A 72,089-nucleotide genomic window follows, 5' to 3' on the forward strand; every position below is an offset into this window, starting at 1 on the left:
ACAGACATATCAGAGTTACCTTCTCCAGCATAGCCATAGCCAGATACTGCCGCACACCACCAGGCAATGGTGGATTCAGCTGCTTTCTAGCAAATACAGCTGCATTCTGCAGTATTGGTCCAGCCGAAATACGGCATTTATGCCAGAAAGCCACCTGATACCAGTATACCTACTATACAAGTAAACCATGTGCACCTATGGGACCCTTAGAGAGAGAGGACACTGGACTTGTTTGTCCCATCAGCTTCTTGACTGGTGGTGACTAGTGAGCACCAGTTCATGACTTCCCTCTCCAGGAACTACATTGTTAGCAAGCAAGGAGATAGGGAATGGACATAAAGGTCATGGAAAGAGCGTAGAACAGGGATGCCCAACCTGCGACCCTCCAGCTGTTGCAAAACTACAACTTCCATCATGCCTGGACAGCCTACAGCTATCAGGGCATGTTGGGAGTTGTAGTTTTGCAACAGCTGGAGGGCCACAGGTAGTAAAACAAACACCAAGCTTGGGTGGCAACACCTGGAATCATGATAAGGAGCCCATTATGATCTTTGTTATGGGGCCCCCTCCCTTCTATGTATGCTACTGCTCAACATGTCCACAATTCTAAAGTGTAACAATGTTTCAAATCGGTTCTAATCATACTGTACATACTTTTCCAGGCCAATACAGATAAATCTTGCACTAAAACATCACTTAAACTCTTGGGGTTCATTTTGCAGCTTTGTAGATGACCCATACATCACGGAAATGCATATTACAAAGGAAAATAATGCACCTTACAGAAATTTTTCCCCAAATCAGCAATTTTCTATAGACTTTTATCCTGCAGTCTAATTTGTAAATTCGTCTTCATATCAATAAATCTGCAGAATTCTGCCCAGAATGCACAGAATTCAGGTGAAGTCACATAAACACATCCCGGCTGCTTTACTGTCTTCTTCTTTAATAAATTATTATGCAGGATCCCTCTGATTTACCGATTGTTGCATGTGCGCTCCCCGGCTCCTGACACTCGACACTTTTAAGATTCATCCTCTTTTCTTCCCAGGCCTGGGATTTGTAGATTATCTTTGAGTTCCTTCTGCACAATATCATGTTTAATACATCTCGCGCTTTATCTATCTGTTCTTTTATCCACTGCTTCCCCCTGCCATTAATAACTACGCCAAGACACTTATTATGTTAAACAACATGACGGCAGCCTCCCCCTGATAAGTAGAGCAGAGATGGGTCGAGACCACCCGGACGTGGACAATTGTGCTGGGAAATGGATTTTGTATGGAGGGAGCCTGTAGATAAATACAGAGCAAGCACTAAGCATCTAGGTGGCAAATCAAGGTCTGATGATCTTATTGTCTAGTCATACAATAGTATGCATCATGTATACGATTTATATACCATAAATGAAGCTATGGGAACCTGAAAGGGATGGGACATAGTCCTAGATGGTCTCATCAAGGGCAAAACAATGGGGAATTGTCCCAAGGGTCATGGAAACTGGGTGAAGGGGGCAACACCAAGCCATTCTGACCTGGATGGCAAAATCAGGCACCACAATGGGGACCCCAGTTTGTTCAGAGACATGTGGTCCCTTCTTTTCTGCACATCATTGATAAAAAAGGAAAAATAAATGAGGCAAAGTCACGACAAAAAGCTCGGTTCACACTCCCTTTGGCCACACATCGGACCTATCTGTATATACTGTAACAGATGCATTACTTGAAGTACCCGGGCCCCAGTTCAAAATCCGTAACAGGGCCTCCACCTAGTATTTGGTGTCTTTTTTTTTACAGAAACTGGACCTTTGGTACCCCTTATATACCAAGGTACGGGCGTGACTGCTACTTCTGCCTCCTAAAGATCAACCACTGACTCTACTGGAGAAATGTACGCCAAGAGAGCGTCCTTCTCTCATACGTCGGAGAGGTTTACATTTGATTACTGTATTTTTCGCCCTATAAGACGCATCGGCCCATAAGACGCACCTAGGTTTTTGAGGAGGAAAATAAGAAAAAAAAATTGGGAACCGAAAGGTGTTCTTTTGGTGGGCTTGGAACTAATGGTAGCCTGTGAATGACACTATTATGGGGGTCTGTGGATGGCACTGTTATGGGGGTCTGTGGCTTACACTGTTATGAGTGTCTGTGGATGGCACTGTTATGGGGGTCTGTGGCTGACACTGTTATGGGGGTCTGTGGCTGACACTTATGGGGGCATCTGTGGATGGCATGACACTGCTATGGGGGGGACCTGTGGATGACAGATAAATAGCATCTTATGCTATTTGACATCCACAGATCCCCCCCCATAACAGTGTCAGCCACTGTGAATGACCCCCAATACAGGGGGTGGGGGCTGGCATCTACACTAGTTTTTAAATGGCAGCGGGGGCCCAGTGCAGTCATTGTATTCTATTGCACCGGGCCCCGCTCACTGTACTAATCGTATCTACTGTAACTGCAGGCAGGCAATGGTTAACTATAGATATGTTAGATCCAGCAGCCTGTACTTACGATCATAGAAGGCAGGAGGCTGGGCGGGTGGGCACTGGCAGCGTAACTCACTACGTTACGTGCCTGCGCCGCCTGCTTCATTCATAAAGTGGGCGGAGCAGGCATGTGACGTAGGAAATTACGCTACCAGTGGCCGCCCGCCCAGCCTCCTGCCTCCAGCCTGCTATGATCGTAAGTACAGGCTGCTGGATCCAACATATCTATAGTTAAACATTGCCTACCTGCAGTTACAGTAGATACCATTAGTACAATGAGCGGGGCCCGGTGCAATAGAATACAGTGACTGCAATTACAAAACTAAAGGCCGGCCCCCAGCCCCTCCTCCCTCCTCGCTGATACACACGCCAGCCGCACTGTGCAGCATGCGGTCGGCGGTGTATCAGTGTAAAAACTGCAGCATTCGCCATTTTCCTCCCAATTTTGGGGGGGGGGGGGAGTGCGTCTTATAGGGCGAAAAATACGGTATGGGAAATGCTATTATATATAGTGCAAAAATGTATGTTGGGTTTTATTTCTTTTTCTCTTTTTAACTATGTACCGTAAGTCAATCGGCAGATGCCTCCAGCTGTATGGCATACGACTGTATACCTGCTATCTCACTACTAGTGCACAAGTCCCAACATTTTGGAACAGTCAAAAAGGAACACTTACAAGGGAAATTTAAAGAGAAAAGAGGGACAGAGGGTCAAAAAGAAGGACTGTCCTTCCAAAAGAGGGACATTTGGGAGTAAAGTTAAATAAATCGATTGGTACAAACCATAAGGACTTTGCCATTTATTAAAAATATAAATGTATTGATGTATGTTGTATTTAGTAAATAAACATTATATAAAGTATTTAATTTTTTTAAATTTTATTTATTATAAATGTTGGGAAAAAAATTATTACTAGATTTTTAATTTTTTTTTTTTTACTCTAGCCAAGAGTTCTACTCCTGCAAGGGGGTGTCCCCGAAGTGAAGAATGCTCCCTCTACAGCTTTATTCCATATACAATCTAACTGCAGAGGGAACGTCCGCAGCTTTGGGGGCACCACCTGGGGGAACTCTGCTTGATGAAATGAATAGATTCACTCATCTCTACTTGGGAGCCAGGCTAGTGTAAAAAAAAAAAGTCTAGTAACAAAATAATATTAAAGGGGTTTTCCGAGATTTTAATACTGATGACCTATCTTCTGGATAGGTCATCAGTATCTGATAGGCCGCAGCGCCGCGGCCTTCTCTCAGCTTTTCCTAGGCTAGTAAGGACAAGTTCATTGGTTACGTGCAATAAAATGAAATAAAATGAGTGACTAGGTTTCAACGGTACTTGCGCTGCTGGTCTCCCGAAATGAAGTGGGTTCTTCACAAATGCAAAGTGTGAACAAGGAGCAGCGCGGTCCCACTATATTAACACAACTCATTGGTTATGTGGCCCTAGGCGCAGGTCTGCCCCATAGATATAAATGGCACTGAGTGCAGTAGCAAGTACAGCCACTATACAATGTACGGCGCTGTGCTTGAAGGCCATGGTGCTCACAGGAGCGCTGATGCTTTCTCAAACAGCTGATCGGCGGGACAGGTCATCAGTATTAAAATCTTGGAAAACTCTTTTAAATATAATTATATAAAATAAAGATTAAACATAAAAAAGAAAAAAGAATACTTTATATAATGAATACATTTACATTTTTGATAATTGGAAAAGTCCCTATGATAAAAAAAAACAAGGTCCTATATAATCACATTGGCATTAAAGGATCATGGCCAATGAAATGTATACTTAACTTCTTCTTTAAAGAATTACAGTCCAAACTTATGTTTTCACTGTGTTTCTAACATGCAACAATATAGGATATCTGGAAAGGAACTTCTTCAAATACTTTTATTCACTTCCAAAAAAAATTGAGAAATGCAGAGAAAACACAATTAAAACTGAATGCTCACAATAAATAGACCATCAGCGCCGCTTCCCCTTCTCCTAATCTCCCATATGTCCTCATTAGAAGCAGTCTAGCAGAGAGCTGCAGGATGGATACAATAAATACTATATAGAGTAAAGAGAAAAACACAAATTATATAAAAAAAATGGGAAAAAAAATAGCTCCAATATATTCACAACCCTGGTGTGGTGTATAAAATATGGGCCGTGTATCATTATGAGCTCAGCTTAGTATATAAGACCCTTCAGTCTAGGGTGATTCATTGCAGTTGCCGACACTATAATGTAGAATCCTATGGGGCAAGAACATCCAGATAGAAGAGCTCGCTAAGAAAAAATCTGATTTGATTTATGAAGATGCGCCCCGAGTATCTTTTCATTCTTGACCGATTCTTTTTCTTAATGGTCAAGTGAAGTAAAGTTGTATCATCAGCAGTCCTCTACTGCTGAGTATTATTTGCCATCCTTTGACCCTTACCCAAGGGTCCTACTTTAACAACAATCTATACCGCTGTAAAAAACCATGTGTTCCTTCCTGACGGCTTCTTTTTTTGAACATTTAAAGATGTGTCCTACCTTACCTTTCCTCTTGGCTGGACATGTCCTGATTAGGGATGAGCGAATCGACTTTGGATGAAACATTCGAAGTCGATTTGCATAAAACTTTGTTCTAATACTGTAGAGCAGGAGCTCCATACAGTATTGGCTCTGATGAGCCGAAGTTATCGGTACCTTGGAACCGAACCCGAGTTTGGGAAATGTTTTTTTACAGTACAAATTAATTTATGAAGTTTTATGCGGATCGACTTCGGATGTTTCATCCGAAGTCGATTAGCTCATCCCTAGTCCTGGTATGTGTGTCACTAGATGGCCAGCTTTTAAAAACAACATAATTTTGCAACATTGTATCACAAGATGTCAATTCTAGGCATATCTAAGTGCGGCTGCCCAGTGGTTGTGGTATGTATTGCAGCATTAATACCTGGTTGTACCACCTTAAAGGGGTTTTCCGAGATTATGGCACTTTTTATCTAGCAATCAAAAAAGCTGAACCCGCGCTGACATAAAACAAATCCTAAAATGTATAAGACACGATTGGTACTTGCCATTGGTAGTATAATGTAAATCCTATTCCGGTTGGTTTCGCTTTCGCAGAAAAAGGTAGAAGATAGCGCACTCTTCAGCTTCCTCCTTCCCAAGCACGCGGCTCCGGCCGGTAGCTCGCGCGCAGAAGGAGAAGCTGTGTTGCTGTTTACAGGAGAAGAGGCCAAATTTATTAATAATCAACATCCTAGAACCTCTATATTTTACTACTTGCCAAAAGTGAATAAGTCAGAAACCCACCCGCCAGGCAGACCCATAATATCGAGTATTGGAAGCTTGACCTCTAATTTGTCCAAATATGTGGACGTTATCATACAAAATTATGTTCATAAACTCCCAGCTATCCTACAAATTTTGCAGACTATAGAATGGAAATCTGATTATATTTTAGGCACTTTAGATGTTACATCTCTCTACACTATAATAGAAAATAATAAAGGTATCGGCAGAGTATATTTTAAATAAAGAGAATAAATTACCACTTGAACAAATCCAATTAATTGGGGAATGCATAATGTTTATTTTAAATAACAATTATTCAAAATTTGAGGATGCTTTATATTTGCAAAATTGGGGAACCGCGATGGGGACCAGATTCGCGCCGAGTTTTGCTAATCTTTATATGGGGAGTTGGGAGGAGCTTGCCATTTACCCCGATGGCGTGCTTCACGTGAATCTGGAGCTCTCTGGAAGAGATTCATTGACAACATCGTTTATATATGGAGAGGGGGGGAGATTAATTTTGGGAATTTTAATTGATATAAATACAAAATGATCTAACTATATTGATCCAGAATATCAAATATTTACTCAAACATATTATAAACCAACAGATAGCAATAGCTTCATCTCATTGGATAGTTGCCCTTTACCAATATGGCTTATTAATATCCCCAGTAAACAATATATAAGACTGAGGAGGAATTGTACGACGGTAGAACAATTTAAAAAAGAAGCAAGCAGTCTTCATATGAAATTTGAAGGAAAAGGCTATAAAATGAATGATTTAGAAAAAATAAAACAAGAAGTAAGGCAAATCGATAGAAGTACCCTTCTACAAAAGGTGACCATGGACAATGTAAGTAAAGAAAAGGATGAAATTGATTTTAAAGTTCCTATAATCACCCAATATAGTGAAAAGGAGAGGATTTTTTTAAAAATCGTAAAACGTCATTGGGACATTTTGAAGCAAGAGAAGGTGATAGGGGAACAACTATCCCAATACCCAAGTTTTTTTTTAGAAAAGCAAAAAATCTGGGGAATTTAATAGCTCCTTCTATTAAAACTAATCTAATTATGAATCAAAATAACAAAAAAAAACTCTGAATAAGAAAAAAAAGTTTTTTTCCTTGCAAAATATGTAAGGCATGTAGATTTTTCAAATGTAAAAAACCTATTACAGAATTTAAAAAATGAACAAAAAATGTATAAAATTAACAGCTACTTTAGTTGTCATTCAAGTGGTGTAATTTATTATATTAGATGTCCCTGTGAGAAATTATATGTGGGAAGAACAAAATGGTCATTACAAATTAGAATAAGTGAGCATATAAGGAATATAAATAAAAAAAATTGATGGTCACCCGCTTTCACAACATTATAGAGAAAAACATGGAGGGAAGTTTGGGGGTTCTACTTTCGGGGGTATTGAACAAATAAAACCAGACCCAAGAGGGGGGGGGATTATACTAAACTCATGTCTAGAAACGAGAGTAAATGGATTTACAATTTGAACAGTCTCGCACCTACGGGACTCAGGAGATAGTGAGTATATATCAGTAGTATATATAGGAATAATACAGAAGAATATTGTGGCAGTTATAGGACAGTAAGATATTCCACATAAAGGTTGCTGAAACTATAATGACATTCATATCACTTTCACTTGATAAACATATTGCACAGTGAGGGATAATATATGTTGATATCGATAAGAGGATAGTTGTAGAACGATCATAGGAGGCTTAAGTTTCCTATTTCAAAGTCTGGTTACTATGGAGATGGATACCTATAAAACCTCAAGCAGTAAGAACCACTCCTATCCCTGATGAAGGAATCCGAGTATTCCGAAACGCGTTGGAAGTGTGAACTCAGGAGGCATCCGTAGATACGAGCGTGTGTCGTCTCCTGTAAACAGCAACACGGCATCTCCTTGTGCGCGAGAGCTACTGTCTGGAGCTGCGCGCTTGGGAAGGAGGAAGCTGAAGAGTGCGCTATCTTCTACCTTTTTCTGTGAACGCAAAAGAGAAACCAACCGGAATAGAATTTACATTATACTACCAACGGCAAATACCAATCGTGTCTTATAAATTTTAGGATTCGTTTTATGTCAGCGCTAGTTCGGCTTTTTTGATTATTGGTTTTATGTAACAAGCCTTACAAATACGAACCAAGCAGCGACACACCGTAATTAGCAGAGTGTGTACTTTGTGGCGGCAGCTCTGGTATAAATTAACTCTTTATAGTAAGATACTTTTTAACTAGCCCCCCCCATTGAAAAAATCATATTCACCTGCTCTCTGCCACTCCATTCCAGCGCCCTGGCACCATTCAGTGATCTTCCACTCCAGTTCTGGCCAAGTACGGATGGGGTCAGGTACTCCACTGCAACCAATATCTGGCCTCAGTGGTGACATGTCCCCAAGAGGCACGTCACTGCTGAGTGACATGCTGTTTGCAGACATGTCACCGCTACATCCATTCATTTGCTGCAGTGGCGCACATGACCCAGTCTATACTCTGGCTGGAAATTAACAGGGCGGTGACTGGGAGTCATTGATCGGAGTCAGAGTAGGCAGGCGAGTATGATTTTTTTTCATTAGGTGCCACATGCAGGCTTTTTTGCCACATGGAAAAAAAGCTTTTAAGAAGAAAATCTTTGCCACCATATTCTTTTTGTGTTTGTGGGTGGCATTGTTTAACACCTTGAGTCCCAGCTCCATACGTGTACTGCAGAAGGAAGAGATTTCAATATGATGCACGCTGCAGCAAATGACTGACCATAGCAGTGACATTTCCCCCCTGGGCCAAATAGTAGAGGCTCAGGCCTAATGTCTGCGACCGGCGATAACGTCGATCACAGACATTTAAATGCCTCAGGATAGGTCATCAATATAGCAAAATAGAACAACCTCTTTAATTTGGCAAGGATGAATGTGTGTGTCTAGTACTATATAATGTTAAAAAAAAAACAGGGGTGTTACTAGAACTCCACTGGGATCCATAGCAAAGTCAGGGATAGACCCCCGTTACTGACTGAACTGCAGTGATGTAAACAGCAGCCTAACTTATCAAGGACCAGGGAACTGCCAGGGAAAGCCGGGAAACCATAAGCCCCATGTGCTGGATGTAAGAGAGGAGGAACAAGCCATTATGACCTAGCCCTGGTATTTAGATACAAGCTAATGCAGCAATGCAGTTAATGAAATCCCAGGTGAAGCTACAATTCTGATCAATGGATATATAGTAGTAACATACAGCAAATCTTTTTCTCAAAGGAGACCCCACATGAAATGCCGGGTAGCATGCCGGGTCACTGTTTTTGCTAATGGGTACAGCCACTAGCCTACGAGCACCATAGTAGCTATTAAAGCTATGTCCATGGTAAGGATGCTATAGTTGTCTTTTGATGAATAAAACCATATTTTATTAAGGGATGTTCCGTTAGGGTCAAACACTATTATTAAACTCAGTCTTTAATATTTTCCCTCCTAAGATGTCCTCAAATTTAGCATGGACAGCAGAGGCTGAGTATGTTGATTATGCAGGAGAAAGTGACTTGTCCACTCAAATGATTGTATTAAAGTGGACAGAGCAATATATTATTTTAAGGAGCTAACTCTTCCATGAACAAAGGCAACGTTCTCGGCAACGTTCCCCATCCATGACATGGTCCTATGAGACTCCGATGACACAGATAGAGAAATATTGTGTTGTCATATCCCCATCTATACGAAATGAAATACAGCTCGTATGTACCGCTTCTATTCAGCTCTTTGTGCTTAAATACCAAAACCTAGATTCATTTATAAGCCAAAAGAAATGCATTATTAAAAAAGTCATAAGTCCGAACGCATCAACCTTTCATAAATATTAGATGCATTATTCTAGAGGAAGCAAATAAGGAAAGACTCAGCGAGACATCTGTCAATTTAACCTTAGAGAGGAAAGATTCCTCCTGTCTCCATATGTGGCAATCAGATTAATTCCTTAGATCAATAGCCCAACTGCCTGATGTGCACACAATGTCTGCGGATGCCATTAGGTATAGAAGACAAATGCAAACATTTGTTTTGATGCTTGCACTTAATTTCATAGGTTATAGCGGATGCTTCCAATTCTTAGTTCTTTAAAGGGGTTCTCAAAGATTTTGATATTGATGGGTTTCTTAAGCATTGGTCATCAACATCAGATTGGCAGGGGTCTGACTCCCGGCACCCCCATTGATCAGCTGTTTGAAGAGGCAGGTGATCTCCGTAGTCTCTTCTTAGGCCAATGATGTCACATTCATTGATCACATGGCCTAGGTGCAGCACAAGTTAATTGGGCTGAGCTGCAATACCAATCACGGCCACTATACAATGGACAGCGCTGTGCCCCTTAAATGGTTTTCAAGATTTTAATACTGATAGGTTATCAGTATCTAATCGGTGGGGGTCCAACACCTGGGACCTCTGCCGATTAGCTGTTTGAGAAAGCATTGGCGCATTGGTGTGTCTTCTCCGTTCTCACCAAGCATAGTGCCATACATTTTTTAAATGATGTGCTTGAATGGGGCTGAGCTGCTCCTAGGCCATGTGACCAATGAACGTGTCGTCACTGGCCTAAGAAAAACTGTTAGAAGGCTGCGGTGCTCATAGAAGTGCCAGTGTTAGACCCCCACCGATCAACTACTGATGACCTATTCAGAGGACAGGTCACCAGTTATAAAGTCTTGGAAGAACCCCTTAAACAACAGATTGGTGGTGGTGCCAGGTGTTGGAGTCCCAGCTGCAGTTTGTAGATCAAACTTCAAGTCAAGGGTCAGTAGGACAAACTTAAATGCTGAGGCCATTTGACACTTGAGATTCCCCCCTTTATAATCTAAAAGCCACATCTACCAAAGGTCTGAAAGACCTCTAAAATTAATGGAAAACAATGGATACCAATTAAATCTCATTGGCTGCCCAGCCATGCATGGTTCAGTTAACCTGGGCACTTCCGTTGAGATTCCTTGATGGATAACAGTTGCCCACAAGGACTTCCACAAGTGAGGCTCCATGTGATCAGGCACCAAGAAGCAGCATCAAGCTTTTTTAGCTTTTGGTCTAGCATAAAAAATATTCTAGGGACCTGCTCTCAACCTATATAGATCATATGCACATCCTTTATTAATAGCAACCTAAACTATGCCATTATCATCCCACGTAGATGCCATATCATTAACGGGACTCTCTCATGAAAACAATCTCTCACCATAAACGTCAAAGGGAAGTCCTCTGCTCAGGAACTCCCTTCTATGAGCCAGAACAAAGAACTCATTGTACAGAGAATGTTCTGTTTTGCTGGACTCAAGCTGTCAATTGACCACCAACCATCTGAATGGCTGCAATGTCATACTACTTACCTGGCTGACGATAACTGCCATAACAAAATCAGGGACTGATGCCAATCAGCTGACTGCCATGGCAGCTGTAAACTAAACGAGACCATCCCTTAAAAAAAACCTGTATGGCCATTAGATGGCTATATGCTTTAGATTAATGTTGGCTGGACCAGGACCAGATGACTGACCACCTAATCTGTATTGGGGTGTCCTGACTTTCTACCCATGTTAGATATTGGAGGAAAGAAGGAAATAATCTGTTTGATTTCAACAGATAAGCAACCCCCTATCATCTTTCAGAATTACTGCCATGTGTGGTGGTGGTGGTAATGGTGAAGCAGGAGGAATAGTTGTTTTCAGGCCAACATCTATCTTAAGCCTGTGGCCAATAATCAACACCCTAAAGCTGGCCATACATTCGAGATAATGATTGGCCGATCAGTTGTCCATGGGATTCCGGCCGACTTTAATTTTCTGTGTATGGTCACCAGAAGAACTGTTCCTAGCAGCTAATGACTGACTCAAATTAATTATCAAACGGGGGATGTCTTCTGCTGGACCTTTGGCTCCTGTTCCAAAACCTAGGCCCATCAGAAGATCCTCCAGTATTTTGGCGGTGCCTACCAATTCTAATATCTAAAATGTGAGAAGGTGTCATCCAGCCTGGAAAAAATATATTTATAAACAATTAGATCCTAGTAGACACAATGTATGGTGGTAGATACAAAAGATATAATGGAGCCATTGCCACCGGATAAGCTGTGTCTGCACACTAGTAGGATGAAAGCAAAAATTATTAGTTTCATCATGTTAACTTATGTACAGGTGTATACATGTAAAAAATCTTTTCTGCAATTTATTTTCGACTTTTTTTCTTTTGTTTTTGAAAAAAAAAAAACACAATCTGAAGCTATCAGCGTGAAGTGAATGGAAATCTGTCTTTTTACGGTTACCAAAAGGCACGCACGTAGCCTGAACAAAGTCAGTCCTTATGTTTAGCCGTCTACAAATTGATACATACAGGCTCGGAGTATAAATCAAATTAAGTGAAATGCTAGCGGAAAGCCTGAGTCAGCCGCTTTCTGCTCTGCAAGACAAAAGGATGGAAATATAATGCCCCGGTGACAATACATTTCACAGCAAGGAAAATCTTTTCAGGGTTTAACTCCTGCTAATTATTTACAATGTTTATGAACCTGGCTATATGATTATTAGGGTAGATGAATGGCGGCATTGTGTAAAATAAAGGAGCATTATCCAGTCTGACTCGATCGGATCTTGACAGGCCAATCAAATTAAATCATCCACAGGATATTGGATGAATTCATTTTTTTGCGTGGATTTATTTTTGTATATATGGAGCAGTTTTTTTTTTCTGCTTCTTATAGGTAGATTTAAAGGGGTTTTCCAAGACACTACTATTGATGATCTATATCGTCTGGACATGCGGGACCCCTGTTAATCAGCTGTTCGAAAAGGTACCGGCGCAGTAGTGCTGTGGTCTTTTCGTGGCTTTTCCTAGAACATGTGATGTCACATTTATTAGTTATGGTCATGGCCTAGGCGCAAGTCAGCCAAATGGCTGGCGCTGTGCTTGGTGAGCAGAGAGAAGGACTCAGAAGCGCTGATGCCTTCTCAAACAGCTGATTGGTTGGGGTCCTGGGTGTTGGACCCCCACCGACCAGATACTGATCACCTATCCAGGGTACGTTCTTGGAAAACCCTTTTAAAGATCATCTTTTGGCAGGGTCAACCCTATTAAACTAAGCATGGTGTCTGGGAGGGTTGACCCTGCTGACTAAAATGATACCTCAGCTATGTACATCCATTGCATCATTGCTTAGCAAATTACCTCTTTATTAAAATGGGAATTTAATGTTTAGTGCACCAAGGTTCTCCGCTCTGGGGATATCGCCACTCCTCTCCCTACTTGATTGACAGGGTAGGCATTTTGCCTGGCCCTGTAATGGTACGTCTACAGTACATAGCATATTTCACAATTTGCGTATGCCCAGTACATCGGCCTCTGCTTCCCCAGAGGTGCAGATGACTGTGAATGCGCCAATGATGTCATCCTTCACCTGGAAGAGGAGACACTTGATTTTGCTTGTGATATGACTGGCCCTGTCAATCAAGGGGAGGAGGGACTGGCGATAAGTTCTCTGGAGGAGCTCTTGTGCTCTGAAGGGCTTGGGCTTGCCCCAAAAAGGGAATTTGCTGAAGACTGGCACAACAAATTTACACAAGAGGTATTATTTTACTCAACAGGATCAACCCTGCCAGGTGTTATGCCTGGTTTAATGGAGTTGATCCTGCTGGCAAGGGGCTCTTGAAACACTATAATTCTAGCTTCTAAAGCCACCACTAGAGGGAGCTGAAGAACGTACTCTGCACTGTTATTATTGAGTTCAATGTTTAGCTTTACACAGTGAGCTTCTTATCTTCCCCTAGCGGTGGTTGCAGGAAGCCAGAATTATTATTTTTTTCAGCTGCGGGAAAAAAAGCTGAAAATGTGGTGCTTTGTATCAGGAAAAAAATGGAGTTTTGGCCTTCACAGTTTAGATATTTGTTCCCTATCCTGTGGATAAGGGATAAATTAATATCATGGCACAACCCCTTTATATAACAGTTTCCTAATATATAAATATATTGAAATGTTGGAAGGCAGAGCTTTACAGTATAATTCTGGCTTCCTGCAGCCACCACTAGAGGGACCTAAAGAACCTCCTCTGCACTGTCTTATCACTGAGTTCATTGTTTAAGTTTCTAAGCTTCCCCTAGTGGTGGTTGCAGGAAGCTAGAATTAGATATATATTTTTTTTACTATTCTATGCAGGGAATTTGGAGCTTTGTATCAAATGGAGCTTTGGCTCCCACAGTTTAGAGTCCTATCCTTTACCTTTGGATAAGGGTACATTCAGGGCCCTCTTTAACGCGGGGCAAAAGGGGCAGCTGCCCCGGCCCAGTTGCTCCTAGGGGGCCCAAGGCAGCTGCCTCTTGAGCCCCGCAGGCCACTGGAGGACCTTTTATGAGTCCATACTTTATTAACTAAGTAGCAGGACATGTAGGGCATACATGGGGGATGTCCCTGCACTTACTATATTTTCTGGGCGCCGCTCCGTTGCGCCGCTGTTGGCCGTGTTACATTCTCCCACGCTGTATGCTAAGTAACAGCATCGGAACACCAGGGAGGAGACATCAGCTTTTCTTCCTGTTCAATCGCAGCGCAGAATGTCACAGCCAGGGAGAAGGTGAGTTTTTTTTTTTTCTCCCTGGCTGTGACCTTCTGCGCCGCGTTTGGACAGAGCTACAGCCAGAAGGAGAAGGAACGCCCACAGAGAAAAGCTGATGTCTCCTCCCTAGTGTTCCTATGCTGTTACTTAGCATACAGCGCGGGAGAATGTAACGGGGGCCACAGCGGCTTAACGGAGCGGCGCCCAGAAATAATAGTAAGTTCAGGGAGATCCCCCATGTATGCCCTACATATCCTGCTACTTAGTTAATAAAGCATGGACCCATGAATGCGGCAGCAGCACTTGTGTTCTCCCTCTTGCCCAGGGTCCAATCAATATTAAAGACGGCCCTGGGTACATTGATACCATGAAACAACCCCTTAAAATAGCAGTTTCCTCATAACCAATGGGGCAGAGGGGTGACCAAAAGTCAAAGGGGCAGGGGTAGATTGGCCATAGACCCTACAGGGAAATTTTTCCGGTGGGCCGATGCCCCAGGGGGCCACCTAAGTCCTCCTCTCTGCCTCTAACAGTAATTAACGTTGTGAGAATCAGGTACTCATGTACCCAGCCAGCGACCGCACATGCCCTCCTGAATTCAACTCCTGTGGCCTGCACCTCACCTCCTAAGCCCCCTGCTCCATAGATAACTGGAGGAGGAGGACAGAAGATGGTAGCTATTGATGGCTGTGCTGCACTGTGGTATTTGGTTCTGTTGGGATAGTAGTTTGCACTATGGTATTGTTGACCCCCCCCCCCCCCCCCTACTTGTGTTGCCCCACCTTCTGTTAATTTGAACCTGCCTAAGAAATGGGGCCACTTTTTTTTTCCAGGGCCACTTTAAGTTCCCAGTCTGACCCTGAAAGGGGGTAAGTAGTGCCACTATGATAGAGGAGAAAGAGGGGAAAGTGGAGGCACTGCTATAGTGGCTAAGATGAAATGGGAGAGCCTTGCTTTGACCAAGGGCAAAATGGGTAGATGATGAGCAGCCCACTGTGGGGAGCTACTTTGCAAATTTTTATGACTACAGGACGAATTTGGAGCACTACTATGACTATTACTAGGGGGAGAAAAAGGAGGAGCTTTTGTACCTACTGTGGAAAGGAAGGCACTGTTACTACTGATGGGTAGAGTTGAGCGAAGTTCGGGTTTGCCGAACTTTGCCACAAAGTTCGGGTTCGGGACCCAAACTTGACCCCGAACCCAAACCCCATTGAAGTCAATGGGGACCCAAACTTCAGGGCACTAAAATGGCTGTAAAAAAATTCATAGAAAGGGCTAGAGGGCTGCAAAAGGAAGCAAAATAGGGGCAAGAGCAGGGCAATTGCCTTTCAAACAAATGTGGATAGAGAAATTAATTAAAATAACAGAATTTAAAAAAAGTTAAAAATTATGATCTTGAACTAGGAGGCGGAGGTCAAAGTGGAGTAGGAGTTTGAGGAGGCGGTGGACGTGGTGGTGTAAGTGGAAGCGGTGGTGGAGGAGGTAGCAAACACTATTTATTTATTTATTTTTATAAATTTGAGACCCCAAAACATTGAGAAATATAAAAAAGAAAACAAAGAGAAAGTGCGCTGGAGTATAACAATGGCTGGGTACGTCCGGTATACTTGTCTATTCAGCACAAGGTACGGACAAGTCCTGTGGGATCCATGCCTGGTTCATTTTAATGATCGTGAGCTTGTCCACATTGGCTGTGGACAGGCGACTGCGCTTGTCTGTGATCACCCCCCCTGCCGTGCTGCCGTGCTGAACACACGTTCGGACAATACACTGGCCGCAGGGCAGGCCCGCACCTCCAAGGCGTAAAGGGCAAGCTCAGGCCATGTGCCCAATTTGGAGACCCAGAAGTTGAATACGGCAGACCCATCGGTCAGTACGTGTAGGCGTGTCCGACTTCTTCCTCCTCCTCTGCCTTCAACTTGTGCTTCCACTGAGCCACCGGTGTCAGGTGGGAATGCCATCAGCAGCATGTCTACCAGCGTGCGCTTGTACTCGCGCATCTTCCGATCACGCTCCAGTGACGGAATTAAAGGCGGCACGTTGTATTTGTGGCGGTGATCCAGCAGGGTGGCCACCCAGTAATCAGCACTGGTTAGAATGTGGGCAACTCGGCGGTCGTTGCGCAGGCACTGCAGCATGTAGTCGCTCATGTGTGCCAGGCTGCCCAGAGACAACGAAAAGCTGTCCTCTGTGGGAGGTGTATCGTCTGTGTCCTCTGTATCCCCCCAGCCACGCTCCAGTGATGGCCATGAGCTGCTTTGGGTGCCACCCTGCTGTGAACACGGTTCCTCTGTGCCGGCAGATCCTCTGTTTGCGGGTGGCAGGTGCCACTGTCACTCCAGAGGTGGATGAAGAGGTCGAGACTGCAGCAGAAGAGGGACCAGGAGAAGCCTGAGATCTTTTGTGGTATTTGAGCTGTTTACTCCACTGCAGCTCGTGCTTTGCATTTAGATGCCTGGTCATGCAGGTGGTGCCCAGGTTTAAACCATTTATGCCTCACTTCAGGGTCTGATTGCACAGCGTGCCAACCACTCGTGTTTTGTCGTCAGCGCATTGTCTGAAGAACTGCCAGGCCAGGGAACTCCTTGGAGCTGGCTTTGGTGTGTTCGGTCCCTGGGTGCGGTGGGCAGTAGCAGGCATACCGGCTAGGGGACGGCCACTCTGCTTTTGCACACTGCTCGCTCTTCTGCTGTGCTGGTGGCTCTGCGCGACCACCGCCTCTTCCTCCGAACTACGTCGGTCACTCGCATGACCTTGATTCCATGTGGGGTCTAGGACATCATCATCCTCCACATCATCTTCCACCCAGTCTTCACCCCTGCCCTCCTTGCCGGTCTGCACACTGCAGAAAGCTGCAGCAGTTGGCACCTGTGTTTCGTCATCATCAGAGACGTGCTGTGGTGGTCCTCCCATGTCCACATCCTGAAAAATAAGTGGTTGGGCATCAGCGCACTCAATCTTTTCCACTTCTGGGGCAGGGCTAGGTGGACGGCCCTCGGAAACCCTGCTAACAGATTCATCAAAAAGCATTAGAGACTGCTGCATGACTTGGGGCTCAGACTTCTTGACTGATTTGCAAGGGGATGAGGTAAAAGACAGATGCCCAAGGGCTGCAGGTGCCAACTGGAGGCACTGTCAGCCATCCAACATACTACAGCCTCTACTTGTTCTGGCCTCACCATTCGTAGAGCGGCATTCAGGCCTACAAAATAACGCTGAACGTCCTGTTGCCTACGTGCACCTGAGGAAGGTGTTTCATTTGGGCGTGTAGCTGGCACAGATCGACCACGTCCTCTCCCTGCAACAGGAGCTCCACCAACCACAGCAGCACCACGACCAGGGCCACGTCCCTTATTTGATGCTCTCCTCATTCTTTGAGGTCACCCACCGAACTAACAGACAGATTAACTATATCAATTTCCCTGTCACGTAAGCAATGCAGGTGTACCTCACGCAATAAATGGTTATATGACGTGCACCTAACTAACAGACTGAATAGCTATTATATTGTCAGGGGTACAAAGATGGTGGATTGCACCCACAAAAAAATCGCTGTAGGTCACCCACAGAATTAACAGCCAGATTTATGATTAGCTTTCTGTGTCAGGGGTGCAAAGCTGGTGTATTGCACCCACAAAAAAATCGCACTAACACTGTCCCTCACTTCAGCTGCCTGCTTTCTGTCCCTTTACTACTAAGAGCTGATGGGCAGTGATAAAGGTGATCCAGCTTGTATAGAGGCTGGGTCACATGCTGCACTGGCCAATCACAGCCATGCCGTTAGTAGGCATGGCTGTGATGGCTTCTAAGGGCACACAGCTTAAAAGCTTGTTGATTGGCTGCCCTGTATTAAATGCACGAACACCGAACTCGAACACAAACTTTTCCGGCAAAGTTCGGGTTCGTGTCCGGGTACCAAAAATCGTAAATTTCAGTACGGAACCGAACATTACAGTTTGGGTTCGCTCAACACTACTGCAGGGGTTAAATGGGGCTGATGGGATTACAGCTGAGGACAGCACTGGTGTGACTACTGGGGGGGAGGAAAAGGAGGAGCTCTTGCACCTAATGTGGGAAGGAAAGCACTGTTAATACTGCTGGGGGTAAATGGGACAGTTGACAGGACGGCACCGGTGTGACTACTGGGGACAGGAAAAGGAGCATGGCTAGATTTGCATTGTCTGTTAACTCTAGGGCTTCTCAATTTTTATTCCATACATAACCTGTGTTTCTGTAATGGAAAAATAAAAAATAAAAAAAGCTAAGCTTTTCATAATCCTACCTACCATGAATAATTTATACCTGTTCTACATAGGGTCATTGCTGATGAATCTCCCTGAACAGCGCTTTCCTTTTGTTTGTACGAAACGATTTGTATGTATAGGAAACAGTGTTTTCTCAGCGGCGGTATACCGTATTATTGGTTTCTATAGTAACAGGGACATGACTGTCTGTGGTTACATTTGTGACCCCTAAAAAGTCACATATCTGTATAAAAATATAATACAATATAACGGTTTAAATCGGTGCCCTTCATGATACGCAAAAAAATAAAAATAAAATAGGCCTATGTGTTGGATTTCTATGGCTTTTATATTGTACTAGTATACTCGAGAGAGCAAGTGTTACTCCGCGTGCGTTGTCCGTGATAGCGGGTTGTAAGGTCCCCATTGGCAGGGACCAGGGGTGGGTCAAACTGTCTGAAAACTGTGATATGTGAGGATAGATATGGCACGGCCAGATCCTGTACTTGGGGACAAGTGCAGTGTGGCCGGTGCTGCCCACGGACAACTGGTGGCATTTGGCGATCTCAGCAGTTGTTGATGACCCCATAGGTATATCAATTAAGTCTGCACCTTACGTTTGTCAATTAATGATAAATCGAATTTAGATTTTTTTTCTCCACTATCCGGAACTGCAGATGTGATATTTATTTTGGGAAGATGGAAGCCATCACAGAGAAACTAGAGAGATACAGAAACAAAAGTTGCCGTCTATAGAATGCAGGACCTGAGTCACGTGATGGTTGCGATAGCAACGTGTACTAACAGGTCGCATGTGACTTTAAGACTTCGATCACCTGACCTCTGATTCTCCGATCAGCTGACCTGCGGGTCAGGTGATGCATTTGGTTATAGAAGAAGTGCGGAAGTAGAAGCCAGACCCTCGTGTGTCGCTTGGATCCTGATCAGGTCACGAACGTTCAGCTATTGTTTTTAATGATGTTAGTTATGAAGATCACCTGGGTGTTGATGATTGCTTTAATTATATGAAATATGACTTATAGTCCTTTAGATAAACACATGCTTTTGATTTTCAGATCCAAGTCACTTGTTTTCCATTTCACTTGTTTTTTTATTTATGCATACTTGGATTTGGATACGTATTTTTATGAATTGTATTACTTTTTGTACTTAATTATGCGATTGATATGAAACATGCTATATATATGCTATGTGCACTCCCTTTTCACATCACTGCTTGAAAAAGGTTCCAGTGTGCGAACCGAAACGTTGTACGTCTGGTGAATAAAAATATACGCTTTTACTGAAGGAAGTGCCATGGATTTCCTGGGATTAGATAGACGGATAGATAGATAGTCTTCTGCTAACCTTTCACCTGCTGCTCCTGTCTATATTTTTCTAACCAGAAAAAAAACTGAATATTGTATATACTGCAGGTTGCAAGTTGTATATGAGATATACCCCCTGTACCATATATACCTCATGGGGTCATCAGACAGGAGCAATATATACCTTATGGGGGTCATCAGACAGGAGCGATATGTACCTTATGAGGGTCATCAGACAGGAGCGATATGTACCTCATGGGGGTCATCAGACAGGAGTGATATGTACCTCATGGGGGTCATCAGACAGGAGCGATATGTACCTCATGGGGGTCATCAGCCAGGAGTGATATGTACCTCATGGGGGTCATCAGCCAGGAGTGATATATACCTCATGGGGGTCATCAGACAGGAGTGATAACTCCGGTGCTCTCTGGGAATATTTTTATACTGTATGTGTTGTTACTGCTTCAATATATGGAGCATTAGTATTTTTAGACACCAGGATCAGAGATTAATCAGATATCTGTCATTGAATGGAAACCATCATTGATTACTTCTACAGAATGGGACTCTTCTCTAGGTCATATGATGATCACACATCCATGATTCATTGAGGACTCTGATCTTGGGTTCTCAGTCTGTGCCATGTGTGCCTCAGGGGGGTACATGTCATGTCTCTAGGGGGTAATTGCCCTGTGCTGACAATGTACTTTTAATTGGCAGCGCGGTGTATGATCATAGCCATGAGGGTACTTTGATGTAACTTGTTGGAGTAGGGGGTGCCTTCGCTTGGGAAAAGTGAGAAGGACTGTTCCAGATCATACGTCCCAACTCTACTGGAATGTCTGGGAGGCTAGAGGGGAGACCTCCAGGATTCCTGGACACCGCATGGAGGGCTGTTTTCTCTTGCAAATCAACCCTCCATGTACTTTAAATGTATATAGTGCCAGGGCACCCATTAAGAAATGCAGCACCGTTGCACAAATATCCTTAAAAGGGGGTGCGGCACCGTAAGAATAGGGCAGGGTGACATAGGAAAACGGGCCTCTTAAAAGAGGTGGGGCAATATCCCAAAAAGATTTTGGTGCTCCACTTTTGCATGCTGCACTATCCATTTTCCCAGAGGCTGCAGATGGCAAGTGTCTTCGACATAAAGACATAAAAAGAATGCTTTTCATTCAGTGACTGCAAGCAGAATTGTTGAAAAAACTGTGATGAACAAACTGTGGCAGAAAATTGCATTACTCTAAATTATACAATGAATAATCTATATTTGCTGGAACCGAAAAAGTCTGAAGAGTGAATTTTCTGCTACAATAATTGTTTGGAGAAGAAAGCAGCTGGAGCCGGGGCGCTTGCCGGGCGGTAGATCCAAACTAATGATGCATTCAATCTTTTGCAGTGGAATATTTGCTCATTATAATAAAAGCAATACAAATCCTCATGACCACCCATCTCACCCCCTTAAAGTTGGCATGACAATCCAACCACTGGTTTGATTTTTTCAGTAAGGAAGCTAACCACTGTACCACCAGGGATAAGACATTTTTAGCACTGGCCCACCAGGGATGAGTCCGCAACATTATTGTCATAGATCAATCACTGCATTCAACACTGTTACATAGCATTCATCATTGAATACATCACGGGCCCCCCAGAGACTAAAACACTACCTATCAAAAATATTAAAGGGGTGGCCCATTTCAGATATTGATGGCAAATCACTAGGATAAGCCATTAATGTCAGATAGCAGCGGGTCCCACCTCTTGGACCCCCTCCTTTCTCCAGAATGGGATCTCTGCAGTAAAGGCAGAGCAGTCGTGCATGTGCGGCCACCCTCCGTTAACTACTATGGGTGGTCAAAAAATAGCTGAGCACCCGCTCAACTATTTCCAGCAGTCCCATAACGGTGAAGGAAGAGGTGTTCCCTCTTGTGCAGAGTCCACTCTATTCACCGCTTTGTGATTTCCAAAAACAGCGGAGTATGCTTGCACTTTTGGGCCCTTGTTCTGCAGGTCCCAGATGGGGGCTCGAGCCTCACACCTATCTGACATAGATGGCAACTTCTAGCGATATGCCAACAATGTCTAAGAGGGGCCTTTCCATTTAAGGGCATTCCATCATAAATGCTTTGCTCATGGACAAATTTCCCATGACAGGTTCATAGTTGCCCACAACAACATAGATGGAAATCTAGATCCATATTTCACCACTCAGCCCCCATTAACTTGAAATACAGCTCTAACTAGGAAATTCACCCATTGCCAAGAAAATTTTGTAACTAATTTGCTCATCTCCATTGGAAAACTTTTGAAGACATGATGAATGAGTTTTGGAATACCCTTGTTCATTTCACCAAAAATTCCCCCATGTAACCCTAAAACAATTGACATTATGGTAGTAAGAGGACAAGACAGTTTTCCAAGTGATGGACGGTTGGGAAGGATTTCATTCTTGAGAATTGGTTCCCATAGGACAGTTTATAAAATCATTAGTGATGAAGTAACCTGATTTTTCTGCACCTTTCGAGAAGCCGACGTGTAATAATTCCCCCTCTCCTTCACTCGTCCTATAAAAATAGTTTGTTAGTAGCAGCTCATGAGAATCCTTCTGGGTCCTTTTCTCGCTCGTAATTGTCTATTAGCATAGGAATAATCGTAGAACGTTCCATCATTCCTTATCCCCAAGGGAAAAGAAGTGCCAACCTTTAGGACACGACCTTCACATCCTTTTGTGAGGCTTTGGGACTAAATTAAATTACCCTGTCATGGGCATCAACCTCATCTGTCAACTTAATCCTTCTCATTTTTAATAAAATACATGGAGGTGGTTTAGAATATAAATTTAGTCTTGATCTTCATATTGATGCTTCACTTGAACCTTTTTTCTCACCAGCTCAAAAGTGCAAATAATGCAAAAAATATCAGTAAAGATTTGAATGTGGATTGACACTGTTAACTAACGATTGTGGTCAAATGGGTTTGTTTTACTTTAGGTTGAGTTAAGGTATGCAGTTAATGTTTTATTCCGTTAAGATGTAGTTGTAGGAGGGACAAGGTCTCAACCACCATAGGGACTGAATGCCTAATCTTGACCTCTAGATAATCAATGGTGGAGGCAGCATGCTACTTGATCCCTCGAAGAGACAAAAGGACTAGTGCCACCTCCATAACAAATGAAGGAGGATCCCATACGTGGGAGCTATGTGTGACCAGCACAACACTCCTTTAAAGGGAACCTGTCACCTCCCAAAACCATCCCAAACTGCCAGCAGTGTGTTTCTGATGATGACATTTTTTTGCTGCTGGTGGCAGCGACATTACCTGCGCTACATCTCCTGTGTAACGTTTGCCCATCCGAAATATCAGTGACATTAATTCAGTGTAATTTTTATGATAAGCGCATCCGCCTGTCAACTGAAAATGGTGACAGGTTGACTCTTATAAAAATGAACAAGGCCTGGATTTCCCCTGACTTCTCTTCTCCACCAGAGGAAAGCGCTGAACAAAATACACTGTATTCCCATGTACCCCTTCCACTACTAAAAAGGGTATATGGTCTAATCTCCCTTTTCTCGTCCTCCTTCATCATATCAACATGCTTATTAGGCTGCCCCCGCTCCCAATGTTTTAGAGGGTCAGCTCAGCAGCAGGCCTTCGCTCATAATGTTTTAGAGGGTCACCAGCAGGCCCTCACCCATAATGTTTTTGAGGGTCACCAGCAGGCACTAAGCCACAATGTTTTAGAGGGTCAGCTCAGCAGCAGACCCTCACCCCAAAATTTTTAAATGGTCAGCTTGGCAGCAGGCCCTCGCCCACAAAAATTTTTACATGGTCAGCTCGGCAGCAGGCCCTCACCCACAATTTTTTTTTAGATGGTCAGATCGGCAGCAGGCCCTCACCCCTAATGTTTTAGAGGGTCACCAGCAGGCCCGTTCTCCTAATGTTTTTGAGGGTCACCAGCAGGCCATCAATCATAATTTTTCAAGGCTGTGTATGATTCCCTCCTTTATGTGTAATAAAGGGTGTATTGGAGTGCCGGTTCCTTGTAATTTTTGGAAGCCCTTTCCCTTAGTGCATAGGCTGTATGAGTGTAGGAGCCCCACTACCTGAACAATTGTAACACAATGTGAATGAGGCCCTCCATTATGTGATATACAGGTTGTATCGGAGTGCCTCTTCCTTGTAATTTTTGGCAGCACTTGCACTTTATATACAAGTAAATATACAGGAAAGAATGTTTCCTAACATTTTTTCCTCTAAAATCAATTTTATCTTCGGTTTTGTGCGTATTATTGTCCTGGGAGTCCAAGATGCATCCAGACATCCTCCATGCTGTTCCCAAACCATTTCAGTGGTGTTTCCATCAATTTCTGACCTTTTCCTATGAACCAGACACCCTCCCCTCTTCAGAGCAGAAAACCAAAAAATACAACTGTAAACACATGAATGGAAATTTCTGCGACAAATCTGCTGTGTGAACTCACACTTACATGCCCGAATATCTTCCCTGAACGTCCTACATATTGTCTCGATTCACTTCGAGCACCACCATGCTGAAAATCAGAACAGAATGATCTTGTGGGAAAAAAAATCCCCAGTTCAGCTGAGTGATCAGTAGCCGTAATTCCCCATTATACAAAAACATTCTTTTTTTTTATTTTTTTTTATTCCCTTGTACAATAAATTTTGTAGCAGATTTTATGTTCAAGTTATAAAGTTAGATTGGATTTTTTGCATAGGAAACGCATTCAGATAAGGTTCGGTTTTTCTCTTCCTAAATCTACGCGCTGGGAATACAATTCTGAATTACTTTGTGGCAGGCTGCAAACAGTATTTTATTAGCAAAAAGCCCCCGTCTGTAAATAGATGTCTCCGTTTTTCGCCTTTTAATTTACGTCTTTTGTAGCTTCCGCTTTTGAATTTACTATAAAAAGTGTCACCGTCTAAACGACTCTGTCTAGTAGCCCATATTTTTATTTTAGTACGTATTTCATATGAATTGACATTAGCTGCAGCCTCTTGACGCTGACCCTACCACCCCCTTCCCCCCCCAAATAACAACAACATTAGTTTGGAATTATGATAGTAGTTACGTTGTTGGCTTTTCTGTTATTTGTTCCTAAATTTCAGAGTACATGAAAATCATACACTTTTATTTCCTTTCCAGCAGAGAATATGTTTAGAAAATGGCTCCTTGGGGGATGCTACTCGCGAGCGGGAAAAAAAATTGCTATTCCCAGAAGATGTAAATCTTTCATTTTGGTAGCGTCTGAAGAGAAAATAAAATTATAGAAGAAAACAGAGAGTGTCGCCGTTAAGTAGCCGCGCGCAAACGGTACATTTTTCATGTTGATGAAATTTTTTTCCTCCTTGAATATAATGTAACATATTACCTGAGATTGGATCTCAGAGGCTGAGACAGAGCCTGTAATTTGCAATTAATTTTCGGATATATAACTTTTTTTTGTCTTGCGAGTTGTAGATTTTCTGCTTCCGTGGTCTTGACAAGAGAATAAAAAAGTGTATCAGGACGAAGCAATATTTTACAGCATGGTGGGTAATGAATATCCCTGCTGGGTAAAATGGAATATACTTCATATCGTTATTTGTTCCAATAATGCCTGCACTGGATAAATGTGTGCCAAGATATGGATTGGCGGTAGCAATCTATGGGCCCATACCGGGCTCATAGATTGTCAGCTGATGCCCTGTGTGGTTGGCACACCCATAGGGTGTATGGTTGAATATTGTACAAGTAATCATGCAATGTATCGGCTCAAAAGAGGATGCGCCCAGGGCAATTCATGTGACTGCTTCCATTTTGATTGCCGTGGACGTGGCAGCTTTTTACGGCTTAGTGAACATCATGGGACAATGAAAATGGCGACTCAGGTAAGACTTGGAGTTTCCTAGGCTAGTGCCGACTAGGAAAGGGTGTTATAGGACATGTCCCAATTTTGCGGGGCCGCGGGATCAGACATATGGATGCTGAGAGCACATCCATATATTTTGCAGCCTCATTGAAATGAATGGGTTCGCATATGAAAAGCAAAAAATATTCTGCCCACCGGAAAGTTTTCCTGTAGGCAGGGGCGTAACTACTTGCAAAAGAAGAAAATCCAGCACAGAAAAATGGAAATTCCAGCAGTCTTTATTCCAGCGTAGAAACAACAATACAAAGCAGTGGCACTTCAACTCCCGACACCTCCCATCAGATCGACATGTTTCGAACCAAGAAGCGGTTCTTAATCATGATCCAAAATCACCTTGAACTATGGGTATTCTTATACCTTGCTACCACCAACCAGAGGCGAGGGAAAAAAAGAGGGAGGGAGGGGAAGGAAAAAAATCTTGGCTTACCCTTGATGTGATATCACTTTATCCATCCATCCCTCATAGGGTTGCTATATGGGCTTTGGAGTACCACCTACATAGATACACCACCTTTACCACTGAGTATGTGGATTATGTCTCAGAGGTTGCTATGTTCCTCATGAGCCATAACTATTTTCTATTTGCCAGTAAATATTATTTACAGGTGGGTGGTGTGTCTATAGGAGCTAAGTACTCCCCGTCGTTGGCCAATCTAGTGATGGCGTATTGGGAGGAAAGATATATCTTCTCTGCGGACAATCCTTTTTTGGGTTGCGTAGTCTGGTATGGCAGATACATCAATGACCTGCTTATTATATGGTCTGCCGGTGTGTCTGCCGTAGCAGACTTCGTGACTTATGTCAACGATAATCCTTATAATTTAAGATTCACTCATCATACCGATTTTGCATTTTGTGTCATTCCTGGATTTGGAGTTGAGTGGTATTCCTGGCTCAATTATTAAAACCAAGACTTTCCGTAAACCATTGTCAGGTAATACTATACTTAAGGCTTCTAGCCATCATCCATCCCATACCATTAGGGTTCCTGTGGGCGAATTTATTAGCGCCCGTCGCAACTGCAGTACATTGACTGCTTTTGTCATGGAATGCGATATTTTAAGAGAACGTCTTACCAGCAGGGGCTACCCTAAATGGATGTAGCATAGGGCTTATGGCATTGCTGTTGCAAAAAGCAGGGAGGACTTATTATTTCATTATGGTAAAAAGAACGCCCACAATAAGTTGATTTAATATTGATGATGGAAGTACAGGTGGTTCTGCCAGGTGCACCCCGACTTCGAACAACAGCAATGCCTTACCTACGTTGGTCCTTACATATAGCCGCCAATTCTCTGAGTTACAACAAGCGATTAAAAAGTGTTTACCGATTTTGTTTGATGATGGTGTTTTGTTTGATACGTTAAAAAATGGATGCTGCATCGTGGCCAGTGATCCAAAACACTGGCTGATATTCTTTCGCCTTCGTTTTTCTCCCGTACAAGTGTGAACACGGGCAAGAACTGGTTGAAATATATAGGTTCATTTTGATGCGGTGGACACCCATGTAAGACTTGTAGTTTTGTTCACAGAACTGGATCATTTGATGATTCTACCCACACCGACAGTTTTCCTATCAAGGAATATATGTCACGGATGATGTTGCAGATAGCTGGAAGTTATGGATAAACATCCGACTGGCTTGATCCCAAACTAAGGAGCATAAAGGTGACCCCTATAAAACCCTAAGAGCTCACCCTGACTGCTAAGCACATACAAGGGTCTCAGAGGTAGACGATTGCATGCCCTCGTACCTAGACTGTGTGACACCTGAAAACCCTATAATAGTGAGGGGACATGACCACCGGCTCCCTGCACTTAATACGGAGGGAGTCAGGGTCACCTAGAATCAAGCCAGCAAGGAAACACAATACATGAAAGGACTTATCTGAACAAGCAGCAACAGAAGTCTCCAGCAGTGACCACTTCAATCCAGGAAGTAGTATAAACCGCAAAGTGAGGCAGTATGGGAGGGAATATAAAGGAAAGAGGATTAGTCTAAATAGGTGACACCTGGGAGAAGGAAATGAGATGACAAAGTGAAACCAAAACAAAGAACATCATGCAAGAGGTAGAAAAGGACGTCTGTCAGACCTTCTCACAGAAGTGGCGGTGACAATATATGAATTGTAATACTGCCTGTGTGGTGTATGTCATCAAGTGTTCCATTTGTGACCTGATATACGTCGGCAGTACCAGCAGACAATTCAAAACTAGATTTAAAGAACATCTCAATTATATTACAAATATTAAGGCTACTAATGTGTCAAGTGCAGCCCAACATTTTATTAAAATCCACAATCGCGACATTACTGGGCTCTGTACTTTTCCTATTGAAAGGGTCAGAGTTCCAATAAGAGGTGGTGCTGTTAAAAAGAAGATTCTATTTCGTGAAGCCTATTGGATTTTTCGTCTCAATACTAGAATGCCCTTTGGTCTCAACCTCAGGAAAGAGTTAATGCAATTTTATTAAATAGCTAACAATATTTTGATATTTTGCTTCATATATATGTTGGCTAGCTCATAGTCAGTGTAATGTGTCACATTGAATTTGCCTGAGGATGTATGGTTCCTATTTGTATGGTTCAATGTAGTACTGTGTCAAGTTTTCCTGTTTACATTGTGAGTGATGTTCACATTATGCGTTTTTTTTGACGCAGATTTTATTATGTCTCGATGTTTATTCATTTGGACGTACACAATTTTTGTATGTATCATTTACCCTTGTTTTTTATCACATGTAAGTTTTGAACTGGGGTTTCTTTGCCTCATTTCCCATCCACAGGTGAGGGTGATGTTCCTGATTTTTTTTTTTTCCTTCCCCTCCCTCCCTCTTTTTTTCCTCGCCACTGGTTGGTGGTAGCAAGGTATAGGAATACCCATAGCTCAAGGGGCTTTTGGATCATGATTAAGAACCGCTTCTTGGTTCGAAACATGTCGATCTGATGGTGCACTACGCCAGTCCTGCAGGGTGAGCGAATGTGAGGTCACGGGGGGTCAGTTAGCAGACTGAGGGTTACTCTTGGTACTCACAATTTGTAGAAGACCCTGGGCAGGCGTACAGCAGTGATGGAGAGGCTGGCACATGGATCCTCTGGGGCACTCTCTGTATATATGGACCAGGCTGGGTGGTAGGTGAGGTGCCCTGGGTGTTGGAAGTTTAGTGTGCCGGTGGCAAGATCCCTTATAGTTCGTGACGCCAGTGCCGGTAGGAATAATTGTTGTAGGAATAATTGAGGTACACACAGTTGTAGTGAACCAGAACTCCTTTTTACTGAACTATTTACAGGTTTCAGATAAAGTTCCATATGCAGGATTATGGTATCAGGCAGGCTTGACATAAATGGCAGGTAAAATCCTAGCAAGATAACTCAGAGGGAATAAACTCACAGATCAGGCTGTACTTTATGCAGAAACCTGTCTGACTTTCTCCAAGGCCCGGATGCCTAATAGCTGGCTTTATCCTTGGGAGGGGAACCTTCCTCTGGTATAAATCCACTTGCTGTACAATAAACTTCTGCCTTTCAGCTTTCTACTTTGCTGGTTAAAATTAGCACTGCTCTGTACTTTGTAAGATGCAGAATAACTTCAGGAGGGAACTTCTTCTCCTGGAAACTGGTTAGGATCCTGGGCTATCTTGCTACATGTTAGAAGCTGGACCTCAGCTCCTACCTGACTGAAGTAACTCTTGGCTTCTGACTACACACCCTTTCCCTGGACTGGGCCTGTCTATATATACTAGGGGGTTCCCTAGCTCCCTCTACAGCTTGGGAGGAGAAACTACACCCCTAACAGGCCTGGTACACAGGAAATAACATTAAAATACACATTATAATGTAATACAAAATACCATGACCATGTTCCACAGGAGGTGGAGAACAACATGACCCAATTGACCCTTGAGTAGTGCCCACCCTTACGTAGTGGGACACTACAATGGGAGGTGTTGGGAGTTGAAATGCCACTGCTTTGTATTGTTGATTCTACGCTGGAATAAAGACTGCTGGAATTTCTTCTTTTGCAAGCTGTTGAACTGAGCCCTGCCTCGGCTGATCCGTGCACACAGAGAATTTGGTGAGCTGGACTTTTGTTACAGGGGCGTAACTACCATAGCGGCAGACCATGCGATTGCTAAGGGGCCCAGGGCAAGAGGGGGCCCAGTCTTAGTTGGGATCATCTCCTCTTCTACTGGAGGTGAAAACATGGTCAGGACTCTACCCTCTAAAGGAACAACTTTTAGCAAATTAAGCATTGGAAAAAAAGGGTTTAGGTAGAAACCTTTCTGTCCTGTGTGGGGGGCCTGGTTTGATCCTTGCTATGGGCCCCTTACTTCTCTATGTAAGCCACTGCCTGTAGGTTATATAGCCAGTCTGCCCCCGAAGGGGATTTTCAATATTGATAACCTATGCTCTGGGTAGGTCATAAATACTGTATCTGATCATAGGGGTCACCCCTGGCGATCAGCTGTTTAAAGAGGCTGCCACGCTCCGGTCAGCACTGCTGCCTCTTTCTAGGCCAGTGACATCACATTCATTTATCACATGGCCTAGATCAGTGATAGGGAACCTTTTAGAGACCGAGTGCACAAACTGCAACCCAAAATCCACTTATTAATCGCAAATTGCCAACATGGCAATGTAACCTGAATACTACAGTTCAATATAGTATATCTTCCATGTACCTTATCATTTAGCTATAATAGCTGCCTACATTCAGTGCCTTGCCTGTGCCGTTCATAGTGCACCATGCCCTGATGAATGGCAGGAAAAGTCTAAGGCATATTGGTACACCATAGAATTTTTCCAGGGTGCGGGTGCCCACAGAGAGGGCTCTAAGGGCCGCCTCTGGCACTCGTGCCATAGGTTCACCACCACTGACCTAGACACATTTAATTTCCATTCAAGTGAATGGGCCTGGACTACAATACCAAGCACAGCCACTATCCAATATACGGCGCTGTGCTTGGTAAACTGTGATGAAGCTCCCCAGGACCGATCGGCGGGGTCCCAGGAGTCGGACCCCTACTGATCTGATATTGCTGACATCTCAGAGAATAGGTTATCAAAATCTAACTCTTGGAAAAGCCCTTTAAGCAGGAGTACCTGATAAGCCCCGGGCGATCTCACAAGTCACACACCCCTAATGCCAGACCTGGGCCCAAACTGTACAGTCGTGGCCAAAAGTTTTCAGAATTACATAAATATTGGAAATTGGAAAAGTTGCTGCTTAAGTTTTTATAATAGCAATTTGCATATACTCCAGAATGTTATGAAGAGTGATCAGATGAATTGCATAGTCTTTCTTTGCCATGAAAATTAACTTAATCCCAAAAAAAACTTTCCACTGAATTTCATTGCTGTCATTAAAGAACCTGCTGAGATCATTTCAGTAATTGTCTTGTTAACTCAGGTGAGAATGTTGACGAGCACAAGGCTGGAGATCATTATGTCAGGCTGATTGGGTTAAAATGGAAGACCTGACATGTTAAAAGGAGGGTGATGCTTGAAATCATTGTTCTTCCATTGTTAACCATGGTGACCTGCAAAGAAACGCGTGCAGCCATCATTGCATTGCATAAAAATGGCTTCACAGGCAAGGATATTGTGGCTACTAAGATTGCACCTCAATCAACAATTTATAGGATCATGAAGAACTTCAAGGAAAGAGGTTCAATTCTTGTTAAGAAGGCTTCAGGGCGTCCAAGAAAGTCCAGCAAGCGCCAGGATCGTCTCCTAAAGAGGATTCCGCTGCGGGATCGGAGTGCCACCAGTGCAGAGCTTGCTCAGGAATGGCAGCAGGCAGGTGTGAGCGCATCTGCACGCACAGTGAGGCGAAGACTTTTGGAAGATGGCCTGGTGTCAAGAAGGGCAGCAAAGAAGCCATTTCTCTCCAAAAAAACCATCAGGGACAGATTGATCTTCTGCAGAAAGTATGGTGAATGGACTGCTGAGGACTGGGGCAAAGTCATATTCTCCGAGGAAGCCTCTTTCCGATTGTTTGGGGCATCTGGAAAAAGGCTTGTCCGGAGAAGAAAAGGTGAGCGCTACCATCAGTCCTGTGTCATGCCAACAGTAAAGCATCCTGAGACCATTCATGTGTGGGGTTGCTTCTCATCCAAGGGAGTGGGCTCACTCACAATTTTGCCCAAAAACACAGCCATGAATAAAGAATGGTACCAAAACACCCTCCAACAGCAACTTCTTCCAACAATCCAACAACAGTTTGGTGAAGAACAATGCATTTTCCAGCACGATGGAGCACCGTGCCATAAGGCAAAAGTGATAACTAAGTGGCTCGGGGACCAAAACGTTGACATTTTGGGTCCATGGCCTGGAAACTCCCCAGATCTTAATCCCATTGAGAACTTGTGGTCAATCCTCAAGAGGCGGGTGGACAAACAAAAACCCACTAATTCTGACAAACTCCAAGAAGTGATTATGGAAGAATGGGTTGCTATCAGTCAGGAATTTGCCCAGAAGTTGATTGAGAGCATGCCCAGTCGAATTGCAGAGGTCCTGACAAAGAAGGGCCAACACTGCAAATACTGACTCTTTGCATAAATGTCATGTAATTGTCGATAAAAGCCTTTGAAACGGATGAAGTCCGTGTAATTATATTTCACTACATCACAGAAACAACTGAAACAAAGATCTAAAAGCAGTTTAGCAGCAAACTTTGTGAAAACTAATATTTGTGTCATTCTCAAAACTTTTGGCCACGACTGTATATTACCAAATGCTCAAGGCCCAATGCTAGGCAGCTGTTGCCTTGGTCAGATTTGAACTCATGGCCCTGTGGTCTGCCAGGCAGCAGAGCTAACTAGCGATATATCATACTTAGTTCAATGTGTTGGGTACTCAGAAGGTTAATACAGTGGTTTATTGCTGCTTACACTCTGTGCGACCATATTGGACAAATAGCTGTTGCTCTCCTGGGGAATTAAAGTAATCTTTTCAGGTTGCAATAAAAAATAGCTTCTAGTGGATAATATGGCGGCAAAGCAGGTTATTTAGCTTTCATAGTCTGGGGATTGTAACCAGGCCAGGCTGAAAAAGGCGTCTCGATAACAACCCACCCAGAAGTATAGGACATTGTGAGGGCCATAAAATGCAGTATTCTGTAGGAACGTTAGACATTTCACCTCACTTGTGGTGACAGTACTCCTTCATATCTGAAGGATGGAGTGGGGGGACTCTGAGAAATTCATCAATCAAGGGGTCTATGGAGGAGAAGGAACCACAAAGCCCCCTTCTAGTGATGGCCCCCTTTTTAAGGGCTCTCCCACCTCAACATTTGTGGCTAAACGCTAGCATAGGCCACAAATGTCAGATAGGTGTGGGTCCTACCTTTGAAACCCGCTCCTATCTCCAGAACAGGCCCCCAAAGTAAATGGAGAGCTCACCAGTGGCATCCTCTCCATTAACTGCTATGGGGCTTCCAAAAATGGCTGAGAGAGTGTACTTGAATATTTTGGGAAGTTGCACTGAGGTAAATGACAAGAAAGACACACAAGCATGGCTAACTTTCCATTCCTCTGCTGACACTCCCATATTGGGGAATGGAGGGTGGCCGCATATGCAGCTGCTCTCCTTTAACTTCGGAGCAGGAGCAGGTCCCAGAGGTCGGACCCGCACCTATCTGACATTGTTCGCATATCCCACAAATGTTGAAGTGAGAAGATCCTTTTAAGAAGACCAGTTTTGTATTGAGACCTAGTGGCAATGCTCCATGGGAAAATAATAAGCAAAGAGGTATCTCCCAGGGAAATAGTGGCCCACCTTCCTAAAGGTGACAGTTCTCTTTCCCTGGCAGACACCCTTTGTAGCTTACAGTATTTACTTATAGGCATAGTAGGACCGTGCCTATAGACAGTCCTGGTGGAAGGGCACCTCCTGTTGGGAAAATATACATGACAACGCAATGGGCCTCATTTACGCAAACTGAAAAACCGTTTTTGTTGGCCATGGAAACCAATCAGAGCTCAGCTTTCATTGTTCAAACAAATATGGTAAAAAAAAAAGAAGAAGAAAAGAAAGCTAAACTCTGATTGGTTGAAATTAGAGAAGGACACCCAGCCAGGACAAGGGCATGAAATGTTATGAAAAGCACACCCAATATTGCAGCAACCCGCAGGAGGCATGCCCTGAAGACGATGGGAGTGGTTTGGGTGACGCCAATAGGAGCAGTGCTTCACAGTGGCTGTCCTCACTTTGGCCATCCCTGCGGCTGTGCAGACCTAAATGGAAGGGTGCAACCCTTCTTCCCCTCAGGGCACTCCTGGTTTCGGGGACCCTGCATGATGTCAGATGGTGTGCCCTTGATGTTAGGTGCATGTTTTGCAGGGTGCAAGGCAGGAGTGTAGGTGCAAGGTCGGTGGATGGTGGGGGCGATGATCAGGTGCATTGATTATAAAAAAATAAAGTCTCCTTACTCTTTTGATGATGAGGGTTGTAGTACAGGTAGCAGCAAAGATAGTCCACAAGTCTTTTAAAGAGGTCACATTTCCCCAGGGTTGGACTGGCCCACCAGAGTATGAGAGGATCCTCCAGTGGGCCCATGGTCTGACAATATTGGACGCTCAGTAAATTAGTAAAACGGTGAGCTTAAGGTCCTATATACATAGAGGGCGGGCCCTCAAAATAATTTGGTGGGTCCAAGGGACTTCAGTCCGATGCTGCGTTTCCCCAATGGCCGTGTGTAGGTAGTTGTAGTACTCCCAGTCTCTCTCTCTCTCTTTTCTGTACAGTCTCTCCAGGTAATCATGGGCTATTTACACAATTATCAGATTTTCTGGCTTAACGGATGGAGGATTAAAAGAATTTCACTGTAGTCATAAATTAAAAGGTTGTAAGGCATAGACAAGGTGCAGAAGCAGCATAGAAAGCTGAGATTGTGCCGAGGTTTACAAAGGTCGTTGTCAGTACACTGCTGAGTATTGTAGTTGATGGGATCGTACAACATATCACCACTAATAGGGCCGGCGTATGATAAATCTATTGTCGTTGCACTACAGTAAAGTGACAAGCTCATGGTTACAGTAATAATTTATTTGCAGTATTGATCCTGTTTACATCGATTCCCGCTGACCTTTTCAAAATTGGAATGAGCACAAATCCTATTTAAATGCCATAATTTCCCCTCCTGTTGTAATACTTTCCGAGAGCAAGACAATTACAATGGACTAGATCAGTAGAACAATTGACTGAAATGCTACCATAATCCTTATTAATACCAAGTTTTTCTGGAATCATAAACATCAGATCCAATAAGTGCAGGACAATACACATCAACAAGAATATGGCATTTTCATATCTTGTGTCCCATATCTGACTTTTTAAAGGGAAATACCACCTACAGTCATCTTCTTCATGAGCTTGTTGCCAAGAACTTATCTAGAAACCATAGATTCAAGACTTGAATCTCAAATCGTGTGACATTCTAATTCTCACCAAGGAAAGCACATGAAATTGCCTAAAAAAGACAGCTAATACCAAAGTACTGTCTGTCTGCAAGTCCATTTTGTGGGATGACCCCATTGGTGGACATTCCAACCAAAAACCAAGATTGTTGGAAATGGCCCCGCCACCTAGTTGACTATAAAACAGCAGCATAAATACTATTGCATGAGCTGTTTCTACAGTTAAAGGAGGCTCCTCAACCTCTGGACCCTCTACATTACCCCATCAGTGTGGCGACAAAAATGGAAAACACCTTTGAATTAGACCTCAACCATGTAGGCCAAGAAAACAGTGTGTTAGTTGTCCCATAATGAAATCTATGAGTATTTGGTCTATGAGTATGAGTGACATCGCTGAAGAAGGTGGGTGTGGATCAAAGGGTTTTTCCGACATCCAGGACACGCGCCAATCAGCTGTTTGAGAAGGCTAAGACTTTCACAGGAGCACCACAGCCTTCTCGCAGCTTAGCCTAGGATAGTGACATAACGTCATGTGGTTTGGACGCAGTTCAGTCCCATTCAAGTGAATGAGGCTGAGCTATGATACCAAGCACAGCTGCTATACAATTTATGGCGCTGTGGTTGGTAAACTGCAAGGAGACTGTGCTGCTCACTGGAGCTCCGGTGAATGTCACGGCCTCATCAATCAGCTGACTGTCTGGGCCCGGGTCCCACCAATCAGATACTGATGACGTATCACCATATGGTGGCACACACAACTCATACAGAGCTTGTGTATAGATGTCGTCACCATCCGTATAAGCATCCCATAAGTCTCAGCCAGTGTCATGTTCTGGACAAGATTTGTTGACTACTTTGTCTGTACCCAAGCTAAGCATCTTTGAGGAAACAGAGATTGGTTCACTGCCCATACATTGGTGTAGGGGAAGCATGGTGCCCCAAGGAAGTACCAAACTGCATCATGTGTGGTGCCTATGGGCCCATGATTAAAGACTAATTTGTTATTGGAAATGCAAGCTAAACTTTTCCATTAAGTCTTGATGGAGTCACAATATCTATGTGGCCTTGTGGCACTATGACTAATAATCATGAATATATTACCTTGGAATAAGTTGAGACGGGTACGAAAACAATTATGAATATGGCAATTAAACATATCTGCAAATTCATTTCTCAGAGTGCTGTGTAGCTGAGATACTCGTACCCAACAATGGAGCCTGGCAAGGTCTTGTATTTTGACTATCCAAAATAATGGCCGTGCTTTCAAATAATTAGCTTCATTACTAATTCATTTTGTATTCATTGTCAGAGCATCTATCATTGCGAAGCTCTGTGGCATTTACATGAGACCCATTTACATCTCAATTGCTCTGTAATCTAGCACATAATTAATGCATCATCTTTTGTCAAACACTCTTATTCTCGGATAGTTACATGGAAATTGTACTGGAAAATGTCATTCGGATAAATGGCAAGGTAGGTCTAAAAGAGCATATACGCCTAAAATACCTGGAAATAGAGGGCCATGAGTTGCCCTCTTGCCTTTTTACATATATTCTATTCAGAGGCCTCCGAGATATTTTGGTCTCCTAAGTGGACAACAATTGCTTTGCCAAGTGGACAACCACTAATGGCCACCATTAAAGTGCTCATTGGTCTTCACTTGATGGACCTGCAACTTTTTTCAACTCTATGAACTATGTAACTATACAGTTCTTACAAAGAAATTCAAACAGCAAGTTGGGAATTAATATAGTTGTTTGTTCAATGGGACTTCTTCAGATCTTCACTTTGTTGGTGGTACATGAGGACTGGAGTTGAGAAACACTGCTATAGAAGACCATATCTTATCTGAGGGATGATGCTGCTTCTTCTGTACATTTATGTCTCTGCTCCTTAACTCCATTTATTAGTTTTCACTCATTCCAACTCACCTACAGGAGGAACATCTCAATGAACTGTCCTATAGCTGCCACAGAGATTGGGAAGTGGGACTTTTAGATTCCTCTAGAAAATGTACCATCTATTACAGGATGTTGCTCCGGTGACTCGCAGCTGCTGCTGCTCCACTCATCTTTCCCAGCCCCCTGGCTTCCAGTGCCATGGACCAACCTCTCGGTCTTCTTCTCTTCCCAGCCGGTCAAGCCGCAGGGGTAGCTCTGTCCTTCCACACAGGCTGTAGTCTACTTGCCATCTAAGCTTTTCCTCCTCAGCCCGTACAGTGTGTGTGCTCTCCCCCAGCTCTAAAAAGGCCAACATGCACCCTAGTTCACATTAGCAAATGACTGGTCACCTTTGGATACATAAGAGACCTTCCCCAATGGAAGGCTGCAAGAGCAATAGGTTGTCTATCTTGCTAGTTCCTTGCAAAGGTGTGCTGTATTAATTTGTCTACCTGTATTAACCTTCTGTCTGTGTACTGGTTTCTAACCCTTCTCTGCCTCACGTGACCCATGCCTGACCTCGATATTGACCTTACACTGGCTGCCCTAACCTTGGACTGTTTATTAAATTGCTCATAATCTGCCTGCCCTGACCTTGGCCTGTCCCTGACTACAGCTTTCCTTGATCAATTTGTGCCTCCCACCGGGGTTTCTGACCCTATGGGTCAACTGTCAATCATACAAAGACTGTTTCATTAGGTAGCAGCCTAGTGGTTCCCCGGCAGCGAAGTTCAGATCCCTGTGCAAGGAAAACCAGGAGACTGCCAGAATAACACCCTTAGGTATAGCTGAGGCCAAATCTGTTGGTTGACACTGCAATTCCTCACCCAGTGCAGTAACACAGGGATTTCAAGAGATCTTAACGTGGAGGTACCTCTAAAAGATGGTTTTGTATGCTTGACAACTTTTCTTCCTCAAAGCTATCATCTCCTCAGTGGTATTTTATGGCTAAGTTTTTTTTACCTCCACGCTGAGCTTCTTAAGGAGACAACAGAGTGCTTTCTTCACTTGGTTCCATGTAACCACTAGAGATGAGTGAATTATATGTTATGAAATTTGTTTGCGCTTCATTTGCTGGTAAAAGCAGAATTGCGTTATGGATTCCTTTACCACGGACCATAACGCAATTCTATGACGGAATGCATAACGGGAATGCCTTTAGAGGAATTCTGTTATTCATTCTGTCATAATAGAAGTCTATGGCCTGCATAACGGATCCATCCCGTTTCCGCTATGCAGGAGAGAACTCTCCTGCATAACGGAAATGGGACGGATCCGTTATGCAGGCCATAGACTTCTATTATGACAGAATGAATAACGAAATGGCTCTAAAGGCATTCCCGTTATGCATTCCGTCATAGAATTGCGTTATGGTCCGTGGTAAAGGAATCCATAACGCAATTCTGATTTTACCACCAAATTAAGCGCAAATGAATTTCAAAATATGAAGTTCGCTCATCTCTAGTAACCACATTTGGTTAACATTAATCTATGGTGGATCTTCTTCCAATCTATGAAATACTATTTTTACCATTCCCTCTTCTGGAGGGAGACAATAAGTCTTGAGTCTAATTTGCACCGACTCTTAGCATAGACTATGTTGGTGGCTGGTTTCTAACCAATGACACCCGTGTCTACAGATGTGTAGAGTACTGCCAGTGCCAGCCACATTTCCTTTACTATCAACCACATTATTCCCAGTACCAGCCACAATGTCTCCAGTACAGAAGAAGGAATTAGTAACTTTCTGAATCTATAGCAATCTGCCGGGGAGTGATGACCCAGGACAACCGTAGGTGCTCAACCTAGGGTGCTTCCAGCACCTTATCAAGAACTGAGTGAAACACCTCTCAGTTGTACTAGCTTATTCGGAGTGCCCTAAGACTTGATAGAGAGCATGGTTCATGTAACAACATAGTAACATAGTACATAAGGCAGAAAAAAGACATTTGTCCATCCAGTTCGGCCTGTTATCCTGCAAGTTGATCCAGAGGAAGGCAAAAAAAAAACTGTGAGGTAGAAGCCAATTTTCCTTACTTTGGGGAATAAAAAATTCCTTCCCGACTCCAATCAGAATAACTCCCTGGATCAACGACCCCTCTCTAGTAGCTATAGCCTGTAATATTATTACACTCCAGAAATACATCCAGGCCCCTCTTGAATTCCTTTATTGTACTCACCATCACCACCTCCTCAGGCAGAGAGCTCCATAGTCTCACTGCTCTTACCGTGAATGTATTGAAATGGAAGCTGCTGGTTGTAGTTGCATCTTGATTTGGGATCCGTGAGGCATATGGCCGGCTACTAGTACATGGATGAATGCTGTCATAACAGGAGTTTGCTCATTCTCTCCTTTACATCTAATACCATTGCGTGTGTCCTTCTTTCTAGACACAAAATAGCAGAAGAAAGGATGCCAGAAAAGGCTTGACATGATTATAGGCCAAATATATTATTTCTGTAGACAGAAGCACAGAGCAGAGTAATTCCAAGCAAAACATGGCAGAGAGAACATAAATTTACCAGTGAGGTCTACATAATGGATTCTAGGATCGTGCCTTTTGGTCTGTTACTGAATGGAGCAGATGTGGGAGTTCTGTCAAAGTGACGTCTGGCTCGAAGGAAACATACGCACATTATTTTTATAAGTTGAAGATCGATAGATCCAGCTGCAGTTGACGTCTGACTTGGAATAAATGATGACCTCGCCCCCTGAGAAAACGTTCTGTCCTTCTATCACTGTCTCTGGGGTTGTTTCCTTGGGTCTTTTAGGATCTGCTTTGACTTTAGTACTGAAAGGTCTGTTGATATCATTTATGTCAAAAATATAGTTAACCACCTAACTGTTTTGATCGAGTCCAGCTCGGGCAGTGGGAAAAGTAGCTAACTGGAGGGGGAGGGCTGCTTTAGATGCGGCTATCTCCTGAATGGTAGCAGCTAGAAATATGCAACTGGTCTTGTTTGAAAGCTGACATATGATATGTTCAGTACAAGGGAAGATATCACTAAGGCTGAGTTCACACGGGCGTTGCGGGAAAAGGTGCGGGTGCGTTGCGGGAACATGCGCGATTTTTCCGCGCGAGTGCAAAACATTGTAATGCGTTTTGCACTCGCGTGAGAAAAATCGCGCATGTTTGGTACCCAGATCCGAACTTCTTCACAGAAGTTCGGGCTTGGGATCGGTGTTCTGTAGATTGTATTATTTTCCCTTATAACATGGTTATGAGGGAAAATAATAGCATTCTGAATACAGAATGCATAGTAAACTAGCCCTGGAGGGGTTAAAAAAAAATAAAAAATAATTTAACTCACCTTAATCCACTTGCTCGCGCAGCCGGCATCTCTTCTGTCTTCATCTTAGCTGTGTGCAGGAACAGGACCTGTGGTGACGTCACTCCGGTCATCACATGATCCATCACCATGGTAAAAGATCATGTGATGGATCATGTGATGACCGGAGTGACGTCACCAAAGGTCCTTTTCCTGCACACAGCAAAGAAGGAGACAGACGAGATGCCGGCTGCGCGAGCAAGTGGATTAAGGTGAGTTACATTTTTTATTTTTAACCCCTCCAGCCCTATTGTACTATGCATTCTGTATTCAGAATGCTATTATTTTCCCTTATTACCATGTTATAAGGGAAAATAATAATGATCGGGTCCCCATCCCTATCATCTCCTAGCAAACGTGCGTGAAAATCGCACCGCATCCGCACTTGCTTGCGGATGCTTGCGATTTTTACACAGCCCCATTCACTTCTATGGTGCCTGCGTTGCGTGAAAAACGCACAATATAGAGCATGCTGCGATTTTCATGCAACGCATAAGTGATGCGTGAAAATCACAGCTCATGTGCACAGCCCCATAGAAAAGAATGGGTCCAGATTCAGTGCGGGTGCAATGCGTTCACCTCCCGCATTGCACCCGTGCGGAATACTCGCCGGTGTGAACTCAGCCTAATAGAAATCGGGATGCTGTGAATGCAGCTGAAAGTGAAAGTAACAGAAGGTTTTACAGCGATTATTCCCAACTCGATTTCTCTTCTGTTGCTTGGACTTTAGCTGCCATTTTGATCTTGTATGAAAGCCTTTCAAACAAGACCAGTTGCATGTTTCTAGCTGCTACCATTCAGGAGATAGCATCATCTAAACCAGCCCCCCCCCCCCCCCCCCCCTCCAGTTAGCTTCTTTTCCCACTGCCGAAGCTGGACTCGGGCAAAACAGTTAGGTGGTAATCAAAAATGGGTTTTTCACTTCTAAATTTGGTACCTGAAAATGGAAAAGGGAGATGAGTGCAAGGGGTGTGCAAAGTGAGTTTTCAGACACAGGTTCCAACCTTTAATACTCTGGTTACATCTTCTAAATCAGTATTCCTTAACTCCAGTCCTCAGGGCCAACCTGACGGTCATGTTTTCTGGATTTCCTTAGTATTGAGCAGGTGATGTAATTAGTGTCAATGCATCAGGACTTACCCAAGGTATTCGTTCTGTGGGATATTCTCAAATTATGACTGACAGGTGGGCCCTGAGGACTGGAGTTGAGGAACACTGTTCTAAATCACTCCTGGTCATGTCTTCAAGTGCCTATAGTGCCAGCATTACAATACTGTGCATAACACCAATAGAAAGGTACCACCTGATGTAAAGAGCATACCTTGCTTCATGCATGGTTTCCACCTGGGTTCTGCACAGATGCGATAGGTCTTGAGCAGGCACAACCACCTACGATTCTTTTCATTTTAGACCCTTCTCCATTTTCATAAATTGGCAGAACCAAAGAAGTGAGGTTCAGTCACGGGGAGCCAACGGCGCGCTCTTCCTCCGCAGCGCCGCCAGCATCCCACGCATATAGCGGAGCGAGGACGCGGTCGGCGTCATCGTCTCCATGGTGACCAGGGGGCGGGGAGGACCTGGCCACGCATGCCTCCTCAGCATGGCAGGCGTCCTCCGTCCCCTAGACAACGAGCAGCATGGGATCTGAGCGCCGATAATAATGAATCGGCGCTCAGCTGTATTATGCGCAATACGAGTCACGTGATGCTTGCCACATCACGTGACTCACCTGTAGGGGTTATTTAAACAGGTAGCCTGCTGGCCACAGGTTGCCTGTGATTTGTCTTGCTACCCTCAGCAGCATATTGTTATATTGTGTACTGTGTGTGTTTTGACCTCGGCTCTGTTTTTGACCTGGACCTTGTGACCTCCTTGGATTTGACGTGACCTCTTGGCTTCTGACTTTGGATTGCATTGACCTTGTTGTGTTTTTCCTTGTATACCTGCGTGACCTTCTGGCTTTTACTTTTGCTTCCCTGACTCTGTTCACAGTTTTTCCTCTTATCATCTTTAGGCCCCTGCACATATATAAGCTAGGGACTGCCGCCAAGTTGTACGCCGTCAGTTAGGACGGGTCGCGCAAGTAGGTAGGGATAGAGGTGTGGGTGGATTTCAGGGCTGCACTCTTCCCTCCCTTTCGTGACAGTTTCTATGACTAACCTGGACCCTTAACAAATATGTACTACTTTAGCAACCAGCTCTTAGGGGAAACACTGTTAGGCCCCAAAATTGCATCTTGTGTTTATAGCCGGTAGAAGTTGCTAGTAATTATGGATGAGTGAAAACTCAATTTGGTTCCGATTCGACTGTGTAATTCGATTGAGGTCTGAACTGATTCCACCCGAACTGAAAGTCATCTGATTGCCTGGAAACCTCTCTCTATCTCTCTCTTTCGAGGTAACATTATTTAGTACGGGGTCACTGCATCATTCAGGTTACATAGCAATACTATATGTTTGCATTTGGTAGAGGTGAGAAAGATGGATGGATGCTGTCCCACTGGAGACTGGGTTAACAGATAAGCACAGGTTACTTTAACTCTCTGACGCAAATTATCCAGAAAAGTCTGGATTCTGCAAAAGCCCTGTGGCCATATGTAAAAAAAAAAAACAGCTATGTGTCAACCTAAGTGACATAACTTTCTTGTGACCAAGGTGACCTCAGCATGATGTGGCCATGTGTTGTTTATGCAATTTACAAACATTATTAGAAGTGACTCCAAAAATATTAGCTCTCATGAAAGGATTTCTGCTGGTCTTCTGCCAGACTTAGAAGTAATGGAGCCTGTGTGGCAGCAGTAGAAGTTCCTACAGTTCTTCACTGTGGAGTCATAAGGACTCCATTTGCCATCAGAGGAGCATCCAGATATGCCCTTCCTTACCTTTCCTCTTGGCCCCTTTCTTTCGAGATAAATTACGCCAGAATACCAACATAAATACTAGAGATGAGCGAATTTCTTAAAAGTTCGATTCGGCTGATTCACCGAATTTCACAAAAAATTTGGTTTGTGACGAATTACTTCGTCACGAAGCACATTTTTTTGTAAGCAGCTGGTTCAATGACAGGGAGCTGCGATAGCGCGCGCCCCCCCCCCCCCCCCCCCCCGTCATTGTACCCCTCAGATGCCGGGTTCATCACGCGGCAGCCGGCGTGATGACGTAATCTTGCGCCGCACAGGATTTCGGCTGAGATCTTCAAGCAGGATGGCGGCGGCCGGCCCATTGCGAGCAAATGGAAGCGGTAAGTTTGAATTTTTTTGTTTTTTATACTATTTCAGGTTAAATCGAGTTGCTGACACGAAGCACGAGGAAATTCGGCTTCTAGGCGAATCGAATTTATCCTGAAATTCAGATCGAATTCCACTTCGTAAGGATTCGATTCGCTCAATAAATTTATAAAAAATTCACAATATCCTGAGATGTCCATCTGTCTGTGAAACTACCTAGAGGTTGTGCTGTGAATGGCAGCCTGTCAAGGGTTTTGATAGCATGTTGTGATATCGTATTAACCCTTTCACGACTAGTGGTTTCCTGAATGTCCCTTCATAACCAGAGCTAAATTTCACCATTTGGAAGGCTGCATTCTAAGGACGCTTTCAGAAAGTGTTTGATCAGTGATTTCCATCAGTGATTGTGTGCCAAAACCACAGCTGAAGACTACCCAGAGATAAGGTAGAATGGGAAGATTTGAACCTTTTCTGTGGTTTTGACCCGCACCTGATTTTGGCTCAAAATGGGAAATCACAATCACTGATGGAAATCCCTGATTAAACAAAGGCCTAAGGCTACATTCACACGACCATAGTGTTTTCCGGATCTACAAAACACGGATACTGGCCTATGTATGTTCCACAATTTGCAGACCGCACATGCTGCCGCTATCATAGAAAATGCAATTGTGGACAAGAATAGGACATGCTCTATCTTTTGTTAGCTTTATATGTATCGCCCTCCCTTGGCTTTTAGATGCAACCTCTGTACAGCCTCGTCCAAGTACAGAAATTCTTTAGTAAAGCGGAGGTGTGCACTGCTTTGGGGTGAATTTGCCTTTATTTTTATATATTAAAAAACGGAACAGCACCTCCTGAGACAAATCGCAGGTGCAAGCTACCCGGCATAATACAGCAAACAAAAAACAGTAGCAGCACACCACTATATGCGCTAAGACTAAGTGAACAGGTAAATGTGTGAACAGGGTCAAATACATGACGCCATATAGTTACTGCAAAGCAGTGGAGAAGCTCTTAGCGCATATTATTGATCAAAAATATGTCGGGCCCACCTACCAGACGGCAAGGTCGCTTCTCATCAGGTGGGACCTACTCTAACATGTAATGTCCAGCTCCATTGTTTCTCTGATTAAAAGCACCAAGGGGTGGGGGATGGGCGGGGAGTGCTAAGTTCCACAGAGGATGCCTAGTCCTCTATACTATATATATATCAAAAAACGGAACAGCACCTCCTGAGACAAATCGCAGGTGCTTTTAATCAGAGAAACAATGGAGCTGGACATTCCGTGTTAGAGTAGGTCCCACCTGATGAGAAGCGACCTTGTCGTCTGGTAGGTGGGCCCGACATATTTTTGATCAATAATATGCGCTAAGAGCTTCTCCACTGCTTTGCAGTAACTATATGGCGTCATGTATTTGACCCTGTTCACACATTTACCTGTTCACTTAGTCTTAGCGCATATAGTGGTGTGCTGCTACTGTTTTTTGTTTGCTATATATATATATATTATTTATTTATCTTTTACATTTTATTTATTTTTCTATATTTTACTTATTTATGTCACATTTTACTCTAGTTATTATTTCATCAATTAATATATCAAAATGAGCAAGGACAAACATTTTCTGAAATGTATCAGAGGCTGACTTATGACTTTCTGTTTTATAGTGGATTAGCAATCAATCCACTCTTCAGTGCTGGAGTGAGTTTTCTTCTTCTGTACTTCTATATAAAATCAGAGACACACACAGAGACATTCAGAAGTACTCTGTGACCTCATAGATTTCTCATGTGCGTGACGTCTATGAAGTTGGCCTGTCCTCTTCTTCCAAGCCGATCATTCAATCAAGGGCATAACCTGTTCTAGCGCGGCCCATATTAAGCTCAAGTATGGGCCCACCTCTCCCACCAAGTTTTCCAGTACATGTGCATCAAACGCTGACAAGCAACACAGAAGACAAAGTGTGGCCCCCACATTTCTGACGATCTTACTTTTTTTTTTATTAAGCGAAATAAATTTTTATTTTAAAAACAAAAAACTGTCATTCAAAAAAGTTGCCCTCCGCCACACCCACTTTATCCAACTTCTGTGTCGGAAAAAGTGGAATGTGTGCTTCTGAAATATGACTACCATATTCCTCACAGAATTTACACCACACAAATACCATAAATGCACCGATAAGTCTGCTTTCTTCACATGATATATTATAAAAATGCCTGCCTGCAGCCACCACTAGGGGGAGCTCAATGGACAGATATTTATACAGTTACCAATGATTGCAAAATATCTTTGCACTGAGCTCCCCTACTGGTGGTTGCATGAAAATGCAGTCTTTTCATGTCCAGAACAAGAGAAGAAACTCAACCCTCCTCCTCCGATGCCCCTTAGTGGTCTGCCTCTATGGAACATATGCTGCAGCATTCAGTTCAGTTGTTTCTTAGCTCTACTATGGATCAACTTTGAATTTCAGACGTCGAAATACCAAAGAGATGCCGTGGCAAATTCCAGGGACTGTCTAGAAGGGTTTACCAGCACGGTGCAGGCTGTTGGGGCGAGACGAAAAAGCTCCGGAGGCTGCAGATAACTGCGCGCACATTCATTAAGACTTAGAGACTAGTCCTTCTGCCAGCAAACACTGTAATCGGCGATGACTGCATCTTGTCTCCCTGCCCACTCCTGCTGAAATGATCCATGCTAAACCGAGTGGAACTTCTCCATGTCATGCCCTCTCCATTAAAGAAAGGCTATGAGACAATTCAACTCTGATGTGAACACGTGCAGAAAGACGAATATGATCATCATATTTCTAAGTAACAGCTTTGATCTACTATGTCCGAGCGGAGAAAATCCTCCATCTGCTCCAGGGTTCATGTGTCGGGTAACCAGTTTTAACCCTTTAAGGACATTCTAAAATAATCTTATATGAAGGAAGCTGCGATTTTGTAATGTATTTCTTTTACCTTTATTGCTCCTATCTGCCGTTCTGGGCTCTGGTCACATGACCGTGTCCATGCAGTGCTTTCCTATTTCCTGTGATGTTGTGTCCATGGGCGGGGCAGTCATAGGGGAGGGTCATTGTAACCAGCTGGGTGGGAGGAGCTATAAACAAGGGGTGGTGCTGGAGGTCTGGCAGAGTTGGAGAAGTGCATCATGGGTTTGGTTGGAGGCGGCAACAGGAAGTGCTACCTACAGGATGGAAACAAACTAGACGGATTGGTTTATAGGGTGAAAACTAGTCAGAAGAGTCCCAATTGAAAAAGCATGGGGAAAATGTATATGAAAACTACCACATGAGCATATCTGTTATAAAGCATAGTAATCCCGGAAAACTCCTTTAAAAGGGTTATGCCATGACTGATGTAAAAAATAAAAATCAGACATCATATAGTACAGGACAATTAGAAATGAGCGAAGGAAGCTTTGGATGCCACATCCGAAGTCGCTTTGCTGAAAAATTCGTTATAATACTGTACGAAGATTCGTCTCTGTACAGCATTAGAATGTATGGGCTCCGATGAGCCGAAGTAAGTTATTTACAAAGTCGCGCAAGACTTTGTTGAATAACTTCGGTAATTAATTATTACAGTGAAAAAACACTTAAAAAATTGGAACCAAACTCTGCTTTGGTTCCGAGTGGTACCTTGGAACCGAAGCCCAGTTCGGTTCCAAGGTTTTACACTGTAATAATCAATTACCGACGTTATTCAATAACTTATTATTATTGAATAACTTACTTCAGCTCATCAGAGCCCATACATTCTAATGCTGTACAGAGACAAATTTTTTAGCGAAGCGACTTCGGATGTAGCATCTGAAGTCCCTTTGCTTATCTCTAATGACAGTCTCTTTCTAAAAAAAAAGCTAGAACCAGCCCTGTACCTTTCATGGATCCAGAGATCTCCACATTCACTGCTCCAGCTGCTAGATTATCGTCAGCCTGGCAGCTCAGGGGGCATGTCCTTTCTGCCGCAGCTCTCTCCCTGTAGCTGCCACAACGTCTCACGGGAACATATGGTTGGTGGTAGTTGAAGATTTTAACTGAGCGTGTGCGACCAGCTCAGTGAGATGGACAAAAAATAAGGAAAGGAACAAACAGCAGGTGGCGCTATACAGATACATTTTATTGAATAGCTCAATGGTTATACAAAAATTTTAATTACTTGCAATTACAAAAGTATTCAGATCCAGGTGGTGGTTTGAAAAATATAGAATATGTTTCGTGACACAACCCCTTTAAAGTACCTCAAGAAACTTTTTGTAGTAATGTAGTGGGTATTATAATAGGCGTCCTAATAACAGTGACCCAGGGTTTGCTAAGCTACATGGCCTGATAACAGTGAGCGAGTAGATGCTGTAATGAATCTGAAAAGTCAGAATTCTTGCACTGTCTGGGAGATTCAGTCTGCTAAATCTACACTCCCCCCACAGAGGCAGGGAAGACGAATTAAAACTTTCCTCGTAATATGCTTGACAATGAGATGAGTACAAACTGTCCCCAGTTTGGGACCCTCAGTGATCAGCTGTGGGGAAACCTAGCTGAAGGTGTTCAACGTTCCCATGGCGCCACCACGGGGGAAATGAAGCATTACACAGCGCCCTTTTAAATCAATGGGTTGTCTGTGTAATGCTGGACAGGACAGATCCTCCAGAGCCAGAGATGCTTTTTCTAACCTCTCTCCATGCTGATAAGAGATCCTGAACAGAGAACCCCCTCTATTAAAGAAGTTGCCCCACAAAAAATATTCTACATTTTTTAAACCAGCACTTGGATCTGAATACTTTTGTAATTAAATCTAATTAAATATTTAGTATAGCCACTGAGTTATTCAATAAAATGTATCTGTATGGCGCCACCTGGTGTTCTTTTTCTTATTTCTTTGACCTGCTCACTGAGATGGTCGCACATGCTCAGTTTTATCCTTCAACTGCCTCCTGAGCTGTGATAGGGCGAGCTGAGACACGCCCCCTGAGCTGTGATAGGGAGAGCTGAGACACGCCCCCTGAGTTGTGATAGGGAGAGCGGAGACACGCCCCCTTAGCTCCAGCAGAAAAGACACGCCCCTTGAGCTGTCTGCTTGATGTAAATATAGCAGAGCAATGAATGAGGAGATCTCTGGATCCATGTCAGGTACAGGGCTGGTTCTAACTTTGTTAGAAAGAGTATGCCATGTGCTATATGATTTTCATTTTTAACATTAATCATGGGAGAACCCCTTTAACCAAGAATCTCCTTATAGAATGCTTGAAAATTACTTTTCTAAACTGGACAACCCCTTTTAAAGAGAACCTTTTTTTATTTTTTATTGATTGAGATAAATAAATACCTTTCCTTGCAGGGTACCCCCTGCTGATGCTGCCACTCTGCCTGTTTTTTTTTTTAATATTGCTCCTATGCCCCGCTGTGCCCCCCTGTAGTTTTCCTGCTCAATATGCTAATACTGAGCATCGGTTCAGGGAGGAGGAGACACCAGGGTTTCTCAATGGGCGTCTCCTTCTTTCTGGCTGTGCCGCGATCCAATCACAGCGGAGAGGAGGAGACAACCCTGGTGTCTCCTCCTCCCTGAACCGATGCTCAGTATTAGCATATTGAGCGGGAAAACTACAGCAGGGCGTCGGAGCGATATTTAAAAAAATCTGGCAGGGTGGCAGCATCAGCGGGGGGTACCCCGCAAGGAAAGGTATTTATCTTAATTAATAAAAAATTCATGAAAGGTCCTCTTCAAGCATAACAAGTTTATCTATGAAATCAATGGAATGAACTTATAAGAGGTGAGTTTTTCAAAGGGAAGGCCACCGTTCAGCAGCTAAGGGAAGAGGGCAAGCAGGGACCCCCCAAATGTTACATTGGCAAAGTAAAAAGTGATCGCATAAGATTTACAAAAAAAAATTGCTTTGTGTTCCAAATCCAATTGCTTATCTTTTCAAAATCTCTGCTCCTCTTTGGAGGCTCAAAACTAAAGCAGAAATCATACTACTGAGGGTTTGCTACAACTGTATTCAGTCTACAGACAATCCTCCATAAGATAACTATATCAACAGCAACATCTCTCTTATGTCATGATCGTTTGCTACAATGTATCAGGTGCAAGACAAATGTATCCACCTGGAGTCCAGGATTGTTAAGCCTGGATACAAAAGTAGCAAACTCTCAACTATTAGAACCTCCTGCACACGACCGTATGTATTTTGCGGTCCGCAAACGGCAGATCCGCGAAATAGGGATACCGGCTGTGTGCATCCTGCACTTTCCTCAGTCCCTATTCTAGAAATGGTTATTTTTGTTTGCAAAATGGACAAGGATAGGACATGTGAGTGAACCCACCCTAGGGCCTCATGCACATGAGCGTGTCCGTATTGCGGTCTGCAGAACTTGGATCTGCAAAATACAGACACCTTCCATGTGCCATCTGGATTTTTCTCAATTAAAAAACATCCTCGTGCTGTTTTTTTTTGCGGACCCATAGAAATGAAAGGAACCCTGTGCAAGCCACAAAAAATGCAGATCGGTCACAGATACAAAGAAGGGTCGTGTGCATGAGACCTTACGAACAGATGTTGTGCACTAACTTCTGTGCAGAAAATCCTCAGCGTAAGGGCTCATGCGCATGAATGAATTTTGTTTCCGTGTCCATTCCGTTTTTTTTTTTTGTTGCGACCCGTATGCGGAACCATTCACTTCAATAGGGCTCAAAAAAAGGAAACGACTCAATGTGCATTCCGTGTCCGTATGTCCGTTCTGCAAAAAAATAGAACATGTCCTATTATCGTCCGCATTACGGATAAGGATAGGACTGTTCTATTAGGGGCCGGCTGTTCCATTCCACAAAAGACGGAATGCACTCGGACGTCATCCGTACTTTTTGCGGATCCATGTTTTACGGACTGCAATTAGCATTCGACTGCAATTAGCGCATTCACACGACTGCAGTGTTTTGCGGATCCACAAAACATAGATTCCGGCCGCGTGCGTTCCACAATTTGTGGACTGCACATGGCCGCAACTATACGGCTAGGGCTACACGATGACAATAAGTCTTCCAATAAGTTGGATCTAGGCTTGTTACCAGAGCGACCGAATACGAGGTGGAATAGCGGAGGTAAGTCTGCTTTAGTGCCGAAGACCACGTGGGACGCCACGCCGAGGCGCTATACTCCGCTCCACAAGTCGGGACTGCCTAACTGTAAGTAACTGCCTGCATCCATCTTGACCAATACTATGTGGATATGTGGTGAAAGGACAAGCTTCATGTGATTTGCTGCGGGATGGAAATTCTACTGCGCACAATATATAAACGAAACTGTTTGCCGTTCCAAAAGGAATTTATCGGAACTCCATTGAGAACATTATCCACCTGCAAGCCAACATTAAGGTCTAATCCCAGGGATATTGTGCTTATTTCCAGTATCCCGCATCCATTCCGTCCCCGTAGAAAATGAATGGGTCCGCACCCGTTCCGCTTGATCTTTTGGATTCTATATACTCAGCGGCTATGATATTGATCCACTTTATGTAAGAGATGATCCCATACGGCTGCCATCTAGTTTGTTAAGGCCTATTGCACACGACCGTATGGCTTTTTCAGTGTTTTGAGATCCATTTTTCACGGATCCGTTGTTCCGTTTTTTGTTTCCGTTGTGTTTCCGTTTCTGTTCCGTTTTTCCGTTCCGTTTTTCCGTATGGCATATACAGTATACAGTAATTACATAGATAAAATTGGGCTGGGCATAACATTTTCAATAGATGGTTCAGCAAAAAACGGAACGGAAACGGAAGACATACGGATGCATTTCCGTATCTGTTCCATTTTTTTGCGGACCCATTGACTTGAATGGAGCCACGGAACGTGATTTGCGGGCAATAATAGGACATGTTCTATGTTAAAACGGAACGGAAAAACGGAAATACGGAAACGGAATGCATACGGAGTACATTCCGTTTTTTTTGCGGAACCATTGAAATGAATGGTTCCGTATACGGACCGTATACGGAACGCAAAAAACGGCCAGTAAACGGGAAAAAAAAACGTCCGTGTGCAGGAGGCCTTAGGCCTCATGCACACGACCGTATGGCTTTTTCAGTGTTTTGCGGTCCGTTTTTCACGGATCCGTTGTTCCGTTTTTTGTTTCCGTTGTGTTTCCGTTTCTGTTCCGTTTTTCCGTTCCGTTTTTCCGTATGGCATATACAGTATACAGTAATTACATAGATGAAATTGGGCTGGGCATAACATTTTCAATAGATGGTTCAGCAAAAAACGGAACAGAAACGGAAGACATACGGATGCATTTCCGTATGTGTTCCGTTTTTTTTGCGGACCCATTGACTTGAATGGAGCCAAGCGCCGTGATTTGCGGACAAGAATAGGACATGTTCTATCTTTTCACAGTACGGAAATACTGAAACGGAATGCACACGGAGACACTTCAGTATTTTTTGCTGAACCATTGAAATGAATGGTTCAGTATATGTACCGCATACTGAACTCAAAAAACGGACAGTATACTGAGCGTAAAATACTGTCGTGTGCATGAGCCCTTATACTGCGAACACCTGGAGAAACAGAGAGGGAATAACGACATCACGGCCAGACTGCTGATAATCATGTAAAGTGGAGGCCACTGCTAGATCAATAGACTAATAAACAGGGGGGGGGGGGGATAAGGGTGCGGTTTCCTGTCGAGTGTGAATATAATCCTGCAGTCGAATATGAAAAATCGCATATTTGATAATTAAAATTCAAACTGAATGTGATCAGCTATTTGGATACAAAATATTTATCTAATATAGTTTAAAAAATAATTAATTGCATGTAATTTGGGGTATTTTTATAGATTGGAGACTTTTTATTTATTATTGTGGGTATTTTATTTTAGTGTTAATAAACCGCTTGTATCCACACGAGTCCAGACCTTGATCTATTTTGCACATTATAACAATTTTTAGTCTTACTGGTTAGAGCACCGAGGGCCGTTCAGATAAGGCCTCATGCACTCGACCGTTGTTTTATTCCGTGTCCGTTGTTCCGTTTTTCGTGATTTTCTGCGGACCCATTGACTTTCAACGGGTCCGTTGAAAAATCGGCTAATGCACCGTTTGTCATCCGCGTCCGTGTTCTATGGTTCCTGTCCGTCAAAGAAATATAACCTGTCCTATTTTTTTCACGGAAAACGGTTCGCGGACCCATTCAAGTCAATGGGACCGTGAAAAAACACGGAAGCACACAAGATTGTCATCCGTGCATCCGCGTCCGTTTTTTCCCTATCATTTGCATGGCAAACTTGACTTAGCTTGGAGCCTCCACAGAGATCAGGTATAAGGGAAGGATCTGCTCCTGTTCTGTGTCTGGAGCCGCACCTGGTTTTGGCTCACAATCACTGACCGAACACTGACCTGTGAATGAGGCTTTACACTTTGCTAGTACTGGATTACTCATTCACACGTCAGTGTTTGGTCAGTGATTTCTATCAGTGATTGTGAGCCTAAGGGCTCATGCACACAACCGTATATATTTTGCGGTCCGCAAAAAACGAATCCTCAAAAAATACGGATGACGTCCGTGTGCATTCCGTATTTTGCGGAACGGAACAGCCGGCCCCTGATAGAACAGTCCTATCCTTGTCTGTAATGCGGACAATAATAGGACATGTTCCGTTTTTTTGGTTTTTTTTGCGGATCCATTGAAATGAATGGTTCCGAATGCGGTCCGAAAACAAAACGGAACGGACACAGAAAGAAAATACGTTCGTGTGCATGAGCCCTAAGGTCCCATTCACACGTCCGCAATTTGGTTCCGCATTTTGCGGAATTGCGGACCCATTCATTTCTATGGGGCCCGGCTCCGGAAATGAGCACCCACACTTCCGGGTCCGCATTTCCATTCCCGAAATAAATAGAACATATCCTATTCTTGTCCGCAATTTGCGGACAAGAATAGGCATATTCTATTAGTGCCGGCGATGTGCGGTCCGTAAAATGCGGAATGCACATTGCTGTGTCCGTGTTTTGCGGATCCGCAAAACACGCTACGGTCATGTGAGTGGAGCCTAATGCCTCCTGCACACAACCTTTTTTTTTTCCGTTTACGAACTGTTTTTTGCGTTCCGTATACGGTCCATATACGGAACCATTCATTTCAATGGTTCCGCAAAAAAAACGGAATGTACTCCGTATGCATTCCGTTTCCGTATTTCCGTTATTCCGTTCCGTTTTAACATAGAACATGTCCTATTATTGCCCGCAAATCACGTTCCGTGGCTCCATTCAAGTCAATGGGTCCGCAAAAAAAACGGAACACATACGGAAATGCATCCGTATGCATTCCGTATTTTCATTTTTCCGTTCAATTGAAAGATAGAACATGTTCTATTATGGTCCGCAAATCACATTCCATGGCTCCATTCAAGTTAATGGGTCCACAAAAAAAAAACGGAACACATACGGAATGTAGTTTTACAACAGCTGGAGGACCGCAGGTTGAGCATCCCTGGTTTAGGGTACATGCAGTCTAATTTATGCAGCTTTCCACCATCTTTTCACTGCGTTTCATGTGCCGCTTGCAGATTTTGAATCCATTTTGCCCCAAGATCTCACCATTTGAACTGCAGAGATCTACAAATGTCATGCTGCAGATTTCAAAATCCGCACCGCAGGTCAACTTCCGATTTAAGAAAAATCTGTTAGGCCATGTTCACACTTCAGTTATTTCCATCAGTTAGGGCTCATGCACACGACAGCATTTTGCGCTCAGTATACTGTCCGTTTTTTGAGTTCAGTATGCGGTACATATACTGAACCATTCATTTCAATGGTTCAGCAAAAAAAACTGAAGTGTCTCCGTGTGCATTCCGTTTCAGTATTTCCGTACCGTGAAAATATAGAACATATCCTATTCTTGTCCGCAAATCACGGTGCTTGGCTCCATTCAAGTAAATGGGTCCGCAAAAAAAACGGAACACATACGGAAATGCATCTGTATGTCTTCCGTATCTGTTCCGTTTTTGCGGAAGCATCTATTAAAAATGTTATGCCCAACCCAATTTTTTTCTATGTAATTACTGTATACTGTATGTGCTATACGGAAAAATGGAATGGAAAAACGGAAAGGAAACGGAAACACAACGGAAACAAAAAACGGAACAACGGATCCGTAAAAAACAGACCGCAAAACACTGAAAAAGCCATACGGTCGTGTGCATGAGCCCTTATTGTGAGAAAAAAACTGGTTCGGGTCAAAAACACAGAACAGGATCAGATCTTTCCATTACACCTGATCTCTGTGGAGGCTTCACTACTGATTTTGGCTCCCAGTAAAGGGTCTATTCACATGTCCGTTATAACACTCCGTTTCCGTTCCGATTTAAATCGGAAGGTTTTTTCAGATCCATTAATTTCAATTGCCTCTGCAAAAATCATAGTGCTGTCCGAATCACGGAATCCGTTCCGTTTTCCTATCTTCGAGTATGCGGATCCTGAAAAAAAATTAAGCTTGTCCTACTTTCTGTCCGTTTTTCAGGTCCGTTGTCCATTCAAGTCAATGGATCCGCATGTCATGCACAAAAACCATCCGAATGTCATCCGATTTTGCGGATCCGTTGACAGGAAAATGGATGAAAAAAAAAACGGAATAAGGCTCCATTCACACGTCCGCAAAATGTGTCCGAATCCTTTCCGCAATTTTGCGGAAAGGGTGCGGACCCATTCATTCTCTAATGTGCTGTCCGCATCCACATTTGCGGATCCGCACTTCCGCATCCGTGCTTCCGTTTCCGCAAAAAAATAGAACATGTCCTATTCTTGTCCGCAATTGCGGACAAGAACAGGCATATTCTATTATGTCGGCAATGTGCGGTCCGCAAAATGCGGAATGCACATTGCCGCTTTCCGTGTTTTGCGGATCCGTGTCTCCGTGTATCCGCAAAACACATTGCGGACGTGTGAATGGAGCCTAACGGAAACACGGAACAGATTCGGAAGCACTTTAGTAAAAAAAACTGAAGGTTGTACTGAATACCGGATCCGCAAAAAAAAAAGGAACGTTTATCTGGAAAGGTAAAAATACTGACGTGTGAATGGACCCTAACTGATGGAAATAACTAATAAGTGTGAACGTGGCCTAACAGATTTTTCCTAAATCTCACTGTACACGATGCGGAAGTTGACCTGCGGTGCGGATTTTGAAATCTGCAGCGTGACATTTGTAGATCTCTGCAGTTCAAAAGGTGAGATCTTGGGGCAAAATGGATTCAAAATCTGCAAGCGGCACATGAAACGCAGTGAAAAGTGGGTGGAAATCTGCATAAATTAGACTGCATGTACCCTAAACCAGGGATGCTCAACCTGCGGCCCTCCAGCTGTTGTAATACTACAACTCCCACAATGCCCTGCTGTAGGCTGATACCTGTAGGCTGTCCGGGCATGCTGGGAGTTGTAGTTTTACAACAGCTGGAGGGCCGCATGTTGGCCATCCCCGTTCTAGGTCCAGACCCGGCATATCATGCTCTCTCCTTCTTACCAGCTGAGCTAAATCTATCCTAATGACCCATCAGGTCCGGCAGGGGGCTCCGCCGCTGTCTCGTATATTCTCAATGTAAAACCAAGGAGCGCTCCCTCCCCCCCAGCTCCGGGACACAGTCAATACCGAATTAGCCTTTAATTATATGTATTTTAATTATTCAATGTTACACGCTGAGTTTCCAGCGGCTCTAAATCTTTCATAAGCTTTTCACAAGGAGCGTGTCGGGCCTGCTGAAATGGCTAATGGATTTGGGGAGGTGTCGATCAGTGACAGCTCTGCTTCTTTAGATGTAGTAGAGCCGAGTTTGATGCTCAGCACCTTAAAGGGGAAAAATCCCATGACAAATATTCCTTTGCAAAATGAAACATTTTTACAATATACATGTAATAAAAGCACTGGAAGATTTTTTTTAATGTACATTCCATTTTTCTGTCTGGTGGCGCCCCCTGCTGTTTCTCCTTCTGGTCCACCTTCGGCGGTGGACGGACATGCTCAGAAGCTTCCCTGGAGGTGCGATTTCGGTGCATTACATACGACGAGTGTCTCTGGTGCTATAGGGACTCCTTTTCTACCCAGGGGAGGAAGGGGTTAACAAGAGCTGATTGCCGAGCATCCTGGGAGATGTAGACGCTTGGTTGCTTTATGTGACAAGCTGCTGCTGACCACAGGAAGGAAGGACTGGAGACCTCCAGAAAAAAGTGAGTAAAAAGAGATTAAGGCCTCATGCACACGACAGTATTTTTTCACGGTCCGCAAAACGGGGTTCCGTTGTTCCGTGATCCGTTTCTGTTTCCGTGTGTCTTCCTTGATTTTTGGAGGATCACCAGACATGAAAAGTGAAAAAAAAAATCTAAGTCAAGTTTGCCTTGAAAATTATAGGAAGAAAACGGACGCGGATGACAATCTTGTGTGCCTCCGTGTTTTTTCACGGACCCATTGACTTGAATGGGTCCGCGAACCGTTGTCCGTGAAAAAAATAGGACAGGTTATATTTTTTGGACAGACTGGAAACACGGATCACGGACGCGGATGACAAACGGTGCATTTTTCGAGTTTTCAATGGACCCATTGAAAGTCAATGGGTCCGCAGAAAATCACGGAAAACGGAACAACGGACACGGAACCCAACAACGGTCGCGTGCATGAGGCCTAAAGGTGATGATTACACTGGACAGCAGCGGTTTTGCGTGGATATAGTCCAGTGGGGGTCATTTACGAGTATTTTTAATCCAGCTTTTGACGTAAAAATAGTCACAAGCCCCTTTTTTGAACGCCCATGCGACAATGTTTTGCACCGTCCTTGCCTTTTCGGAGCAGAGAGGGAGTGACAGGGGCATGGCGGTGACCAGGTTGGGGACGGGATCTCGGCCCCAACACTTTTACAGGGGGTCATTCACTGGTCTTAGACTCCCCCCTGCAGCCGCCCCCCTGCGGCTACTCTATGATGAGGCGCGCGCCAACCGCAGATAATATTGTCGCACGGCCGATCGAAAAAGGGTCTTGTAACTATTTTCATTTTAAATAGTCACAAGTCCCTTAATAAATGACCTTTTCTACGTTTTATGCCTGGAAATAGGCGTAGAAGAGGAGGAAAAACTACGGACTGTTGGCGGTGCACCTAATTTATGGCGTTATCTCCGCCAGTGCGGTTGGGGGGGGCCTCATGCTCACGACCGTATATGTTTTGCAGTCCACATATTTTTTTTTAACCTATTCTTGTCTGCAAAATGGACAAGAATTGGACATTTGTTTTTTCTTCTTTGCGGGAGAGCGAAACGGACAACGGACATACATGCAGTGTGCTGTACGCATTTTTTTTTGCTGCTCCATTGAATTGAATGGGTCCGCATCCAATCCGCAAAAAATACGATCATGTGCAAGGGTGCCTTCACACGCGGCAGATTTTGTGTGCAGAAAATTCCGCAACTGAAAATCCGTTCCAGTCATTTGAATGAGGCAGCAAAGACATGGCTTTCTGCAGGCTCCATTTAAGGGGTTATCCGAGACTATAAAAAGCGGCCCCCGTATGCCGGACCCCCACACTGAATATACTTACCTGACTCCCTGCGCCGCTCCTGGTCCCGGGCGGCTGCCGCTTCTCCGTGTGAGCGGATGAAAAAGCAACCATTGGCAGGCAGTGACGGGGACGATCCTCCTTAGTGTCACCCGTGATGCAAGGAAGCAGCAGAGGCGGTGCGGAAACCAGGAGCCGTGCAGGGAGCAAGGTAAGTATATTGAGTGTGAGGAACCCGGCATATGGGGGAGCTTTTTATATTCTCGGATAACCCCTTTAGGCTAGATGCACACGACCGTATGCGTTTTGCGGTCCGCAAATTGTGGATCCGCAAAAAAAAATGGATGACATCCGTATGCCATCCATTTTTTTTTGCGGATCCATTGTAACAATGTCTAAAACGGACAAGAATAGGACATGTTCTATTTTTTTTGCGGCGCTACGGAACGGACATACTGATGCGAACAGCACACGGTGTGCTGTCCGCATTTTTTGGGGACCCTTTGAAATGAATAGTTCTGCATCCTATCCGCAAAAAAAAAAAAACAGACACGGAAACAAAATACGTTCATGTGCATGTAGCCTTAGGCCTCATGCACACGGCCGTTGTTTTGGTCCGTATCCGAGCCGCAGTTTTTGGCGGCTCGGATGCGGACCCATTCACTTCAATGGGGCCGCAAAAGATGCGGACAGCACTCCGTGTGCTGTCCGCATCTGTTGCTCCGTTCCGTGGCCCCGCAAAGGAAATAGAACATGTCCTATTCTTGTCTTCGCTTTGCGGACAAGAATAGGCAGTTATATTGAAGGCTGTCTGTGCCGCTCCGCAAATTGCGGAACGCGCGCGGACGCCATCCGTGTTTTGCGGATCCACGATTTGCGGTCGTGTGCATGAGGCCTTAAGCTGAATGGAACTGATTATCTGCCACAAAATCTGCTGCGTGTGAAGGCCGCACTAACAGTGTATGGAGTGGAAGCGGAAGTCCTCGTACACCGTCCATCCAGCTTCACTTGACTGGCAGCTGAGCTGTAGTACCCCAAAATGGCCACTAAACCGTTTGTGGAGCCGTCTGCCTCTGCACAAAGTAGAGCTTCCGATGCTGCATCAGTGGGGGTGTCGGAGGTTGGCCCCCCCACCGATATGACATTGATGACCTATTTTCAGGTCTGTAGGCCAGAGAACCTCTTTAAAGGGGTTTTCATAAAAAAAAAAAAAAAATTTAAGTTAGGCCCCTAGTGTGTGGTACCTAAGAAAAGTCCTGCGCCCTGGCTCCGGGGACGGATAGGGTCACATGTGTCGCTGCAGCCAATGACTGGTCTCAGCGGTGACTTGTCCACGAGTAGATCTACAATACAGAAGTGTGAACGAGCCCATAAGAAAATTGGTTTGTAGGTCCGACTAGGGACAGGGACAGGTGTTAGTATGAACCATCTCTGTACACTGCTGCTGGATATGTTGGTGCCACATGAGGGCTCATGCACACAAACCTATTTTCTTTCCGTGTCCATTCTGGTTTTTTTGCGGACCGTATACGGAACCATTCATTTCAATGGGTCTGCAAAAAAAAACGGAAGTTACTCCGTGTGCATTCAGTTTCCGTATGTCCGTATTTCCGTTGCGCAAAAAAATGTCCTATTATTGTCCGCATTACGGAGAAGGATAGTCCTGTTCTATTAGGGGCCAGCTGCTCCGTTCCGCAAAATACGGAATGCACACGGATGTCATCGGTATTTTTTGCGTATCCATTTATCTGCATATCTATACACTTCAATAGTTTTCTATTACGAATTAGCGCAAAAATGATCCGAATATAGAAATTTCTAAAATTCAAATTGCATGAATATAGGAGGCGAGCTTTAATAAGCACATGGGAACCAGCCGAACACTTTCTGGATCGATATTAAATACAATAATGAAAATCTATACCTCAGATCAAAAAACGGGACATTTAGGCTACAAGCACACGACCATATGTGTTTTGCGGTCTGCAAAAAAAAAAACGATGACATCCGTATGCCATCCGTTATTTTTTTTTTTGCGGATCCATTGTAACAATGCCTAAAACGGACAAGAATAGGACATGTTCTATTTTTTTTGCGGGGCTACGGAACGGACCTACAGATGCGGACAGCACGCGGTGTGCTGTCCGCATTTGTTGTGGACCCATTGAAATGAATGGGTCCACATCCTATCCGCAAAAAAAAAAAAACAACGGAAACAAACAACATTCGTGTGCATGTAGCCTTATGGACAGAGGGACAACGATAGGGACTGTCCTTCCGAAAGACAGAGACTTGTGAGGTCTGTGTTTGTGTTTTCTGTATGAATGAGACCCAACGGCTCTGCTTCATCTGTATGTACTAAAGTAGCGATGCCCAACGTGTGGCCCTCCAGCCGTTGCAAAGCTATAACTCCCAGCATGCCTGGACGGCCTACAGCTATTAGGGCATGCTGGGAGTTGTCGTTTTGCAACAGCTAGAGGGCCGCAGGTTGAGCATCCCCGTACTAAAGAATTACCGTAAGCAAGAACGCCTGGACGAGGCTTAGGCAAAGTGATTAAGTGCAGAGGGAGGAATGTCGAGCTCCGTGCTGGTGATTAGCCTCCTGTACTGGGGACAGAGACGTTGTCATCCTAATAAGATTTGTGTAATTGTGTTTCATGTTTTTCCTTCAGAAATAAAATTATTGGATCGGAAGGAGGTTACGACGACCAAGAAGCTTCCTGACACTTGACATCATCATTTGTAGCCTATTACCCGGGACCTTGCAGACATCTGCTGGGTAGGTCATGTCCAAGGGATTTCCATATATCATGAAGGAAATGATGTATTTAATTGTATAAATCTTCCTGTTTATTAAATAGAAGCAAATTGATTCCAACTGTGCATTATCGTACTATATATATATTATACATATATCATTAATACGGCTTCAATCCAAATTTCAGGATAAATTTGATTCGCCTCGAAGCCAAATTTCCTTGTGCTTCGTGGTAGCGAATCGAAATAACCTGAAATAGTGCAAAAAAAAAAATATCATCCTTACCTGATCCATTTGCTCATGACGTACCGGCCGCCGCCATCTTGCTTCGAAATCTCAGCCAAGATTTATTTTATTTTTTTAATTTGACACTGTTATTTATATCAGATGCCGAGATCACGTATGAAACGCCGCTCCCTGTCATTATACCCACTACTTACAAAGAAATGCGCTTCGTGACGAAGTAATTTGTCACTAAGCGTTTTTTTTTTTTGCAAAATTCGACAAAGCAGCCGAATTGAACTTTTCAATAATTCGCTTATCACTAGTCATTAACTTACTGATCGCCGCCACCGAGATCCGGCTCCTTCGCTCCCTTCCGCAGCTGAAGATCTTCAATTTATCTGCGACACCCTCCTTTGCAGCAAATGACTGGCTGCAGCGGTGATGTGTACCCCGTGCGTCAGGCCACCAGGTCACGTGATGCATGGGGTGCACGACGTGGCTGCGGCCACGCATGAACTGGATGTTGACGTGGAGAGACGGGAGATCTGCAGCTGCGGTGGGGGGGGGGGGGGGGCGAAGGAGCTGGAACCGGGCAGGGATCAAGTAAGGCTACTTTCACATTTGCGGCACAGCTCTCACAGCTTGCCTGAGTTCTCCGGATCCGGCATTGCCGAATGATACCAGAATGCCCCCCAGGGCCACTGACTATAATGGGATCCGGCGGGACAAAAACTGCGGCACACAACGGTTTTTATCCGGCTGATTCCCGGAGAGCTGTGCTGCCAATGTGAAAGTAGCCTCAGCATGATTCCCTCGGCAGGTCCGGCTACACTGGAGGGGGGGGGAGAGGGTCTGCCGAAAGGCCAGTGGGGGTCAACGACCAATGTTTTTTTATTATTTTTTTATTATCAGGGAACAGACAGGATTATAAATCAGATAAAGATGTAACTCGCCTGCTGATGGGATTTCTGTTCCCGCACTGTGGTTCCGATCCCCGAGACCATGACATCACGTCCATTGATCACGTGACTGCTAAGCCAATCACTGGCCTCGGCGGTCACGGGCTTCTCCTAACATGTCTGTTTTACTAAATACATGAAATAGCAATGTTGTGTCATCTTTTCTTAGAATTCTGTTATTGTACTGTTACTCTGTTATTCCTCCTGGGGTATTGCCATTCTCCTTGTCAATACAGTGTGACTGGTGTCAGGTTATGTTATATGGCATGTCCTATCCAGGGTCCTAGCGCAAAATATGTAACCTACTGTGTGGCCTTCATATTACTGGAGTCCCTCAGGCACCAGGGTCTGGGTGCAACTGCTTCCTCTCCATCCCCTACAGGGCCGGGGTCAGCAACCTCCACCAGCTTTTTTGAAACTACAATTCCCAGCATGCATATTCAGCTATAGAAGTGAACAGAGAATGCTGGGAATTGTAGTCTAACAGCAGCTGGAGTGGCGGAGGTCCCTGACCCCTGTCCTATAGGTATGTCCCTTCTCATCTACATTAGTCTTATCATATTCTTGTCTACCTGAATTTAATTTGCAACTATAGATAAATGGGTTTTCCAAGAGTTTTTAATTTTTAACTGATGAGCTATCCTTTGGATAGGTCATTAGTATCTGATCGGTGGGTGTCGGACTCGCCGATCAGCTCCTGTGTGCACTCCTGCCTTCTCTCAGCACAGCGCCATACATTATATAGTGGCTGTGCTTGGTATTGCAGCTCAGCCCCATTCACTTCACCAGAGGATAGGTCAGCAGTATAAAACTCTCGGAAAACCCCTTTTAAAGGGGTATTCCGGTCTTTAGAAGTTATCCGCTATCCACAGGGTAGGTCAGATCGCTGGGGGTCCTACGGCTGGGACACCCACCAGTCACGACAATGGGAACCCGTACCCCCTGAAATGAACAGATCAGCAGGTCGAGCATGCTCATTGCCATTCCCTTCATCTCTATGGGAGCTCCGGAGACAACTGAGTACATCTCTCTGCTCTTTTTGAACTCCCATAGAGGTGAATGGCGTAGCAGTTTGCACGCCCGACCTGCTGCTCTGATCGTTTTGCGGGCTCCGGGGAGTACCGGGTCCCCTTTCTCGTGAACAGTAGGACCCCCACTGATCTAATGGTTATCCCCTACCCTGTGGGTAGGGGATAATGTCTAACAATCAGAATGCCCCTTTAATATCACTAGTAATGCTAGGCAATTGCTGGGTTTGGGTTTTTGACAACTTTTGTGTCTAGATCGTGGTAACTTCCGGGCGGCAAGTCTAAAGGCATTGTCTCATCACAGACCACCTCTGATTGACTCCCCAAGACCCTGACAAACAACTGACTTTTTTCGGGGTAGTTTTTGTCAGCTGTTCATTTTTCCCTGCAGCGCCCACTACAGGGGAAATATAGTATTACATCTAGATATACAAATGTAATATATGCTTGTTAACAGCTCCAGCTCATAGGAAGAGGGTAGTTCCCAAAGAGCGGGCGCCCTCCATGATATCCGTAGCCTTAATTTATAATATATTAGAAGAAGAATATCCCTTCCACTTTATTTTATCTAAAACTTTTCATAATCCTCCCAAAAAAAAAATTAATAATAATACTTTTCCGTATCGAAACATACCTGTACGTACAAATGACTTGCGAATGCCTAATTCATCCCGAAATCATAAAACGGCTCCAACCTCATTATGGCTCCAAACAGTTTCTCATTATGCCTTCAGGATCAAGACTTACTCCTGGTTAATTCCCGCAGAAAAACAATAAAAAAAGTAAAAAAAAAATTAAAATTGGAGCACTAATAAAAAATAAGTTAATCATGTCACTTTAATTGGAAAGCAGTAATAAAAGGTAATTGAGTTTAATATCCAGTTTCAATCACTTGGACTTCATTTGATACCTTCGGATGGCGCGGTGTGAAAATATTTCTGACATTCACAGATGACTTCATTTATTTTAATGCATTAAAAATGAATTGTGTTTCATTGGCGTCAAGAAAAAAAAAAAGTTTTATTTTCTCTGCTCGTTAGAATATCTCAAATGTGTTCTTGTTACATATGCTGTCAATGTGTGGAAAGTTGCAATGTAACAAGCAATGGGCGCCCGTAGTGGTGTCCATGCCATACGGCAGGGGTCGGCAACCTCTGGCACGCCAGCTGTTGTGAAACTACAACTCCCAGCATGCTCCATACACTTCTATAACCGTTCCAAGAGCAACTGAACAAGCCTGCCTGATGGGAGTTGTAGTTTCACAACAGCTGGAGCGGCGGAGGTGGCTGACCCCTGCCGTCTAACTAGAAGTGCTGCACATTAGAGTGTCCATATAAGGCTACTTTCACACTCGCGTTTGGTGCGGATCCGTTTGCATTATTCATTAAAAAAAAAGTCTAAGTCAAAACGGATCCATTCTGACTTACATTGAAAGTCAATGGGGGACGGATCCGTTTTCAATTGCACCGTATTGTGTCAGTGAAAACGGATCCGTCCCCATTGACTTACATTGTGTGTCAGGACGGATCCGTTTGGCTCCGCATCGTCAGGTGGACACCAAAACGCTGCAAGCAGTGTCCGCCTCAAAAGCGGAACAGAGACCAAACACAGCCAAACTGATGCATTCTGAGCGGATCCTTATCCATTCAGAATGCATTGGGGCTGAACTGATCCGTTTTGGACCGCTTGTGAGAGCCCTGAAACATCTCAGTTGGCTGTCCTGCTCCAACTTTGGGAAACGCTAGCTAACAGTCTGTCCCTGCTCCAAAATGCAACCCCTCCTTACACTGGCAAAACACATAATGTAAAATGGCTGCCGGATCGTGTTCTGTTATAGGGTAGGGGGTGTGTCCATGTGCTGAAACGTCTCAGTTGGTTGTCCTGTACCACCTGATGGATGTGTCATGGGTCAAAGTTCGGCACAATGCAAAAGAATATGGCCCGCGCAGACATCGCCATATGTGCACATGTTCGGCGAATCGCGAACGAGCTAAGTTCTTCGCAAAATGACCGCCGGGCGAACTGCAAGGCCATCTCTAGTCAGGAGTCGTATTTACACGTGTCTGGAATAATAATAATAATAATAATAATAATAATAATAATAATAATAATAATAATAAAGGGTCCCAGATAATACAAACCGGATTCCAAAAAAGTTGGGACACTATACAAATCGTGAATAAAAACTGAATGCAATGATGTGGAGGTGCCAACTTCTAATATTTTATTCAGAATAGAACATAAATCACGGAACAAAAGTTTAAACTGAGAAAATGTACCATTTTAAGGGAAAAATATGTTGAATCAGAATTTCATGGTGTCAACAAATCCCCAAAAAGTTGGGACAAGGCCATTTTCCCCACTGTGTGGCATCTGCCCTTCTTCTTACAACACTCAACAGACGTCTGAAGACCGAGGAGACCAGTTTCTCAAGTTTAGAAATAGGAATGCTCTCCCATTCTTGTCTAATACAGGCCTCTAACTGTTCAATCGTCCTGGGCCTTCTTTGTTGCACCTTCCTCTTTATGATGCGCCAAATGTTCTCTATAGGTGAAAGATCTGGACTGCAGACTGGCCATTTCAGTACCCGGATCCTTCTCCTACGCAGCCATGATGTTGTGATTGATGCAGAATGTGGTCTGGCATTATCTTGTTGAAAAATGCAGGGTCTTCCCTGAAAGAGATGACGTCTGGATGGGAGCATATGTTGTTCTAGAACCTGAATATATTTTTCTGCATTGATGATGCCTTTCCAGACATGCAAGCTGCCCATGCCACACGCACTCATGCAACCCCATACAATCAGAGATGAAGGCTTCTGAACTGAGCGTTGATAACAACTTGGGTTGTCCTTGTCCTCTTTGGTCCGGATGACATGGCGTCCCAGATTTCCAAAAAGAACTTTGAATCGTGACTCGTCTGACCACAGAACAGTCTTCCATTTTGCCACACTCCATTTTAAATGATCCCTGGCCCAGTGAAAACGCCTGAGCTTGTGGATCTTGCTTAGAAATGGCTTCTTCTTTGCACTGTAGAGTTTCAGCTGGCAACGGCGGATGGCACGGTGGATTGTGTTCACTGACAATGGTTTCTGGAAGTATTCCTGAGCCCATTCTGTGATTTCCTTTACAGTAGCATTCCTGTTTGTGGTGCAGTGTCGTTTAAGGGCCCGGAGATCACGGGCATCCAGTATGGTTTTACGGCCTTGACCCTTACGCACAGAGATTGTTCCAGATTCTCTGAATCTTCGGATGATGTTATGCACAGTTGATGATGATAGATGCAAAGTCTTTGCAATTTTTCGCTGGGTAACACCTTTCTGATATTGCTCCACTATCTTTCTGCACAACATTGTGGGAATTGGTGATCCTCTACCCATCTTGGCTTCTGAGAGACACTGCCACTCTGAGAAGCTCTTTTTATACCCAATCATGTTGCCAATTGACCTAATTAGTGTTAATTGGTCTTCCAGCTCTTCGTTATGCTCAAATTTACTTTTTCCAGCCTCTTATTGCTACTTGTCCCAACTTTTTGGGGATTTGTTGACACAGTGAAAATTGGAATCAACGTATTTTTCCTTTAAAATGATACATTTACTCGGATTAAACGTTTGATCTGTCATCTACGTTCTATTACAAATAAAATATTGACATTTGCCATCTCCACATCATCGCATTCAGTTTTTATTCACAATTTGTTTAGTGTCCCAACTTTTTTGGAATCCGGTTTGTAACTAAAGCCACGAGGTATTTGTATCATGAGAGATATACTGTGTACATAACATTTTTCTAATGTGTTCAGCATAGCATGCTCCCATTGATGAGAGGCTGTGTGGGCGGAGCAGCTTCAAAGTGAAAGTAAAAACCCCAGCATGCATCACAGCAAGCATGTTCAGAGGAGTGGTCACATGACATCCCTGGCCAAACAAAACAAATCATGTTTTTTTTTGTGTCACCATTTTCTGAAAGCTATACTTTTTCTGCCAATCATCTTGTGCACGGGTTCATTTTTATGCGGGAAGAGTTGATGTTTTTTTTGGTACCATTTTTGGCTACATAAGATTTTTGGATCATTCAATATTACTCTTTAACCCCTTAAGGACTCGGCCCTATTTCACCTTACGGACTTGGCCATTTTTTTGCAAATCTGACCAGTGTCACTTTAAGTGGTGATAACTTTAAAACGCTTTGACTTATCCAGGCCATTCTGAGATTGTTTTTTCGTCACATATTGTACTTCATGATACTGGTAAAATGGAGTAAAAAAAAAATCATTTTTATTTATAAAAAAAATACCAATTTTACCACAAATTGTTAAAAAAATTGCAAATTATAATACATAGTAATAACTCCAAAAATAGTTATTACTTTACATTCCCCATATGTCTACTCCATGTTTGGATCATTTTGGGAATGATATTTTATTTTTTGGGGATGTTACAAGGCTTAGAAGTTTAGAAGCAAATCTTGAAATTTTTCAGAAATTTTCAAAAACCCAATTTTTAGGGACCAGTTCAGGTCTGAGGTCACTTTGTGAGGCTTATATAATAGAAACCACCCAAAAATGACCCCATTCTAGAAACTACACCCCTCAAGGTATTTTTTTTCCATGTCCCATTTGAAGCCCCCCTGATGCACCCCTAGAGTAGAAACTCCATAAAAGTGAACCCCATCTAAGAAACTACACCCCTCAAGGTATTCAAAACTGATTTTACAAACGTCGTTAACCCTTTAGGTGTTCCACAAGAGTTATTGGCAAATGGAGATGAAATTTCAGAATTTCAATTTTTTGGCAAATTTTCCATTTTAATCCATTTTTCCCAGTAACAAAGCAAGGGTTAACAGCCAAAAAAACTCTATATTTATGGCCCTGATTCTGTAGTTTACAGAAACACCCCATATGTGGTCGTAAACAGCTGTACGGGCACACGGCAGGGCGCAGAAGGAAAGGAATGCTATACGGTTTTTGGAAGCCAGATTTTGCTGGACCGTTTTCTTTGACACCATGTCCCATTTGAAGCCCCCCTGAAGCACCCCTAGAGTAGAAACTCCCAAAAAGTTGGCCCCATTTTAGAAACGACGGGATAGGGTGGCAGTATTGTTGGTACTAGTTTAGGGTACATATGATTTTTGTTTGCTCTATATTACACTATTTGTAAGGCAAGGTAACAAGAAATAGCTGTTTTGGCACCGTTTTTATTTTTTGTTATTTACAACATTCATCTGACAGGTTAGATCATGTGATATTTTTATAGACCAGGTTATCACGGATGCGGCGATACCTAATATGTATACTTTTTTTTATTTATGTAAGTTTTACACAATGATTTCTTTTTTGAAGCAAAAAAAATCATGTTTTAGTGTTTCCATAGTCTGAGAGCCATAATTTTTTCAGTTTTTGGGCGATTACCTTGGGTAAGGTATGATTTTTGCGGGATGAGATGACTGTTTTATTGGCACTATTTTGGGGTGCGTGTGACTTTTTGATCGCTTGCTATTACGCTTTTTGTGATGTAAGGTGACAAAAAATGGTTTATTTAGCACAGTTTTTCTTTTAAATTTTTTACGGTGTTCACCTGAGGGGTTAGGTCATGTGATATTTTTATAGAGCCGGTCGATACGGACGCGGCGATACCTAATATGTATACTTTTTTTTTTTATGTAAGTTTTACACAATAATATCATTTTTAAAACAAAAAAAAATCATGTTTTAGTGTCTCCATATTCTGAGAGCCATAGTTTTTTCTGTTTTTGGGAGATTATCTTAGGTAGGGTCTCATTTTTTGCGGGATGAGATAATGGTTTGATTGGCACTATTTTGAGGTGCATATGACTTTTTGATCGCTTGCTATTACACTTTTTGTGATGTAAGGTGACAAAAAATGGTTTATTTAGTATAGTTTATATTTTTAATTTTTTATGGTGTTCATCTGAGGGGTTAGGTCATGTGATATTTTTATAGAGCCGGTCGATACGGACGTGGCGATACCAAATATGTATACTTTTTTTTATTTATGTAAGTTTTACATAATAACAGCTTTTTTAAAACAAAAAAAATATGTTTTAGTGTCTCCATATTCTGAGCCATAGTTTTTTTTATTTTTTAGGCGATTGTCTCAGGTAGGGGCTCATTTTTTGCGGGATGAGGTGACGGTTAGATTGGTACTATTTGGGTGGGCAAACGCCTTTTTGATCGCTTGCTGTTATACTTTTTGTGATGTAAGGTGACAAAAAAATTGTTTATTTAGCACAGTTTTTATTTTTTATTTTTTACAATGTTCATCTGAGGGGTTAGGTCATGTGATATGTTTATAGAGACGGTCGATACGGACGCGGCGATACCTAATATGTATACTTTTTTTTCCCCCCTATTTTTTACCAATTTTTTTTTTTACTTTATTTGGGGAAAATGACGTTTTTGTTTATTTTTACTTGAAACTTTTTCACTTTATTTTTTTGTCCCACTTTGGGACTTGAATTTTTGTGGGTCTGATCCTTTACAATGCATTCCAATACTTCTGTATTGGAATGCATTGGCTGTATGAGTAATACTGTGTGTATTACTCATACAGCTTCCGGCCTGTGAGATCCAGGGGGCTGGATCTCACAGGCTCTTCACCGGAAGGCAGCATGATGCCTTCCTTAGGCATCGCGCTGCCTTCCATGCCATCGGGTCCCCCCCACAGCCCCATGGGGACCCGATGGCACCGCCGACCACAGCCGCTGCACCAGGTAAAAGCCGCAAACCGCAGGTCTGAGACCCCCCCCCCGCGCGCATTTAGCCGTGGTGCCTGCTCAATGATTTGAGCAGGCACCGTGTTCCGATCACCGCCCGCCGGGCGGCGGTGATCGGGACTATAGATGACGTACCGGTACGTCATGGGTCCTTAAGGACTCGGGAACCATGCCGTACCGGTACGTCATGGGTCCCTAAGGGGTTAAGGGTCAAGGTGACCAACAGAAAATTGGTTGTTTTGACACAGTTTTTATTTTATTGTTTTAGCCATTCGCCTTAAGGGCTAGACCATGTGATATTTTTATAGAGCAGGTCGTTACAAATGCAGTGATACCTAATATGTCTACTTTAAAAAAAAAAAAAAACAGTTTTACACAATGGTTTGCAATACACTGCAGTACACCGTATAGTGTACTGCAGTGCATTGTCACTCACAGTAAGCCTGATCAGCTATACCAAGGCTAGCCGGGTGCCTGTGAAGGTGTCCGGTTGCCATGGTAACCATCAGGACGCTGCCACAGCAGCGCAGCGCCCGATGAGGGAGGGAGCTCCCTCTGTTAACCCATCAAGCATCGGGCCGCTGCCACAGCACAGCAGCAGCCCGATGGGAGAGGGAGGGAGCTCCCTCCATCTCTTAACCCCTTCCATACAGCGGTCCCTATGGACCGCAGCATGAAAGGGGTTAAACGGCCGACATCTGTGCCAACACCGATGTCGGCCGCTTCAAGCAGAGTGCGAGCTGTATATTATAGCTGACACTCTGCTAACCGCTCGGCCATCCTGAAACAGATCGGGGCGGGAGGTGGGATCAGCAGCTCTGCCGCCGGCCATCCTGAAATTAGGGGGGCACAATGGGGGCTGGAGCCCACAGGAGGGGGGATATAATATATACACACATTTTAGAAGGTTCTGATCCCCACAGTCACGGACTGTGGGGATCAGAACCTTTCAGCCGGCATTAGGATCGTGTGATTGACTAGTCTGTATAGACTAGCCAATCAGAGCGATCGCCGGGGGGCAGATTGGGCACGCGCTGCTCTTAGGCAGATTAGGAAAAGCAGCGCATGTGCAGTTACAATAAAGGCATGGACGAGCTTTCTCTAAAGCTCTTCCATGTCGCCTGCAGCCATGGACAAACTGGCTGCGCGGCAGAGCGGGGCTCAGGGGGCGGGGCTTACTATAAAAAATTACCAGACAGATTTTTTAAACAAATCTCTTCTTTTACCCTGCCTCCAACAATGTTGTGTAAAGTACAGATATAGTGGCCAACCCCTTTAAATGTTTGACTGTTTTCTGCAGGGGAATCTGCAAAAAAATAAGTGTGATTTTGTGTGGATTGGTCGTACAGATTTCTTTAGTTTGCTTTTGAAATTTTCCAGTGCAATATATGTGGACGAACCCTTAGGGAATTTTCCACTGCAGATTTTTCTTGGATTTTGCTAGGCATTGCAAAGGGTGACATCTGCAATGGAGGTCCACAGCATTGGGCTACCTGCACACACTGGTTTTCTGAAGCATACTACAGTACGAGCAAAATGGATGAGATTTGAACTGTCATATACACCTTGCGTATATTTTCAACTTTTGTGACACATGCGGATTCGATGGGGAAATGCTAAGAAATCCGCATGGAAATTAAGCGCGTACCCGTGTGCAGTTAGCTTAGCCCCAGGGTATATGTGCACGGAGCATCTTATGTGTAGATTTTCTGCAGCCTAATACAGTATCAGCTAAGGCTAATTTCACACCCGCGGTGTGATATCCGGCAGGCTGTTCTGGCAGAGAAGAGACTGCCGGAATTCAGGGGCGTAACTACCATAGCGGCAGACCATGCGACTGCTATGGGGCCCAGGGCAAGAGGTGGCCCAGTCTTAGTTGGGATCATCTCCTCTTCTACTGGGGGTGAAAACGTGGTCAGGACTCTACCCTCTAAAGGAACAACTTTTAGCAAATGAAGCAGTGGAAAAATGGCCTAAGGCGGAAACCCTTCTGTCCTGTGTGGGGAGCCTGGTTTAATCCTTGCTATGGGGCCCTTACTTCTCTATGTGCGCCACTTCCGGATGCAGACA

This window comes from Bufo bufo, chromosome 11 (assembly GCF_905171765.1).
Source record: "Bufo bufo chromosome 11, aBufBuf1.1, whole genome shotgun sequence".
Classification (NCBI taxonomy): domain Eukaryota; kingdom Metazoa; phylum Chordata; class Amphibia; order Anura; family Bufonidae; genus Bufo; species Bufo bufo.